Below are 55,093 nucleotides of genomic sequence, written 5' to 3' on the forward strand. Positions count from 1 at the left end.
GGGTTTTGTAAAAAATGTCTTTATCTCTTATTGATTCGTTGTTGAGGGTCGTGACCATCGATCGATACCTATTTCGGCATATGTTCATTTTTAGTTTAAACCAGACCAGGTGGATCGTTTGGGGTTATTTGGGGGCATTTCTGTACTTTTTTGGGTTTGGTATTTTCTAAAAACTGTCCTTATCTTTTATTAGATGTGTGGATGCGATGTTGAGGGTCGTGACCTTCTAATCGATACGTATTGCGGCATATTTTCATTTTCTGTTTAAACCTGACTGGGTGGGTCGTTTGGGGTTATTTGGGGGCATTTCTGTACTTTTTTGGGTTTGGTATTTTCTATAAAGTTTCCTTATCTCTTATTAGACGTGTGGATGCGATGTTGAAGGTCTTGAACTACGAATCGATACCTATTTCGACATATGTTCATTTTCATTTTAAACCAGACCGGTTGGGTCGTTTGGGATTATTTGGTGGCATTTCTATACTTTTTTGGGTTCGGTATTTTCTAAAAAGTGTCTTTATCTCTGGTTAAACGGGTGGAGGAGATGTTGCGGGTCGTGACCTTCGTATCAATACCTATTTCAACATATGTTCATTTTCGGTTTAAGCCAGACCGGGTGGGTTCTTTGGGGTTATTTGGGGGCAGTTCTGTACTTTTTTGGGTTTGGAATTTTCTAAAAACTATCCTTATCTCTTATTAGATGTGTGGGGGAGATGTTGTGGGTCGTGACCTTCAAATCGATACCCATTTCGGCATATGTTCATTTTCAGTTTAAACCAGACCATGTGGGTCGTTTGGGGTTATTTGGTGGCATTTTTGTACTTTTTTGTGTTTGGTATTTTCTAAAAACTGTCCTTATCTCTTATTAAACGTGTGGATATGATGTTGATGGTTGTGACCTTCGCATCGATACCTAATTCGGCATATGCTCATTTTCAGTTTAAACCAGACCGGGTGGGTCGTTTGGGGTTATTTGGGGGCATTTCTGTACTTTTTTGGGTTTGGAATTTTCTAAAAACTGTCGTTATCTCTTATTAGACGTGTGGATACGATGTTGGGGGTCGTGACCTACGAATCGATACCTATTTTGACATATGTTCATTTTCGTTTTAAACTACACCGGTTGGGTTGTTTGGGGTTATTTGGTGGTATTTCTGTACTTTTTTGGGTTTGGTATAAAAGTTTCATTATCTCTTATTAGACGTGTAGATGCGATGTTGAGGGTCATGAACTTCGATCGATACCTATTTTGGCATATGTTCATTTTCTATTTAAACCTGACATGGTGGGTTTTTTGGGGTTGTTTGGGGGCAATTTTGTACTTTTTTGGGTTTGGTATTTTCTAAAAAGTATCTTTATCTCTTATTAGACGTGTAGATCCGATGTTAAGGGTCGTGACCTTCGATCGATAACTATTTCGGCATATGTTCATTTTCGATTTAAACCTGACATGGTGGTTTTTTTGGGGTTATTTGGGGGCAATTTATTACTTTTTTGGGTTTTATATTTTCTAAAAAGTGTCCTTATCTCTTATTAGAAATGTGGAGGAGATGTTGAGGGTCGTGACCTTCGAATTGTTACTCTTTTCGGCATATGTTCATTTTCGGTTTAAACCAGACCGGGTGGGTCGTTTGGGGTTATTTGGTGGCATTTCTGTACTTTTTTTGTTTAATATTTTCTAAAAAGTGTCATTATCTCTTTTTAGACGTGTGGAGGAGATGTTGAGGGTCGTGACCTTCGAATCAATACCTATTTTGGCATATGTTCATTTTCAGTTTCAACCAAACCGGGTGGGTCGTTTGGGTTTATTTGGGGGCATTTCTCTACTCTTTGGGGTTTGGTATTTTCTAAAATAAGTCCTTATCACTTATTAGACGTGTGGATGCAATGTTGAGAGTCGTGACCTTCTAATCGATACCTATTTCGGCATATGTTCATTTTCTGTTTAAACCAGACTGGGAGGGTCATTTGGGGTTATTTTGGGGCATTTCTTTACTTATTTTGGGATGGGGTTTTGTAAAAAGTGTCTTTATCTCTTATTAGACATGTAGATAGTTGTTGAGGGTCGTGACCTTCGATCGATACCTATTTCGGCATATGTTCAATTTCAGTTTAAACCAAATCGGGTGGGTCGTTTGGGGTTATTTGGTTGCATTTATGTACTTTTTTGGGTTTGGTATTTTCTAAAAAGTGTCTTTATCACTTATTAGACGTGTGGATGCGATGTTGAGGGTCGTGACATTCGAATCGATACCTATTTTGGCATATGTTCATTTTCGGTTTAAACCAGACCGGGTGGGTCGTTTGGGGTTATTTGGGGGCATTTTGGCCCTTTTTGGGGTCTGGTATTTTCTAAAAACTGTCCTTATCTCTTATTAGACGTGTGGATGCGATGTTGAGGGTCGTGACCTACGAATCGATACCTAGTTTGACATATGTTCATTTTCCTTTTAAACTAGACCGGTTGGGTGGTTTGGGGTTATTCGGTGGTATTTCTGTACTTTTTTTGGGTTTGTTGTTTTCTAAAAAGTGTCTTTATCTCTTATTACACGTGTAGATGCGATGTTGATGGTCATGACCTACGATCGATACCTATTTTGGCATATGTTCATTTTCGATTTAAACCTGACATGGTGGGTTTTTTGGGGTTATTTGGGGGCAATTTTGTACTTTTTTGGGTTTGGTATTTTCTAAAGTGTCCTTATCTCTTATTAGACTTGTGGAGGAGATGTTGAGGGTCGTGACCTTTGAATTGATACCCATTTCGGCATATATTCATTTTCGAATTAAACCAGACCGGGTGGGTCGTTCGGAGTTATTTGGTGGCATTTCTGTACTTTTTTTGTTTAATATTTTCTAAAAAGTATCATTACCTCTTTTTAGACGTGTGGAGGAGATGTTGAGGGTCGTGAGCTTCACATCGATACTTATTTCGGCATATGTTCATTTTCAGTTTAAACCAGACCGGGTGAGTCGTTTGGATTTATTTGGGGCATTTCTCTAGTTTTTGGGGTTTGATATTTTCTAAAAACTGTCCTTATCACTTATTAGACGTATGTATGCGATGTTTAGAGTCGTGACCTTCTAATCGATACCTATTTCGGCATGTGTTCATTTTCTGTTTAAACCAGATTGGGAGGGTCGTTTGGGGTTATTTGGGGGCATTTCTTTACTTTTTTCGGGTTGGGGTTTTGTAAAACGTGTCTTTATCTCTTATTGATTCGTTGTTGAGGGTCGTGACCGTCGATCGATACCTATTTTGGCATATGTTCATTTTTAGTTTAAACCAGCCCAGGTGGATCGTTTGGGGTTATTTGGGGGCATTTCTGTACTTTTTTGGGTTTGGTATTTTCTAAAAACTGTCCTTATCTTTTATTAGATGTGTGGATGCGATGTTGAGGGTCGTGACCTTCTAATCGATACCTATTGCGGCATATTTTCATTTTCTGTTTAAACCAGACTGGGTGGGTCGTTTGGGGTTATTTGGGGGAATTTCTGTACTTTTTTGGGTTTGGTATTTTCTATAAAGTTTCCTTATCTCTTATTAGACATGTGGATGCGATGTTGAAGGTCTTGAACTACGAATCGATACCTATTTCGACATATGTTCATTTTCATTTTAAACCAGACCGGTTGGGTCGTTTGGGATTATTTGGTGGCATTTCTATACTTTTTTGGGTTCGGTATTTTCTAAAAAGTGTCTTTATCTCTGGTTAAACGGGTGGAGGAGATGTTGAGGGTCGTGACCTTCGAATCAATACCTATTTCAACATATGTTCATTTTCGGTTTAAACCAGACCGGGTAGGTTCTTTGGGGTTATTTAGGGCCATTTCTGTACTTTTTTGGGTTTGGAATTTTCTAAAAACTATCCTTATCTCTTATTAGACGTGTGGGGGAGATGTTGTGGGTCGTGACCTTCGAATCGATACCCATTTCGGCATATGTTCATTTTCAGTTTAAACCAGACCATGTGGGTCGTTTGGGGTTATTTGGTGGCATTTTTGTACTTTTTTGTGTTTGGTATTTTCTAAAAACTGTCCTTATCTCTTATTAAACGTGTGGATACGATGTTGATGGTTGTGACCTTCGCATCAATACCTAATTCGGCATATGTTCATTTTTAGTTTAAACCAGACCGGGTGGGTCGTTTGCGGTTATTTGGGGGCATTTCTGTACTTTTTTGGGTTTGGAATTTTCTAAAAACTATCGTTATCTCTTATTAGACGTGTGGATGCGGTGTTGGGGGTCGTGGCCTACGAATCGATACCTATTTTGACATATGTTCATTTTCGTTTTAAACTACACCGGTTGGGTCGTTTTGGGTTCTTTGGTGGTATTTCTGTACTTTTTTGGGTTTGGTATTTTATAAAAAGTTTCATTATCTCTTATTAGACGTGTAGATGCGATGTTGAGGGTCATGACCTTCGATCGATACCTATTTTGGCAAATGTTCATTTTCTATTTAAACTTGACATGGTGGGTTTTTTGGGGTTATTTGGGGGCAATTTTGTACTTTTTTGGGTTTGGTATTTTCTAAAAAGTGTCTTTATCTCTTATTAGACATGTAGATGCGATGTTAAGGGTCGTGACCTTCGAACGATACCTATTTCGGCATATGTTCATTTTCGATTTAAACCTGACATGGTGGTTTTTTTGGGGTTATTTGGGGGCAATTTTTTACTTTTTTTGGGTTTTATATTTTCTAAAAAGTGTCCTTATCTCTTATTAGAAATGTGGAGGAGATGTTGAGGGTCGGAACCTTCGAATTGTTACCCTTTTCGGCATATGTTCATTTTCGGTTTAAACCAGATCGGGTGGGTCGTTTGGGGTTATTTGGTGGCATTTTTGTACTTTTTTGTTTAATATTTTCTAAAAAGTGTCATTATCTCTTTTTAGACGTGTGGAGGAGATGTTGAGGGTCGTGACCTTCGAATCGATACCTATTTTGGCATATGTTCATTTTCAGTTTCAACCAAACCGGGTGGGTCGTTTGGGTTTATTTGGGGGCATTTCTCTACTCTTTGGGGTTTGGTATTTTCTAAAATAAGTCCTTATCACTTATTAGACGTGTGGATGCAATGTTGAGAGTCGTGACCTTCTAATCGATACCTATTTCGGCATATGTTCATTTTCTGTTTAAACCAGACTGGGAGGGTCATTTGGGGTTATTTTGGGGCATTTCTTTACTTATTTTGGGATGGGGTTTTGTAAAAAGTGTCTTTATCTCTTATTAGACGTGTAGATAGTTGTTGAGGGTCGTGACCTTCGATCGATACCTATTTCGGCATATGTTCAATTTCAGTTTAAACCAGATCGGGTGGGTCATTTGGGGTTATTTGGTGGCATTTATGTACTTTTTTGGGTTTGGTATTTTCTAAAAAGTGTCCTTATCTCTTATTAGACGTGTGGATGCGATGTTGAGGGTCGTGACCTTCGAATCGATACCTATTTTGGCATATGTTCATTTTCAGTTTAAACCAGACCGGGTGGGTCGTTTGGGGTTATTTGGGGGCATTTATGTACTTTTTTGGGTCTGGTATTTTCTAAAAACTGTCCTTATCTCTTATTAGACGTGTGGATGCGATGTTGAGGGTCGTGACCTACGAATCGATACCTAGTTTGACATATGTTCATTTTCCTTTTCAACTAGACCGGTTGGGTGGTTTGGGGTTATTCGGTGGTATGGATGTGTTGTTGAGGGTCGTGACCTCCTAATCGATACCTATTTCGGCATATGTTCATTTTCTGTTTAAAGCAGGCTGGGTGGGTCATTTGGGGTTATTTGGGGGCATTTCTGTACTTTTTTGTTTTGGAGTTTTCTAAAAAGTGTCCTTATCTCTTATTAGATGTGTGGATACGATGTTGAGGGTTGTGACCTTCGAATCGATACCTATTTCAACATATGTTCATTTCTGGTTTAAACCAGACCGGGTGGGTTATTTGGTGTTATTTGGGGGCATTTCTGTACTTTTTGGGTTTGGTATTTTCTAAAAATTGTCCTTATCTCTTATTAGACGTGTGGAGGAGATGTTGAGAGTCGTGACCTTCGAATCGATACCTGTTTTGGCATATGTTCATTTTCGGTTTAAACCTGACATGGTGGGTGGGTTGGGGTTATTTGGGGGCATTTCTGTACTTTTTTGGGTTTGGTGTTTTCTAAAAATTGTCCTTATCTCTTATTAGACATGTGGATGCGATGTTGAGGATCGTGACCTTCGAATCACCTATTTCGACATATGTTCATTTTCGGTTAAACCAGACCGGATGGGTCGTTTGGGGTTATTTAGTGGCATTTTCTGTGGTTTTTTAGGTTTGGTATTTTCTAAAAACTGTCGTTATCTCTTATTAGATGTGTGGATGCGATGTCGAGGGTTGTGACCTTCGAATCGATACCTATTTCGGCATATGTTCATTTTCAGTTTAAACCAGACCGGGTGGGTCATTTCAGGTTATTTGGGGGTATTTCTGTATTTTTTTGGGTTTGGTATTTTCGAAAAACTGTCCTTATCTCTTATTGGACGTGTGGATGCGATTTTGAGGGACGTCTCATAAGTGATGCAGACAGTTTTTTGAAAATACCAAACCCAAAAAAGTACATAAATGACCCCAAATAACCCCAAACGACCCACCGGGACTGGTTTAAACAGAAAATGAACATATGCCGAAATAGGTATCGATTAGAAGGTCACGACCCTCAACAACGCATCCACACGTCTAATAAGTGATACAGACAGTTTTTTGAAAATACCAAACCCAAAAAAGTACATAAATGACCCCAAATAACCCCAAACGACCCACCCGGTCTGGTTTAAACTGAAAATGAACATATGCCGAAATAGGTATTGATTCGAAGGTCACGACCCTCAACATCTCCTCCACACTTTTAAAAAGTGATAATGACACTTTCTAGAAAATAACAAAAAAAGTGCAGAAATGCCCCCAAATAACCCCAATCGACCCACCCAGTCTATTTTAAACAGAAAATGAACATATGCCGAAATAGGAATCGATTAGAAGGTCACGACCCTCAACATCGCATCCTCACGTCTACTAAGAGATAAGGGCAATTTTTAGAAAACACCAAACCCAAGTTTGTATAGAAATGCCCCCAAATAACCCAAAACAACCCACGATGTCAGGTTCAAACCGAAAATGAATATATGCTAAAATAGGTATCGATTTGAAGGTCACGACCCTCAACATCGCATCTACACGTATAATATGAGATAGACACTTTTTAGAAAAATACCAAACCCAAAAAAGTACAGAAATGCCACCAAATAACCCCAAACGACCCTACCAGTCTGGTTTAAAACGAAAATGAACATATGTCGAAATAGGTATCGATTCGTTGGTCACGACACTCAACATCGAATCCACATCTCTAATAAGAGATAATGACACTTTTTAGATAATCCCAAACCAAAAAAGTACAGAAATGCCCCGAAATAACCACAAACGACCCATCCGGTCTGGTTTAAATAGAAACTCAAATAATGCCAAAATAGGTATCGATAAGAAGGTCACAACCCTCAACATCGTATCCACACGTCTAATAAGAGATAAGGGCAAATTTTAAAAAATACCAAACTCAAAATAGTATAGAACTGCTCCCAAATAACCCCCAAACGACCCACCCGGTCTGGTTTAAACTAAAAATGAACATATGCCAAAATGGGTATTGATTCGAAGGTCACGACCCTCAACATCTCCTCCACACGTCCAATAAGAGACAATGACACTTTTTACAAAATCCCAACCCAAAAAAAGTACAGAAATGCCCCCAAATAACCCCAAACGACCCACCCGATTTGGTTTAAACCGAAAATAAACATATGTCGAAATAGGAATTGATTCGAAGGTCATGATCCTCAACATCGGATCTACACGTCTAATAAGAGATAAAGACACTTTTAGAAAAAACCAAACCAAAAAAAGTACAGAAATGCCACCAAATAACCCCAAACCACCCAACCGGTCTGGTTTAAAACGAAAATGAACATATGTTGAAATAGGTATCGATTCGTAGGTCAAGACCCTCAACATCACATCCACACGTCTAATAAGAGATAAGGATACTTTTTAGATAATCCCAAACCAAAAAAGTATAGAAATGCCCCCAAATAACCCCAAATGACCCACCCAATCTAGTTTAAACAGAAAATGAACATATGCCAAAATAGGTATCGATTCGAAGGTCATGACCTTCAACATCGTATCCACACGTCTAATAAGAGATATGGGCAGTTTTTAAAAAATACCAAACCCAAAAAGATGCAGAAATGTCCCCAAATTATCCCAAACGACTCACCCAGTCTGGTTTAAGCAAAAAATGTACATATGCCGAAATAGGAATCGATTCGAAGGTCACGACCCTCAACATCACATCCACATGTCTAATAAGAGACAAGGACACTTTTTAGAAAATCCCAACCCAAAAAAAGAACAGAAATGCCCCCAAATAACCCCAAACGACCCAACCGGTCTAGTTTAAAACGAAAATGAACATATGTCGAAATAGGTATCGATTTGTAGGTCACGACCCTCAACATCGCATCCACATGTCTATTAAGATATTAGGACAGTTTTTAGAAAATACCAAACCCAAAAAGTACAGAAATGCCCCCAAATAACTCCAAACGACCCACCCGGTCTGGTTTAAATTGAAAATGAATATATGCCAAAATAGGTATCGATTCGAAGATCACGACCCTCATCATTGCATCCACACATCTAATAAGAGATAAGGACAGTTTTTAAAAAATACTAAACCCTAAAAAGTACAGAAATGCCACCATATAACCCCAAACGACCCACCCGGTCTGGTTTAAACTGAAAATGAACATATGGCGAAATGGGTATTGATTCGAAGGTCATGACCCTCAACATCTCCTCCACACGTCTAATAAGGGATAAGGACACTTTTTGGAAATTACCAAACCCAAAAAAGTACAGAAATGCCCCCAAATAACCCTAAATGACCCAGCCGGTCTGGTTTAAACCGAAAATGACCATATATCAAAATAGGTATAGATTCGAAGGTCACGACCATCAACATCGTATCTACACGTATAATAAGTGATAAAGACACTTTTTAGAAATTACCAAACCAAAAAAGTACAGAAATGCCCCCAAATAACCCCAAACGGCCCATCCAGTCTGGTTTAAAATGAAAATGAACATATGCCGAAATAGGTATCGATTAGAAGGTCACGACCCTCAACATTGCATCCACACGTCTAATAAGAGATAAGGACAGTTTTTACAAAATACCAAACCCAAAAAAGTACAGAAATGACCCATTGAACCCCAAACGACCCACCCGGTCTGGTTTAAACTGAAAATGAACATATGCCGAAATAGGTTTCGATTCAAAGGTCACGACCTTGAACATCTCCTCCACTCGTCTAATAAGAGATAATGACACTTTTTAGAAAATACCAAACCAAAAAAGTACAGAAATGCCACCAAATAACCCCAAACGACCCACTCGGTCTAGTTTAAACCGAAAATGAACATATGCCGAAACAGGTACTGATCGAAGGTCACGACCCCCAACATTGCATCTACACATCTAATAATTGATAAAGACACTTTTTAGAAAATTCCAAACCCAAAAGAGTACAGAAATTCCACCAAATAACCCCAAACGACCCAACCGGTCTGGTTTAAAATGAAAAATAGGTATCGATTCGTTCATCACGACCCTCAACATTGTATTCATACATCCAATAAGAGATAAGGACAGTTTTTAGAAAATACCAAACCCACAAAAGTACAGAATATCCACCATATAACCCCAAACAACCCACCTGGTCTGCTTTAAACTGAAAATGAAGATATATCGAAATAGATATCGATTCGAAGGTCACAACCCTCAACATCGTATCTACACATATAATAAGAGATAAACACACTTTTATAGAAATTACCAAAGCCAAAAAAGTACAGAAATGCCCCCAAATAACTCCAAACGGCCCATCCAGTCTAGTTTAAGCGAAAAATGAACATATTCCGAAATAGGTATCGATTAGAAGGTCACGACCCTCAACATCCCATCCACAAGTCTAATAAGAGATAAGGACAGTTTTTAAAAAATACCAAACCCAAAAAAGTACAGAAATGCCCCAAAATAACCCTAAACGACCCACCCGGTCGGGTTTAAACGGAAAAGGAACATATGCCAAAATAGGTATCGATTCGAAGGTCACGACCCTCAACAATGCATCCACACGTTTAAGAAGAGACAAGGACAGTTTATAGAAAATACCAAACCCAAAAAAGTACAGAAATGCCCCCAATGAACCCCAAACGACCCACCCGGTCTGGTTTAAACTGAAAATGAACATATGCCGAAATAGGTTTCGATTCGAAGGTCACGACCCTGAACATCTCCTCCACACATCTAATAAGAGATAATGACACTTTTTAGAAAATACCAAACAAAAAAAGTACAGAAATGCCCCCAAATAAGCCCAAACGACCCACTCGGTCTGGTTTAAACCGAAAATGAACATATGCCGAAACAGGTATCGATCGAAGGTCACGACCCTCAACATCGCATCTACAAGTCTAATAAGAGATAAAGACACTTTTTAGAAAATTCCAACCCAAAAGAGTAAAGAAATGCCACCAAATAACCCCAAACGACCCAACCGGTCTAGTTTAAAATAAAAATGAACATATGTCGAATTAGATATCGATTTGTAGGTCATGACCCTCAACATCGCATCCACACGTCTAATAAGAGATAAGGACACTTTTTAAAAAACCCAAAACCAAAAAAGTACAGAAATGCCCCCAAATAACCCTAAACGACCCACCCGGTCTGGTTTAAACTGAAAATGAACATATGCCAAAATAGGTATCGATTCGAAGGTCACAACCCTCAACATCGCATCCACATGTCTAATAAGGGATAAGGAGAGTTTTTAGAAAATACCAAACCTAAAAAAGCACAGAAAATTCCACCAAATAATCCCAAACGACCCACTCGGTCTGGTTTAAACTGAAAATGAACATATGCCGAAATGGGTATCGATTCGAAGATCACAACCCTCAACATCTTCTCCACACGTCTAATAAGAGATAAGGACACTTTTTAGAAAATACCAAACCCAAAAAAGTACAAAAATGCCCCCAAATAACCCCAAACAACCCACCATGTGAGGTTTAAACCGAAAATGAAAATATACTAAAAGAGGTATCGATTCGAAGGTCACGACCCTCAACATCGCATCTACACGTCTAATAAGAGATAAGGATAGTTTTTAGGAAATGCCAAACCCAAAAAGTAAAGAATACCCCCAAACAACCCCAGACGACCCACCCAGTCTGGTTTAAATCGAAAATGAACAGATGTCGCAATAGGAATCAATTCGAAAGTCACAATCCTCAACATCGCATCTACAAGTCTGATAAGAGATAAAGACTCTTTTTAGAAAATACCAAACCCAAAAAAGTACAAAAATGCCACCAAATAACCCCAACCAACCCGACCGGTCCGGTTTAAAACGAAAATGAACATATGTCGAAATAGGTATCGATTCGTAGGTCATGACCCTCAACACCGCATCCACACATCTAATAAGAGATAAGGACAATTTTTAGAAAATACGAAACCCAAAAAAGTACAGAAATGCCTCCAAATAACCCCAAACGACCCACCCGGTCTGGTTTAAACAGAAAATGAACATATTCCAAAATAGGTATCGATTTGAAGGTTCGACCCTTAACATCACATCCACACGTCTAATAAGAGATAAGGACAGATGTTAAAAAATACCAAAACCAAAAATGAACATATGTCGAAATAGGTATTGATTCGAAAGTCATGACCCTCAACATCGTATCCACGCGTCTAATAAGAGATAAGGTCACTTTTAAGAAAATACCAAACAAAAAAAGTACAGAAATGCCCCCAAATAACCCCAAACAACCCACCTAGTCTGGTTTAAATAAAAAATAAACATATACCGAATTCGGTATCGATTAGAAGGTCACGACCCTCAACATCGCATCCACACATATAATAAGAGATAATGACACTTTTTAGAAAATACCAAACCAAAAAAGTACAGAAATGCCACCAAATAACCCCAAACGACCCACTCGGTCTAGTTTAAACCGAAAATGAACATATGCCGAAACAGGTACTGATCGAAGGTCACGACCCCCAACATTGCATCTACACATCTAATAATTGATAAAGACACTTTTTAGAAAATTCCAAACCCAAAAGAGTACAGAAATTCCACCAAATAACCCCAAACGACCCAACCGGTCTGGTTTAAAATGAAAAATAGGTATCGATTCGTTCATCACGACCCTCAACATTGTATTCATACATCCAATAAGAGATAAGGACAGTTTTTAGAAAATACCAAACCCACAAAAGTACAGAATATCCACCATATAACCCCAAACAACCCACCTGGTCTGCTTTAAACTGAAAATGAAGATATATCGAAATAGATATCGATTCGAAGGTCACAACCCTCAACATCGTATCTACACATATAATAAGAGATAAACACACTTTTATAGAAATTACCAAAGCCAAAAAAGTACAGAAATGCCCCCAAATAACTCCAAACGGCCCATCCAGTCTAGTTTAAGCGAAAAATGAACATATTCCGAAATAGGTATCGATTAGAAGGTCACGACCCTCAACATCCCATCCACAAGTCTAATAAGAGATAAGGACAGTTTTTAAAAAATACCAAACCCAAAAAAGTACAGAAATGCCCCAAAATAACCCTAAACGACCCACCCGGTCGGGTTTAAACGGAAAAGGAACATATGCCAAAATAGGTATCGATTCGAAGGTCACGACCCTCAACAATGCATCCACACGTTTAAGAAGAGACAAGGACAGTTTATAGAAAATACCAAACCCAAAAAGTACGAAATGCCCCCAATGAACCCCAAACGACCCACGGTCTGGTTTAAAGCGAAAATGAACATATGCCGAAATAGGTTTCGATTCGAAGGTCACGACCCTGAACATCTCCTCCACACATCTAATAAGAGATAATGACACTTTTTAGAAAATACCAAACAAAAAAGTACAGAAATGCCCCCAAATAAGCCCAAACGACCCACTCGTCTGGTTTAAACCGAAAATGAACATATGCCAAAGCAGTATCGATCGAAGGTCACGACCCTCAACATCGCATCTACAAGTCTAATAAGAGATAAAGACACTTTTTAGAAAATTCCAACCCAAAAGAGTAAAGAAATGCCACCAAATAACCCCAAACGACCCAACCGGTCTAGTTTAAAATAAAAATGAACATATGTCGAATTAGATATCGATTTGTAGGTCATGACCCTCAACATCGCATCCACACGTCTAATAAGAGATAAGGACACTTTTTAAAAAACCCAAAACCAAAAAAGTACAGAAATGCCCCCAAATAACCCTAAACGACCCACCCGGCCTGGTTTAAACCGAAAATAAACATATGCCAAAATAGGTATCGATTCGAAGGTCACAACCCTCAACATCGCATCCACACGTCTAATAAGGGATAAGGACAGTTTTTAGAAAATACCAAACCCAAAAAAGCACAGAAAATTCCACCAAATAATCCCAAACGACCCACTCGGTCTGGTTTAAGCGAAAATGAACATATGCCGAAATGGGTATCGATTCGAAGATCACAACCCTCAACATCTTCTCCACACGTCTAATAAGAGATAAGGACACTTTTTAGAAAATACCAAACCCAAAAAAGTACAAAAATGCCCCCAAATAACCCCAAACAACCCACCATGTGAGGTTTAAACCGAAAATGAAAATATACTAAAAGAGGTATCGATTCGAAGGTCACGACCCTCAACATCGCATCTACACGTCTAATAAGAGATAAGGATAGTTTTAGGAAATGCCAAACCCAAAAAGTAAAGAATACCCCCAAACAACCCCAGGCGACCCACCCGGTCTGGTTTAAATCGAAAATGAGCAGGATGTCGCAATAGGAATCAATTCGAAAGTCACAATCCTCAACATCGCATCTACAAGTCGATAAGAGATAAAGACTCTTTTTAGAAAATACCAAACCCAAAAAAGTACAAAAATGCCACCAAATAACCCCAACCAACCCGACCGGTCCGGTTTAAAACGAAAATGAACATATGTCGAAATAGGTATCGATTCGTAGGTCATGACCCTCAACACCGCATCCACACATCTAATAAGAGATAAGGACAATTTTTAGAAAATACGAAACCCAAAAAAGTACAGAAATGCCTCCAAATAACCCCAAGCGACCCACCGGTCTGGTTTAAGCAGAAAATGAACATATTCCAAAATAGGTATCGATTTGAAGGTTCGACCCTTAACATCACATCCACACGTCTAATAAGAGATAAGGACGGATGTTAAAAATACCAAAACCAAAAATGAACATATGTCGAAATAGGTATTGATTCGAAAGTCATGACCCTCAACATCGTATCCACGCGTCTAATAAGAGATAAGGTCACTTTTAAGAAAATACCAAACAAAAAAATACTGAAATGCCCCCAAATAACCCCAAACAACCCACCTAGTCTGGTTTAAATAAAAAATAAACATATACCGAATTCGGTATCGATTAGAAGGTCACGACCCTCAACATCGCATCCACACATATAATAAGAGATAATGACACTTTTTAGAAAATACCAAACCAAAAAAGTACAGAAATGCCACCAAATAACCCCAAGCGACCCACTCGGTCTAGTTTAAACCGAAAATGAACATATGCGAAAGCAGTCGATCGAAGGTCACGACCCCCAACATTGCATCTACACATCTAATAATTGATAAAGACACTTTTTAGAAAATTCCAAACCCAAAAGAGTACAGAAATTCCACCAAATAACCCCAAACGACCCAACCGGTCTGGTTTAAAATGAAAAATAGGTATCGATTCGTTCATCACGACCCTCAACATTGTATTCATACATCCAATAAGAGATAAGGACAGTTTTTAGAAAATACCAAACCCACAAAAGTACTGAATATCCACCATATAACCCCAAACAACCCACAGTGCCTTTAAAGCGAAAATGAAGATATATCGAAATAGATATCGATTCGAAGGTCACAACCCTCAACATCGTATCTACACATATAATAAGAGATAAACACACTTTTATAGAAATTACCAAAGCCAAAAAAGTACAGAAATGCCCCAAATAACTCCAAACGGCCCATCCGGTCTAGTTTAAGCGAAAAATGAACATATTCGAAATAGGTATCGATTAGAAGGTCACGACCCTCAACATCCCATCCACAAGTCTAATAAGAGATAAGGACAGTTTTAAAAAATACCAAACCCAAAAAGTACGAAATGCCCCAAAATAACCCTAAACGACCCACCGGTCGGTTTAAACGGAAAAGGAACATATGCCAAAATAGGTATCGATTCGAAGGTCACGACCCTCAACAATGCATCCACACGTTTAAGAAGAGACAAGGACAGTTTATAGAAAATACCAAACCCAAAAAAGTACAGAAATGCCCCCAATGAACCCCAAACGACCCACCGGTCTGGTTTAAGCGAAAATGAACATATGCCGAAATAGGTTTCGATTCGAAGGTCACGACCCTGAACATCTCCTCCACACATCTAATAAGAGATAATGACACTTTTTAGAAAATACCAAACAAAAAAAGTACAGAAATGCCCCCAAATAAGCCCAAACGACCCACTCGGTCTGGTTTAAACCGAAAATGAACATATGCCAAAGCAGTATCGATCGAAGGTCACGACCCTCAACATCGCATCTACAAGTCTAATAAGAGATAAAGACACTTTTAGAAAATTCCAACCCAAAAGAGTAAAGAAATGCCACCAAATAACCCCAAACGACCCAACCGGTCTAGTTTAAAATAAAAATGAACATATGTCGAATTAGATATCGATTTGTAGGTCATGACCCTCAACATCGCATCCACACGTCTAATAAGAGATAAGGACACTTTTTAAAAAACCCAAAACCAAAAAAGTACAGAAATGCCCCCAAATAACCCTAAACGACCCACCGGTCTGGTTTAAAGCGAAAATGAACATATGCCAAAATAGGTATCGATTCGAAGGTCACAACCCTCAACATCGCATCCACATGTCTAATAAGGGATAAGGAGAGTTTTTAGAAAATACCAAACCTAAAAAAGCACAGAAAATTCCACCAAATAATCCCAAACGACCCACTCGGTCTGGTTTAAGCGAAAATGAACATATGCCGAAATGGGTATCGATTCGAAGATCACAACCCTCAACATCTTCTCCACACGTCTAATAAGAGATAAGGACACTTTTTAGAAAATACCAAACCCAAAAAAGTACAAAAATGCCCCCAAATAACCCCAAACAACCCACCATGTGAGGTTTAAACCGAAAATGAAAATATACTAAAAGAGGTATCGATTCGAAGGTCACGACCCTCAACATCGCATCTACACGTCTAATAAGAGATAAGGATAGTTTTTAGGAAATGCCAAACCCAAAAAGTAAAGAATACCCCCAAACAACCCCAGACGACCCACCCAGTCTGGTTTAAATCGAAAATGAACAGATGTCGCAATAGGAATCAATTCGAAAGTCACAATCCTCAACATCGCATCTACAAGTCTGATAAGAGATAAAGACTCTTTTTAGAAAATACCAAACCCAAAAAAGTACAAAAATGCCACCAAATAACCCCAACCAACCCGACCGGTCCGGTTTAAAACGAAAATGAACATATGTCGAAATAGGTATCGATTCGTAGGTCATGACCCTCAACACCGCATCCACACATCTAATAAGAGATAAGGACAATTTTTAGAAAATACGAAACCCAAAAAAGTACAGAAATGCCTCCAAATAACCCCAAACGACCCACCCGGTCTGGTTTAAACAGAAAATGAACATATTCCAAAATAGGTATCGATTTGAAGGTTCGACCCTTAACATCACATCCACACGTCTAATAAGAGATAAGGACAGATGTTAAAAAATACCAAAACCAAAAATGAACATATGTCGAAATAGGTATTGATTCGAAAGTCATGACCCTCAACATCGTATCCACGCGTCTAATAAGAGATAAGGTCACTTTTAAGAAAATACCAAACAAAAAAAGTACAGAAATGCCCCCAAATAACCCCAAACAACCCACCTAGTCTGGTTTAAATAAAAAATGAACATATACCGAAATAGGTATCGATTAGAAGGTCACGACCCTCAACATCGCATCCACACATATAATAAGAGATAATGACACTTTTTAGAAAATACCAAACCAAAAAAGTACAGAAATGCCACCAAATAACCCCAAACGACCCACTCGGTCTAGTTTAAACCGAAAATGAACATATGCCGAAACAGGTACTGATCGAAGGTCACGACCCCCAACATTGCATCTACACATCTAATAATTGATAAAGACACTTTTTAGAAAATTCCAAACCCAAAAGAGTACAGAAATTCCACCAAATAACCCCAAACGACCCAACCGGTCTGGTTTAAAATGAAAAATAGGTATCGATTCGTTCATCACGACCCTCAACATTGTATTCATACATCCAATAAGAGATAAGGACAGTTTTTAGAAAATACCAAACCCACAAAAGTACAGAATATCCACCATATAACCCCAAACAACCCACCTGGTCTGCTTTAAACTGAAAATGAAGATATATCGAAATAGATATCGATTCGAAGGTCACAACCCTCAACATCGTATCTACACATATAATAAGAGATAAACACACTTTTATAGAAATTACCAAAGCCAAAAAAGTACAGAAATGCCCCCAAATAACTCCAAACGGCCCATCCAGTCTAGTTTAAGCGAAAAATGAACATATTCCGAAATAGGTATCGATTAGAAGGTCACGACCCTCAACATCCCATCCACAAGTCTAATAAGAGATAAGGACAGTTTTTAAAAAATACCAAACCCAAAAAAGTACAGAAATGCCCCAAAATAACCCTAAACGACCCACCCGGTCGGGTTTAAACGGAAAAGGAACATATGCCAAAATAGGTATCGATTCGAAGGTCACGACCCTCAACAATGCATCCACACGTTTAAGAAGAGACAAGGACAGTTTATAGAAAATACCAAACCCAAAAAAGTACAGAAATGCCCCCAATGAACCCCAAACGACCCACCCGGTCTGGTTTAAACTGAAAATGAACATATGCCGAAATAGGTTTCGATTCGAAGGTCACGACCCTGAACATCTCCTCCACACATCTAATAAGAGATAATGACACTTTTTAGAAAATACCAAACAAAAAAAGTACAGAAATGCCCCCAAATAAGCCCAAACGACCCACTCGGTCTGGTTTAAACCGAAAATGAACATATGCCGAAACAGGTATCGATCGAAGGTCACGACCCTCAACATCGAATCTACAAGTCTAATAAGAGATAAAGACACTTTTTAGAAAATTCCAACCCAAAAGAGTAAAGAAATGCCACCAAATAACCCCAACGACCCAACCGGTCTAGTTTAAAATAAAAATGAACATATGTCGAATTAGATATCGATTTGTAGGTCACGACCCTCAACATCGCATCCACACGTCTAATAAGAGATAAGGACACTTTTTAGAAAATCCCAAAACCAAAAAAGTACAGAAATGCCCCCAAATAACCCTAAACGACCCACCTGGTCTGGTTTAAACAAAAAATGAACATATGCCGAAATAGGAATCGATTCGAAGGTCACAACCCTCAACATCGCATCCACACGTCTAATAAGAGATAAGGAAGTTTTTAGAAAATACCAAACCCAAAAAAGCCTAGAAAATTCCACCAAATAATCCCAAACGACCCACTCGTCTGGTTTAAAGCGAAAATGAACATATGCCGAAATGGGTATCGATTCGAAGATCACAACCCTCAACATCTCCTCCACACGTCTAATAAGAGATAAGGACACTTTTTAGAAAATACCAAACCCAAAAAAGTACAAAAATGCCCCCAAATAACCCCAAACAACCCACCAAGTCAGGTTTAAACCGAAAATGAAAATATACTAAAATAGGTATCGATTCGAAGGTCACGACCCTCAACATCACATCTACACGTCTAATAAGAGATAAGGATAGTTTTTAGGAAATGCCAAACCCAAAAAGTAAAGAATACCCCAAACAACCCCAGACGACCCACCCGTCTGGTTTAAATCGAAAATGAACAGATGTCGCAATAGGAATCAATTCGAAAGTCACAATCCTCAACATCGCATCTACAAGTCGATAAGAGATAAAGACTCTTTTTAGAAAATACCAAACCCAAAAAAGTACAAAAATGCCACCAAATAACCCCAACCAACCCGACCGGTCCGGTTTAAAGCGAAAATGAACATATGTCGAAATAGGTATCGATTCGTAGGTCATGACCCTCAACACCGCATCCACACATCTAATAAGAGATAAGGACACTTTTTAGAAAATACCAAACCCAAAAAAGTACAGAAATGCCCCCAAATAACCCCAAACGACCCACCCGGTCTGGTTTAAACAGAAAATGAACATATTCCAAAATAGGTATCGATTTGAAGGTTCGACCCTTAACATCACATCCACACGTCTAATAAGAGATAAGGGCAGATGTTAAAAATACCAAAACCAAAAATGAACATATGTCGAAATAGGTATTGATTCGAAAGTCATGACCCTCAACATCGCATCCACGCGTCTAATAAGGGATAAGGACACTTTTAAGAAAATACCAAACAAAAAAAGTACAGAAATGCCCCCAAATAACCCCAAACAACCCACCTAGTCTGGTTTAAACAGAAAATGAACATATACCGAAATAGGTATCGATTAGAAGGTCACGACCCTCAACATCGTATCCACACGTATAATAAGAGATAATGACACTTTTTAGAAAATACCAAACCCAAAAAAGTACGAAATGCCCCCAAATAACCCAAACGACCCACTCGGTCTAGTTTAAACCGAAAATGAACATATGCCGAAATAGGTATCGATTCGAAGGTCACGACCCTCAACATCGCATCCACATGTCTAATAAGGGATAAGGACACTTTTTAGAAAATCCCAACCCAAAAAAAGTACAGAAATGCCCCCAAATAACCCCAAATCACCCACTCGATCTGGTTTAAACAAAATCGAACAATCGAATAGAATCGATACACAAAAATAGCGATCGAAGGAAGGATTGAGGAGAGAGAAGCTCGGCTATTTTGGGAGGGAGTGCTTTGGTTTGCTCTTGGTGATGGCCGCAGGCCGTGAGGTTCGGCTACTAGTCCTCCTCTCCCTCCCAATCCGGGAGGGAATGGAGGTGGGGGGATTTTCACCTTGGAGAAGGGTGGGGCTGCTCTTGATGGCTCGGGAAAGGAGTTGTGGCCTGTTCTTGGTGGTGGGATTGAAGAGGCTACTCCGGGGGAGCATGGTGATAACGGTGAAGTTGGTTTGATGCATGGTCCGAACTAGGCTGCTGCAAAAGAAGGGGCTGGAAATGATGAGAGTACTCAGCGGAGAGTTGGGGCTAGTGATCCGAGGAAGGGGAAGGCTGCTGTTCCTTGGTCTGCTCTTTTTTCTACATCTGCTTCGACTTATGGTGATGGTTTTAAGCTTTCTTATGTGAAACCAGAGTTGATTGATGGGGTGCTGGCTGCGAAATGTCCAGATGTAATGGTTAGCAAGGGCCTTGAACGGTGGAAGAATACCCTTATGGGGCACTTTATCGGTGGAAGGCCAAGCTTTACTTTTGCAAGAGATGTTTTATTAAAACAGTGGAGGATAGCAGGTCATGTTGATATTAATTTATTAGAGAGTGGAATCTTTGTTTTCCGATTTAATCTTGAAGATGACAAAGTTAAGGTTCTTGAAGGAGGGCCGTGGTATGTTCAAAAAAGACCAATGATCTTGCGCCCTTGGAGTCCAGATGTTTGCTTAGAAAAGGTAAACTTATGTTCTGTTCTGTTTGGGTATCCTTACCCAATCTCCCTTTTCATTTCTGGTCTCCCGAAGCTCTTAGTTCTATTGGGAGTGTCATTGGCAAGCCAATTGTGACGGATAAGATGACAAGTTCTATGGAGAGATTGTCTTATGCCCGCCTTTGTGTGGAGGTATCTGCTAATAAGGAGCTTCCTAGGACTGTTCCAGTCTATGGAGAAGATGGACTATCTTTTAATCAAAAGGTGGTTTACGATTGGAAACCACCTCTTTGTATGCAGTGCAGGATTTTTGGGCATGCTTCTGATGCTTGTAAGTTTGGCGCTAGCATTCCCAATCAGAAAATACCAAAGTCCAAGCAGGAATGGCATGTAAAGGGGTCTGCCGGGAAGGTTGATGGTTCTTTGGCCGGATCTCAGGCTGGCAAGCCGGCGGGTCAGTCTGCTATTGGGAGGGAAGGCTCTAATTTGGAAGCTCCAGATTCTCGTGTGATTTCAGGAGATGAGGCTGCAGACTCCTTGAGACAAAATGCTAAATTTGGTAAGAGGATATTCAGGAAATCCGATTCAAATTTTGGAGGACAGGCTAGCGGGAAGGAAGCTACTTATTCTAATTCTTTTGCAGCATTGGAAAATCTGACGGAGGAGATTCATTATGATCCAGATGATTTGATGTTAGATCCAGAATCGTGTGCTGTTCTCTTAGGTAATGAGCTGTTGGAGGGTGGAGATAAGGAGATTGAGGAATCTACTCCTCAACCATTAGCTATCATTCCAAATTTGGCTGAAAGAGGAGATGATGTTATTTCCATTCCTAGTCGTGGGAATATTGAAATGAGCAGATTTGAAGGACACGTGACTGGGGAAGGGCAGATTTTGAAATCTGATGGGGTGGATGTGAGTTCAAATTTAACTATTCCCATGAAGGATTCTAGAGTGCCACGGTTGGAAGGTGGAATCCGAGAAGGGATGGCTGGTTCCTCTTTTATGGGGGATTTGATTTTAGTAAACCCATTGGATACCAATTCTGGTTCAGTTGCGGTAATGGGGGGATTCTAATTTGGAAGGAGGTAGTGGAGGGGAGAGGTTATTGTTGAAAGGAAAAGATCCTAATCAGGCTAACAAGGTGTCGGCTAATTTTGAGAGGCTGAAGAAGCAGGCTGCAGAAATCCGGGCCAACCAAGGGCCCATGGACAAAGGTATGGGCTTTTCTAGTACTTTGAATTCTACTCTTTTGGGCCGGCCCAGTGGAAGAAGCACTAGGTTCCTTCCTCAACGTATTCCTGTGAAGGAAGGGGGAGGGGTTAGCTTGGAGGGACCTAGTAAGGGTGGGACTGACATGACATCCCAATTTAAATGAATTGCATTTCTTGGAACATTAGGGGTATGAATGCCCCTACGAAGAGGCGTGGGATTAGAAAAGTTATTATGGAGAATAATGCAAAATTGGCTGTTCTGATTGAGACAAAGGTGAAAATGGAGAATTGTGCTGCTGTTTTTGACCCCTTTATTCCAAATTGGAGATATTTTCATAATGGGGAAGGTGGTTCTACAGCTCGGATTTGGGTGGGTTGGGATGCTACTATTTTTGAGGTGGAGGAGATGCAAAATTCTAACCAATTCATCCATATGAAGGTTCGTACTTTGGGGTCTTCTCTTTCTTTTATGTGCACAGCTGTCTATGCTTCTAATTCGGTGGAAGAGAGGAGGGACCTTTGGAGGGATGTTATTGATTTTGGTTCTAATATTTCTAGTCCTTGGATTGCTATGGGGGACTTTAATATTGTTCGTCAGCAGAGTGAAAAGCTTGGGGGGGGGATCTGGTTCGTCAGGAGGCTGTTGATGAGTTTAACTCCTTTATTTTTGACACAGGTCTTATTGATTTAAAATGGAAGGGAGAGCAGTATACCTGGAATAACAGGCAGGGGGGCAGCTCCAGGGTTTGTTGCAAGTTGGATAGGGTTATGGTTAATTTGAACTGGTTGGATATTCTCAGATCTTCGGAAGCTACTTTTCTTCCACCTGGGCTTTCGGATCACTCTCCAGCTGTGGTCTCCATTTTTGATGGGGTCAACTTTGGCCCTAAACCATTTCGGTTTTTTGAAGCTTGGATAGGTAGAGAGGGGTTCGATGATGTAGTTATTAAAGGATGGGACTGCCCGGTAAACTTGAAACTCAATCCCATTCTTAGGTTTGCTGCCCGTCTTAAAAACGTTAAGGCAGAGCTTAAGAATTGGAATAAAAGCAGTGTGGGCGATGTCTTTCTCGCTGTGAAGAATGCTTCCTTGGAATTAGCTCATATCCAGCTCAGCCTTGCTGCCCAGCCGAATGACCCTAGTTTGGTCCCTCTTGAAACTGTAGCTAAGAAGAAGTTATGGGAGGCTCTTGTCATTGAAGAAAAGTTTCTTAAGGAAAAGTCTAGAGTTAAAAATATTCAGCTGGGGGATGGTAATAATGGATTTTTTCATAAATCCATGGTTTGTAGGCAGAACAGGAATCACATCTTGGAGGTGCATAATGCTGAGAATGAGGTCATCAAGGAGCCAAATCTGATAAAAAAGGAGGCGGTGTCCTTCTATATGAACTTGTTTGGTGTGGAGGTGGAGGATGTTGGATATTTTCCTGGTTCGATCCCTTTGAGACATGGCCTAGATCTTGTGCAGCAGAATAGTCTTATTGGGAAGGTTTCTAATAAGGAGATTAGAGATGTGTTGTTTTCTATGAAGAATTCTAAGGCTCCTGGACCGGATGGATTTGGAGCAGCTTTTTTCAAGCATGCTTGGGAGGTTGTTGGTGAGGATCTTACTCTGGCTATTAAATGGTTCTTTTCCACTTCTTTTATGCCGAGTTCTATCAATGCTACGTTCATTAGTCTTATCCCTAAAACTGATGCAACTTCTTCTTTTGCGGGGTATAGACCTATTGCTCTTTGTAATCTATTTTACAAAATCATTACAAAAATTTTGTCTAATAGGCTGCAAGGAGTGGTGGGGAAGGTAGTTAGTGACAACCAATCTGCTTTTATTAAGGGCCGGTCTATTGTGGATAATATCTTAGTTTGCCATGATATTGTTAGGGGTATTGAGCAGAAAGGAACTTCGCCTACGGCAGTTTTGAAGATTGATTTACATAAGGCCTATGACTCTCTTAGTAGGAAATTTCTTTTTGAGATCATGGAGCGGATGGGGTTTCCAAGCATGTTTATTCGGTGGGTGAAGGCGTGTGTTGACACACCATGCTTCTCAATCCTTCTTAATGGGAGTCCTACAGGTTACTTTAGGGGGAGGAGGGGAATTCGGCAGGGGGACCCCCTCTCCCCTTATTTGTTCACTATAGCCATGGAAGGTTTCTCGGCTTTGATGCAGAAGTTAGAGATGGAGGGGCAGATTAGTCTACTGCCTAGATGTAAAAGCTCCCATCTTTCTCATCTCATTTTCGCAGACGATTTGATGATCTTTGTGAAGGCTGTCTCGGACTCTATTTCGGCTTGTTTGGGAGCTTTGTCTGATTTTCATACCTACTCTGGGTTGAAACTCAACAGAGCTAAGTCCTCTATTATTTTAGGGGGCCTCACTCAAACGGCCAGACTGCAACTTTTGGATTTAACGGAATTTGTGGACACTAAGTTGCCTATTCGGTACCTTGGTGTCCCCCTTATTTCTCGAAAACTTTCAATGGCAGACTGCTCCGCCATTGTGGACCTGGTTCGGAAAAGACTTGAAGGCTGGAAAGCACGATTCCTTTCTTTTGCAGGCAGGTTGCAACTCCTCAGATCTGTCCTACAGGGCTGCTATATTTATTGGTCAGGTATTTTTGCCTTGCCAGGTGGTGTCAAGCGAAAGTTGGAATCCATGTTTGCAAACTTTCTTTGGACGGGCCCTTCCTTGGAAAGAAAGGTACACTATATTTCTTGGGATAAAGTATGTAAGCCTAAGGATGAGGGAGGCTTGGGTATTCGCAGGATTTCAGATATGAATATTTCGGGTATCCTAAAGCAGATTTGGTGGATTGTCTCCATAAAAGACAGTCTCTGGGTTCGATGGGTGTATGCCCGTTATCTGAAGAATGATTCCATTTGGACGGTGAAAACCCCCCCAAAATTGTTCCTGGGTTTGGCGTAAAGTTCTCAAATATAGAGACTTGGCTGAGCCCAATATTCACCACTTTATTGGGTCTGGCCGGTTTACAAGGCTCTGGCTGGATAAGTGGCACCCCCAAGGGGTTTTATTTAAGAGGTTTGGAGATCGCATCAGATATGATGCGGGTTCTAATCGTATGGCCTTGGTTTCAGATATTATACGGCATGGTGAGTGGCATCCCACTCCTCCTGGTTCCTTTGACCTTATTAGTGCTTGGGGTGAGTTACAACATGTTCCTATTTTGAGAGATATGGATGACCTTATTGTTTGGAAGGAAAATCCAAATGGCTTATTTACCACTAAATCAGCCTGGGAGACTCTTAGAGGGACTGCTCCTAAGGTAGGTTGGCATAAATTTATTTGGTTTGCACAGAACTTCCCTAAGCATTCTTGCACCACTTGGAGATGTCTTATGGAAGGCCTCCCTACCAAGGACCAGCTTATTAAGAGGAACATCCAAGTTGGACAGAATTGCAGTTTTTGCTGGGCTGGGATTGAAAGTCATGAACATCTCTTCTTCATTTGCCCCTTTTCAAGTAGCATTTGGGGTAAAGTTAGCTCTTTGTGTTCTCAAGGAGGAGGGGGACCTACCACTATTCAGAGTGCAATTGCTTGGCTTGCTAGTAGTGCTTGTGCTGATGATATGTTAGATATGGTTCCTAAATTGGCTTTTTGTGCCACTGTCCACTACATTTGGTGGGAAAGAAATCGAAGACTTTTTGAGAATAAGGTTAGGACTCATGACCAGATTGTTGAGGCCATTCGGCTGGATGTGTCTATTAAATGTGCTGCTTTTTCCATTTCGGTGATCCAAAACCCGAGGAACCAGTTCCTAGCTGATAAGTGGGGGCTTAGGGTGGATTGGAAGACTATTACTCAGAAAACTTGTGCCTGGTTTAGGCCTCCAGCTAATATGACCGTTCTTCATTGTGATGGATCCTTAACGGTTGATAGGGCCTCCTATGGTGGGATAATTCGTGATGCTACAGGTGCAGCCATTATGGCTTTTGTGGGTAATGGAGACAACAATTCTGTTCTTAGCATGGAGCTTTATGCAATTTTAAGGGGGGGTTTCTCTTTGTGTTCAAAACAGCCAGCTTCAGGTTTCCATAAGATCTGATTCCAAGCTTGCAGTGGATATTCTGAATGGGGTCGTGAGCTGCCCTTGGAATATGCAAACTTTGAGAGATCGTATTTCTTCTATCTTCCATCATCTACAACGTAAGGAAATCAAACATGTTTGGAGGGAGATCAATCAGCCAGCAGACTTTATTGCTTCTATGGATACTGGAGATGGGGAAGTTATTATTTATCCACCGGATTTCCCACCGGAATTGGTGGAGTTGATAAAAAATGACTATGACCGGAAAGTCTATTTTCGAAACTTGTAACTTTGAGTCTTGGGCCATTTGCTAGGCTGTATAACCGAGGGCCTGTCCTCGGGTTGTTTTGGGAGCTCTCCTCTTCCTCTTAGGCCTGTCTAAGGGGGGAGGGAAGGGGCTGCCCTCTTTTGTATCTTTTCTGTTTCTTTATACAATCATACTTACCTATCAAAAAAAAAAAAAAGGTATCGATTCGAAGGTCACGACCCTCAACATCGCATCCACACGTCTAATAAGAGATAAGGACACTTTTTAGAAAATCCCAAACCCAAAAAAGTATAGAAATGCCCCCAAATAACCCCAAACGACCCACCCGGTCTGGTTTAAATCGAAAATGAACATATGTCGAAATAGGTATCGATTCGAAGGTCACGACCCCCAACATCGCATCCACACGACTAATAAGAGATAAGGACACTTTTTAGAAAATACCAAACCCAAAAAAGTATAGAAATGCCCCCAAATAACCCCAAACGACCCACCCGGTCTGGTTTAAATGGAAAATGAACATATGCCGAAATAGGTATCGATTCGAAGGTCACGACCCTCAACATCGCATCCACACGTCTAATAAGAGATAAAGATAGTTTTTAGAAAATACCAAGCCCAAAAAAGTACAGAAATACCACCAAATAACCCCAAACGACCCACCTAGTCTGGTTTAAACATAAAATGAACATATATGGAAATATGTATCGATTAGAAGGTCACGACCCTCAACATCGCATCCACACGTCTAATAAGAGATAAGAACAGTTTTTGGAAAATACCAAACCCAAAAAAGTACAGAAATGCCCCCAAATAACCCCAAACGACCCACCCGGTCTGGTTTAAATCGAAAATGAACATATGCCGAAATAGGTATCGATTCGAAGGTCACGACCCTCAACATCGCATCTACACGTCTAATAAGAGATAAAGACACTTGTTCAAAATTACCAAACCCAAAATAGTACAGAAATGCCACCTAATAACCCCAAACGACCATACTGGTTTGGTTTAAAACGAAAATTAACATATGTCAAAATAGGTATCGATTCGAAAGTCACGACCCTCAACATCGCATCCACATGTCTAATAAGAGATAAGGACACTTTTTGGAAAATACCAAACCCAAAAAAGCACAGAAATGCCCCCAAATAACCCAAATGACCCACCCGATCTGGTTTAAACCGAAAATGAATATATGCCAAAATAGGTATTGATTCGAAGGTCACGACCCTCAACATCGTATCCACACGTCTAATAAGAGATAAGGACACTTTTTAGAAAATACCAAACCCAAAAAAGTACAGAAATGCCCCCCAAATAACCCCAAACGACCCACCCGGTCTGGTTTAAACTGAAAATGAACATATGTCAAAATAGGTATCGATTCGAAGGTCACGACCCTCAACATCGCATCCACACGTCTAATAAGAGATAAGGACACTTTTTAGAAAATCCCAAACCCAAAAAAGTACAGAAATGCCCCCAAATAACCCCAAACGACCCACCCGGTCTGGTTTAAATCGAAAATGAACATATGCCGAAATAGGTATCGATTCGAAGGTCACGACCATCAACATCGCATCCACACGTCTAATAAGAGATAAGGACACTTTTTAGAAAATACCAAACCCAAAAAAGTACAAAAATGCCCCCAAATAACCCCAAACGACCCACCCGGTCTGGTTTAAACCGAAAATGAACATATGCCGAAATAGGTATCGATTCGAAGGTCACGACCCTCAACATCTCCTCCACACGTCTAATAAGAGATAAGGACACTTTTTAGAAAATTCCAAACCCAAAAAAAGTACAGAAATGCCCCCAAATAACCCCAAAGGACCCACCCGGTCTGGTTTAAACCGAAAATGAACATATGTTGAAATAGGTATTGATTCGAAGGTCACGACCCTCAACATCTCATCCACACGTCTAATAAGAGATAAGGACACTTTTAGAAAATACCAACCCAAAAAAGTATAGAAATGCCCCCAAATAACCCAAACGACCCAACCGGTCTAGGTTTAAAATGAAAATGAACATATGTCAAAATAGGTATCGATTCGAAGGTCACGACCTTCAACATCGCATCCACACGTCTAATAAGAGATAAGGACACTTTTTAGAAAATACCAAACCCAAAAAAGTACAGAAATGCCCCCAAATAACCCCAAACGACCCACCCAGTCTGGTTTAAATCGAAAATGAACATATGCCGAAATAGGTATCGATTAGAAGGTCACGACCCTCAACATCGCATCCACACGTCTAATAAGAGATAAGGACACTTTTTAGAAAATACCAAACCCAAAAAAGTACAGAAATGCCCCCAAATAACCCCAAACGACCCACCAGTGTCGGTTTAAACCGAAAATGAACATATGCCAAAATAGGTATCGATTCAAGGTCACGACCCTCAACAGCATCCACAATCTAATAAGAGATAAAGACACTTTTAGAAAAACCAACCCAAAAAAGTAAAGAAATGCCCCAAATAACCCCAAACGACCCACCGGTCTGGTTTAAACCGAAAATGAACATATGCCGAAATAGGTATCGATTCGAAGGTCACGACCTCAACATCGCATCCACACGTCTAATAAGAGATAAGGACAGTTTTTAGAAAATACCAAACCCAAAAAAGTAGAGAAATGCCCCCAAATAACCCCAAACGACCCACCCGGTCTGGTTTAAACCGAAAATGAACATATGCCGAAATAGGTATCGATTCGAAGGTCACGACCCTCAACATCGCATCCACACGTCTAATAAGAGATAAGGATACTTTTTAGAAAATACCAAACCCAAAAAAGTACAGAAATGCCCCCAAATAACCCCAAACGACCCACCCGGTCTGGTTTAAATCGAAAATGAACATATGCCAAAATAGGTATCAATTCAAAGGTCACGACCCTCAACATCGCATCCACACGTCTAATAAGAGATAAGGACACTTTTTAGAAAATACCAAACCCAAAAAGTACAGAAATGCCCCCAAATAACCCCAAAGACCCACCCAGTCGGTTTAAATCGAAAATGAACATATGCCAAAATAGGTATCGATTCGTAGGTCACGACCCTCAACATCGCATCCACACGTCTAATAAGAGATAAGGACACTTTTTAGAAAATACCAAACCCAAAAAAAGTACAAAAATGCCCCCAAATAACCCCAAACGACCCACCCGGTCTAGTTTAAACCGAAAATGAACATATGTCAAAATAGGTATCGATTCGAAGGTCACGACCCTCAACATCGCATCCACACGTCTAATAAGAGATAAGGACACTTTTTAGAAAATACCAATCCCAAAAAAGTACAGAAATGCCCCCAAATAACCCCAAACGACCCACCCGGTCTGGTTTAAACCGAAAATGAACATATGTCGAAATAGGTATTGATTCGAAGGTCATGACGCTAAACATCTTCTTCACCCGTCTAACAAGAGATAAAGAAACTTTTTAGAAAATACCGTACCCAAAAAAGTACAGAAATGCCACCAAATTACCCCAAACGACCCAACCGGTCTGGTTTAAAATGAAAATGAACATATGTGGAAATAGGTATCGATTCGTAGGTCAGGACCCTCAACATCGCATCCACACGTCTAATAAGAGATAAGGACACTCAATAGAAAATACCAAACCCAAAAAAGTACATAAATGCCCCCAAATAACCCCAAACGACCCACCTAGTCTGGTTTAAATAGAAAATGAACATATGCCAAAATAGGTATCGATTCGAAGGTCACGACCCTCAACATCACATCCACACGTCTAATAAGAGATAAGGACACTTTTTAGAAAATACCAAACCCAAAAAAAGTACAGAAATGCCCCCAAATAACCCCAAACGACCCACCCGGTCTGGTTTAAACCGAAAATGAACATATGCCGAAATAGGTATCGATCGAAGGTCACGACCCTCAACATCTATCCACATGTCTAATAAGAGATAAGGACACTTTTTAGAAAATCCCAAACCCAAAAAAGTAAAGAAATGCCCCCAAATAACCCCAAATGACCCTCCCGGTCTGGTTTAAACCGAAAATGAACATATGCTGAAATAGGTATCGATTAGAAGGTCACGACCCTCAACATCGCATCCACACGTCTAATAAGAGATAAGGACTTTTTTTAGAAAATCCCAAACCCAAAAAAGTACAGAAATGCCCCCAAATAAACCCAAACGACCCACCCGGTCTGGTTGAAACCGAAAATGAACATATGCCAAAATAGGTATCGATTCGAAGGTCACGACCCTCAACATCTCCTCCACACGTCTAAAAAGAGATAATGACACTTTTTAGAAAATATTAAACCAAAAAAGTACAGAAATGCCACCAAATAACCCCAAACGACCCACCTGGTCTGGTTTAAATCGAAAATGAACATATGTCGAAAAGAGTAACAATTCGAAGGCCACGACCCTCAACATCTCCTCCACATTTCTAATAAGAGATAATGACACTTTTTAGAAAATATAAAACCCAAAAAAGTACAAAATTGCCCCCAAATAACCCAAAAAAAACCACCATGTCAGGTTTAAATCGAAAATGAACATATACCGAAATAGGTATCGATCGAAGGTCACGACCCTTAACATCGCATCTACACGTCTAATAAGAGATAAAGACACTTTTTAGGAAATACCAAACCCAAAAAAGTACAAAAATGCCCCCCAAAAAACCCCAAACGACCCACCCTGTCTGGTTTAAATAGAAAATGAACATATGCCAAAATAGGTATCGATTCGAAGGTCATGACCCTCAACATCGCATCTACACGTCTAATAAGAGATAATGACACTTTTTAGAAAATACCAAACCCAAAAAAAGTACAGAAATGCCCCCAAATAACCCCAAATGACCCACCCGGTCTAGTTTAAAACGAAAATGAACATATGTCAAAATAGGTATCGATTAGAAGGTCACGACCCCCAACATCGCATCCACACGTCTAATAAGAGATAACGACAGTTTTTAGAAAATTCCAAACCCAAAAAAGTACAGAAATGCCCCCAAATAACCCCAAACGACCCACTCGGTCTGGTTTAAACTGAAAATGAACATATGCCGAAATAGGTATCGATTCGAAGGTCACGACCATCAACATCACATTCACACGTATAATAAGAGATAAGGACACTATTTAGAAAATACCAAACCCAAAAAAGTACAAAAATGCCCCCAAATAACCCCAAACGACCCACATGGTCTGGTTTAAACCGAAAATGAACATATGCCAAAATGGGTATCGATTCGAAGGTCACGACCCTCAACATCTCCCCACACGTCTAATAAGAGATAAGGATAGTTTTTAGAAAATTCCAAACCCAAAAAAGTACAGAAATGCCCCCAAATAACCCCAAAAAACCCACCCGGTCTGGTTTAAACCGAAAATGAACATATGTTGAAATAGTATGCGATTCGAAGGTCACGACCCTCAACATCTCCTCCACCCATTTAACCGAGAGATAAAGACACTTTTTAGAAAATACCGAACCCAAAAAAGTATAGAAATGCCACCAAATAATCCCAAACGACCCAATCGGTCTGGTCTAAAATGAAAATGAACATATGTCGAAATAGGCATCGATTCGTAGTTCAAGACCTTCAACATCGCATCCACACGTCTAATAAGAGATAAGGAAACTTTATAGAAAATACCAAACCCAAAAAAGTACAGAAATGCCCCCAAATAACCCCAAACGACCCACCCAGTCTGGTTTAAACAGAAAATGAAAATATGCCGCAATAGGTATCGATTAGAAGGTCACAACCCTCAACATCGCATCCACACATCTAATAAAAGATAAGGACAGTTTTTAGAAAATACCAAACCCAAAAAAGTACAGAAATGCCCTCAAATAACTCCAAACGATCCACCTGGTCTGGTTTAAACTAAAAATGAACATATGCCGAAATAGGTATCGATCGAAGGTCACGACCCTCAACAACGAATCAATAAGAGATAAAGACACTTTTTACAAAACCCCAACCCGAAAAAATTAAGAAATGCCCCCAAATAACCCCAAACGACCCTCCCAATCTGGTTTAAACAGAAAATGAACATATGCCGAAATAGGTATCGATTAGAAGGTCACGACTCTCAACATCGCATACATACGTCTAATAAGTGATAAGGACTTATTTTAGAAAATACCAAACCCCGAAGAGTAGAGAAATGCCCCCAAATAAACCCAAACGACCCACCCGGTTTGGTTGAAACTGAAAATGAACATATGCCAAAATAGGTATCGATTCGAAGGTCATGACCCTCAACATCGCATCTACACGTCTAATAAGAGATAATGAAACTTTTTATAAAATACCAAACCCAAAAAAGTACAGAAATACCACCAAATAACCCCAAACGACCCAACCGGTGTAGTTTAAAACGAAAATGAACATATGTCAAAATAGGTATCGATTCGTAGGCCACGACCCCCAACATCGCATCCACACATCTAATAATAGATAACGATAGTTTTTAGAAAATTCCAAACCCAAAAAAGTACAGAAATGCCCCCAAATAACCCCAAACGACCCACCCGGTCTGGTTTAAACTGAAAATTAACATATGCCGACTTAGGTATCGATGCGAAGGTCACAACCATCAACATCGTATCCACACGTTTAATAAGAGATAAGGACAGTTTTTAGAAAATACCAAACACAAAAAAGTACAAAAATGCCACCAAATAACCCCAAACGACCCACATGGTCTGGTTTAAACTGAAAATGAACATATGCCGAAATGGGTATCGATTCGAAGATCACGACCCATAACATCTCCCCACACGTCTAATAAGAGATAAGGATAGTTTTTAGAAAATTCCAAACCCAAAAAGTACAGAAATGCCCCTAAATAACCCCAAAGAACCCACCCGGTCTGGTTTAAACCGAAAATGAACATATGTTGAAATAGGTATTGATTCGAAGGTCACGACCCTCAACATCTCCTCCACCCGTTTAACCGAGAGATAAAGACACTTTTTAGAAAATACCGAACCCAAAAAAGTATAGAAATGCCACCAAATAATCCCAAACGACCCAACTGGTCTGGTTTAAAATGAAAATGAACATATGTCGAAATAGGTATCGATTCGTAGTTCAAGACCTTCAACATCGCTTCCACACGTTTAATAAGAGATAAGGAAACTTTACAGAAAATACCAAACCCAAAAAAGTACAGAAATGCCCCCAAATAACCCCAAACGACCCACCCAGTCTGGTTTAAACAGAAAATGAAAATATGCCGCAATAGGTATCGATTAGAAGGTCACAACCCTCAACATCGCATCCACACATCTAATAAAAGATAAGGACAGTTTTTAGAAAATACCAAACCCAAAAAAGTACAGAAATGCCCCCAAATAACTCCAAACGATCCACCTGGTCTGGTTTAAACTAAAAATGAACATATGCCGAAATAGGTATCGATCGAAGGTCACGACCCTCAACAACGAATCAATAAGAGATAAAGACACTTTTTACAAAACCCCAACCCGAAAAAAGTAAAGAAATGCCCCCAAATAACCCCAAACGACCCTCCCAATCTGGTTTAAACAGAAAATGAACATATGCCGAAATAGGTATCGATTAGAAGGTCACGACTCTCAACATCGCATACATACGTCTAATAAGTGATAAGGACTTATTTTAGAAAATACCAAACCCTGAAGAGTAGAGAAATGCCCCCAAATAAACCCAAACGACCCACCCGGTTTGGTTGAAGCTGAAAATGAACATATGCCAAAATAGGTATCGATTTGAAGGTCACGACCCTCAACATCTCCTCCACACGTCTAAAAAGAGATAATGACACTTTTTAGAAGATATTAAACAAAAAAAAGTACAGAAATGCCACCAAATAACCCCAAATGACCCACCCGGTCTGGTTTAAATCGAAAATGAACATATGTCGAAAAGGGTAACAATTCGAAGGTCACGACCCTCAACATCTCCTCCACATTTCTAATAAGAGATAAGGACACTTTTTAGAAAATATAAAACCCAAAAAAGTAATAAATTGCCCCCAAATAACCCCAAAAAAACCACCATGTCAGGTTTAAATCGAAAATGAACATATGCCGAAATAGGTATCGATCGAAGGTCACGATCCTTAACATCGCATCTACACGTCTAATAATAGCTAAAGACACTTTTTAGAAAATACCAAACCCAAAAAAGTACAAAATTGCCCCCAAATAACCCCAAAAAACCTACCATGTCAGGTTTAAATAGAAAATGAACATATGCCAAAATAGGTATCAATCGAAGGTCATGACCCTCAACATCGCATCTACACATCTAATAAGAGATAATGAAACTTTTTATAAAATACCAAACCCAAAAAAGTACAGAAATACCACCAAATAACCCCAAACGACCCAACCGGTGTAGTTTAAAACGAAAATGAACATATGTCAAAATAGGTATCGATTCGTAGGTCACGACCCCCAACATCGCATCCACACGTCTAATAAGAGATAACGACAGTTTTTAGAAAATTCCAAACCCAAAAAAGTACAGAAATGCCCCCAAATAACCCCAAACGACCCACCCGGTCTGGTTTAAACTGTAAATGAACATATGCCGAATTAGGTATCGATGCGAAGGTCACAACCATCAACATCGTATCCACACGTTTAATAAGAGATAAGGACAGTTTTTAGAAAATACCAAACACAAAAAAGTACAAAAATGCCACCAAATAACCCCAAACGACCCACATGGTCTGGTTTAAACTGAAAATGAACATATGCCGAAATGGGTATCGATTCGAAGATCACGACCCATAACATCTCCCCCACACGTCTAATAAGAGATAAGGATAGTTTTTAGAAAATTCCAAACCCAAAAAAGTACAGAAATGCCCCTAAATAACCCCAAAGAACCCACCCGGTCTGGTTTAAACCGAAAATGAACATATGTTGAAATAGGTATTGATTCGAAGGTCACGACCCTCAACATCTCCTCCACCCGTTTAACCAGAGATAAAGACACTTTTTAGAAAATACCGAACCCAAAAAAGTATAGAAATGCCACCAAATAATCCCAAACGACCCAACCGGTCTGGTTTAAAATGAAAATGAACATATGTCGAAATAGGTATCGATTCGTAGTTCAAGACCTTCAACATCACATCCACACGTCTAATAAGAGATAAGGAAACTTTACAGAAAATACCAAACCCAAAAAAGTACAGAAATGCCCCCAAATAACCCCAAACGACCCACCCAGTCTGGTTTAAACAGAAAATGAAAATATGCCGCAATAGGTATCGATTAGAAGGTCACAACCCTCAACATCGCATCCACACATCTAATAAAAGATAAGGACAGTTTTTAGAAAATACCAAACCCAAAAAGTAATGAAATGCCCCAAATAACTCCAAGCGATCCACTGCCTGGTTTAAACTAAAAATGAACATATGCGAAATAGGTATCGATCGAAGGTCACGACCCTCAACAACGAATCAATAAGAGATAAAGACACTTTTACAAAACCCCAACCCGAAAAAAGTAAAGAAATGCCCCCAAATAACCCCAAACGACCCTCCCAATCTGGTTTAAATGGAAAATGAACATATGCCGAAATAGGTATCGATTAGAAGGTCACGACTCTCAACATCGCATACATACGTCTAATAAGTGATAAGGACTTATTTTAGAAAATACCAAACCCTGAAAGAGTAGAGAAATGCCCCCAAATAAACCCAAACGACCCACCGGTTTGGTTGAAGCTGAAAATGAACATATGCCAAAATAGGTATCGATTTGAAGGTCACGACCCTCAACATCTCCTCCACACGTCTAAAAGAGATAATGACACTTTTTAGAAGATATTAAACAAAAAAAAGTACAGAAATGCCACCAAATAACCCCAAATGACCCACCGGTTTGGTTTAAATCGAAAATGAACATATGTCGAAAAGGGTAACAATTCGAAGGTCACGACCCTCAACATCTCCTCCACATTTCTAATAAGAGATAAGGACACTTTTTAGAAAATATAAAACCCAAAAAAGTAATAAATTGCCCCCAAATAACCCCAAAAAAACCACCATGTCGAGGTTTAAATCGAAAATGAACATATGCGAAATAGGTATCGATCGAAGGTCACGATCCTTAACATCGCATCTACACGTCTAATAATAGCTAAAGACACTTTTTAGAAAATACCAAACCCAAAAAAGTACAAAATTGCCCCCAAATAACCCCAAAAACCTACCATGTCAGGTTTAAATAGAAAATGAACATATGCCAAAATAGGTATCAATCGAAGGTCATGACCCTCAACATCGCATCTACACATCTAATAAGAGATAATGAAACTTTTTATAAAATACCAAACCCAAAAAGTACGAAATACCACCAAATAACCCCAAGCGACCCAACCGGTGTAGTTTAAAAGCGAAAATGAACATATGTCAAAATAGGTATCGATTCAGAGGTCACGACCCCCAACATCGCATCCACACGTCTAATAAGAGATAACGACAGTTTTTAGAAAATTCCAAACCCAAAAAGTACAGAAATGCCCCAAATAACCCCAAACGACCCACGGTCGGTTTAAAGCTGTAAATGAACATATGCCGAATTAGGTATCGATCGAAGGTCACAACCATCAACATCGTATCCACGTTTAATAAGAGATAAGGACAGTTTTTAGAAAATACCAAACACAAAAAAGTACAAAAAAGCCACCAAATAACCCCAAACGACCCACATGGTCTGGTTTAAACTGAAAATGAACATATGCCAAAATGGGTATCGATTCGAAGGTCACGACCCACAACATCTCCCCCACACTTCTAATAAGAGATAAGGATAGTTTTTAGAAAATTCCAAACCCAAAAAAGTACAGAAATGCCCCCAAATAACCCCAAAGAACCCACCCGGTCTGGTTTAAACCGAAAATGAACATATGTTGAAATAGGTACTAATTCGAAGGTCACGACCCTCAACATCTCCTCCACCCGTTTAACCAGAGATAAAGACACTTTTTAGAAAATACCGAACCCAAAAAAGTATAGAAATGCCACCAAATAATCCCAAACGACCCAACCGGTCTGGTTTAAAATGAAAATGAACATATGTCAAAATAGGTACCGATTCGTAGTTCAAGACCTTCAACATCGCATCCACACGTCTAATAAGAGATAAGGAAACTTTATAGAAAATACCAAACCCAAAAAAGTACAGAAATGCCCCCAAATAACCCCAAACGACCCACCCAGTCTGGTTTAAACAGAAAATGAAAATATGCCGAAATAGGTATCGATCGAAGGTCACGACCCTCAACATCGCATCCACACATCTAATAAAAGATAAGGACAGTTTTTAGAAAATACCAAACCCAAAAAGTAAGAAATGCCCCCAAATAACTCCAAACGATCCACAGTGGTTTAAACTAAAAATGAACATATGCCGAAATAGGTATCGATCGAAGGTCACGACCCTCAACAACGAATCAATAAGAGATAAAGACACTTTTTACAAAACCCCAACCCGAAAAAAGTAAAGAAATGCCCCCAAATAACCCCAAACGACCCTCCCAATCTGGTTTAAACAGAAAATGAACATATGCCGAAATAGGTATCGATTAGAAGGTCACGACTCTCAACATCGCATACATACGTCTAATAAGTGTTAAGGACTTATTTTAGAAAATACCAAACCCTGAAGAGTAGAGAAATGCCCCCAAATAAACCCAAACGACCCACCCGGTTTGGTTGAAGCTGAAAATGAACATATGCCAAAATAGGTATCGATTTGAAGGTCACGACCCTCAACATCTCCTCCACACGTCTAAAAAGAGATAATGACACTTTTTAGAAGATATTAAACAAAAAAAAGTACAGAAATGCCACCAAATAACCCCAAACGACCCACCTGGTCTGGTTTAAATCGAAAATGAACATATGTCGAAAAGAGTAACAATTCGAAGGCCACGACCCTCAACATCTCCTCCACATTTCTAATAAGAGATAAGGACACTTTTTAGAAAATATAAAACCCAAAAAAGTAATAAATTGCCCCCAAATAACCCCAAAAAACCACCATGTCAGGTTTAAATCGAAAATGAACATATGCCGAAATAGGTATCGATCGAAGGTCACGATCCTTAACATCGCATCTACACGTCTAATAATAGCTAAAGACACTTTTAGAAAATACCAAACCCAAAAAAGTACAAAATTGCCCCAAATAACCCCAAAAAACCTACCATGTCAGGTTTAAATAGAAAATGAACATATGCCAAAATAGGTATCAATCGAAGGTCATGACCCTCAACATCGCATCTACACATCTAATAAGAGATAATGAAACTTTTTATAAAATACCAAACCCAAAAAGTACAGAAATACCACCAAATAACCCCAAACGACCAACGGTGTAGTTTAAAACGAAAATGAACATATGTCAAAATAGGTATCGATTAGTAGGTCACGACCCCAACATCGCATCCACACGTCTAATAAGAGATAACGACAGTTTTTAGAAAATTCCAAACCCAAAAAGTAGAAATGCCCCCAAATAACCCCAAACGACCCACCGGTCTGGTTTAAATCGTAAATGAACATATGCCGAATTAGGTATCGACGAAGGTCACAACCATCAACATCGTATCCACACGTTTAATAAGAGATAAGGACAGTTTTTAGAAAATACCAAACACAAAAAAGTACAAAAAGCCACCAAATAACCCCAAACGACCCATTATGGTCTGGTTTAGCGAAAATGAACATATGCCAAAATGGGTATCGATTCGAAGGTCACGACCCACAACATCTCCCCACACTTCTAATAAGAGATAAGGATAGTTTTTAGAAAATTCCAAACCCAAAAAGTAGAAATGCCCCCAAATAACCCCAAAGAACCCACTGCTGGTTTAAACCGAAAATGAACATATGTTGAAATAGGTACTAATTCGAAGGTCACGACCTCAACATCTCCTCCACCCGTTTAACCAGGAGATAAAGACACTTTTTTAGAAAATACCGAACCCAAAAAGTATAGAAATGCCACCAAATAATCCCAAACGACCCAACCGGCCTGGTTTAAAATGAAAATGAACATATGTCAAAATAGGTACCGATTCAGTAGTTCAAGACCTTCAACATCGCATCCACACGTCTAATAAGAGATAAGGAAACTTTATAGAAAATACCAAACCCAAAAAAATACAGAAATGCCCCAAATAACCCCAAACGACCCACCGGTCTGGTTTAAACAGAAAATGAAAATATGCCGAAATAGGTATCGATCGAAGGTCACGACCCTCAACATCGCATCCACACATCTAATAAAAGATAAGGACAGTTTTTAGAAAATACCAAACCCAAAAAAGTACAGAAATGCCCCCAAATAACTCCAAACGATCCACCTGGTCTGGTTTAAACTAAAAATGAACATATGCCGAAATAGGTATCGATCGAAGGTCACGACCCTCAACAACGAATCAATAAGAGATAAAGACACTTTTTACAAAACCCCAACCCGAAAAAGTAAAGAAATGCCCCCAAATAACCCCAACGACCCTCCCAATCTAGTTTAAACGAAAATGAACATATGCAAATAGGTATCGATTAGAAGGTCACGACTCTCAACATCGCATACATACGTCTAATAAGTGATAAGGACAGCTTTTAGAAAATATCAAACCCCAAAAACTAGAGAAATGCCCCAAATAATCCAAACGACCCACCCGGTCTGGTTTAAACTGAAAATGAACATATGCCGAAATAGGTATCGATGTGAAGCTCACGACCCTCAACATCTCCTCCACACGTCTAAAAAGAGGTAATGATACTTTTTAGAAAATATTAAACAAAAAAAGTACAGAAATTCCACCAAATAACTCCAACATTACCACCAGTCTGGTTTAAATCGAAAATGAATATATGCCGAAATGGGTATCAATTTAAAGGTCACGACCCTCAACATCTCCTCCACAAGTCTAATAAGAGATAAGGACACTTTTTAGAAAATATCAAACCCAAAAAAGTACAAAATTGCCCCAAATAACCCAAAAACCCACCATGTCAGGTTTAAATCGAAAATGAACATATGCCAAAATAGGTATCGATCGAAGGTCATGACCCTCAACATCGCATCTACACGTGTAATAAGAGATAAAGACACTTTTTAGAAAACACCAAACCCAAAAAAAGTACAGAAAGTTTCATTATCCCTTATTAGACGTGTAGATGCGATGTTGAGGGTCGTCACCTTCTAATCGATACCTATTTCGGCACCTGTTCATTTTCAGTTTAAACCAGACCGGGTGGGTCGTTTAGGGTTATTTAAGGGCATTTCTGTACTTTTTGGGTCTGGTATTTTCTAAAAACTGTCCTTATCTCTTATTAGACGTGTGGATGCGATGTTGAGGGCCGTGACCTTCTAATCGATACTTATTTCGGCATATGTTCATTTTCTGTTTAAACCAGGCTGGGTGGGTCGTTTGGGGTTATTTGGGGGCATTTCTGTATTTCTTTGGGTATGGCATTTTCTAAAAACTGTCCTTTTCTCTTATTAGACGTGTGGATGCGATGTTGGGGGACGTGATCTACTAATCGATTCCTATTTTGACATATGTTCGTTTTCGTTCTAAACCAGACCGATTGGGTTGTTCGAGGTCATTTGGTGGAATTTCTTAATTTTTCTGGGTTTGGTATTTTTTAAAAAGTGTCTTTATCTCTTGTTAGACCTGTAGAGGAGATGTTAAGGGTCATGACCTTCAATTCGATACTTATTTCGGCATATGTTCATTTTCTGTTTAAACCAGACCGGGTGGGTCGTTTGTGGTTATTTGGGGGTATTTATGTACTTTTTTGGTTTGGGGTTATCTAAAAAGTATCCTTATCTCTTATTAGATGTGAGGATGTGACGTTGAGGGTCGTCACCAACGAATCGATACCTATTTCGACATATGTTCATTTTCCTCTTTAACCAGACCGGTTGAGTCGTTCGTGGTTATTTGGTGGCATTTCTGTACTTTTTTTGGTTTGGTATTTTCTAAAAAGTGTCTTTATCTCTTAATAGACGTGTAGATGCGATGTTGAGGATCGTGACCTTCGAATCGATACCTATTTTGACATGTGTTCATTTTTTGTTTAAACCAGACCGGGTGGGTCGTTTGGGGTTATTTGGCGTGATTTCTATACTCTTTTTGGTTTGGTATTTTCTAAAACGTGTCTTTATCACTTTTTAGACGTGTAGAGGAGATGTTGAGGGTCGTGACCTTCGAATCGATACTTATTTCAGCATATGTTCATTTTCTGTTTAAACCAGACCGGGTGGGTTGTTTGGGGTTATTTTGGGGCATTTATGTACTTTTTTGGTTTGGGATTATCTAAAAAGTATCCTTATCTCTTATTAGATGTGTGGATGTGATGTTGAGGGTCTTGACCTTCGAATCGATACCCATTTCGGAATATGTTCATTTTCTGTTTAAACCAGACCGGGTGGGTCATTTGGGGTTGTTTGGGGGCATTTTTGTACTTTTTTGGGTTTGGTATTTTCTAATAACTGTCCTTATTTCTTATTAGACGTGTGGATGCGATGTTGAGGGTCGTGACCTTCTAATCGATACCTATTTCAGCATATGTTCATTTCCGGTTTAAACCAGACTGGGTGGGGTCGTTTGGGGATATTTGGGGGCATTTCTGAACTTTTTTGGGTTTGGTATTTTCTAAAAAGTGTCTTTATCTCTTATTAGACGTGTGGATGCGATGTTGAGGTTCCTGACCTTCGAATTGATACCTATTTCGGCATATGTCCATTTTCAATTTAAACCAGATCGGGTGGGTCGTTTGGGGTTATTTGGGGGCATTTATGAACATTTTTGGGTTTGGTATTTTCTAAAAACTGTCCGTATCTCTTCGTAGACGTGTGGATGCGATGTTGAGGGTCGTGACCTTCAAAATCGATACCCATTTCGGCATATGTTCATTTTCATTTTAAACCAGACCGGGTGGGTCGTTTGGGGTTATTTGGGGGCATTTTTGTACTTTTTTGGGTTTGGTATTTTCTAAAAACTGTCCTTATCCCTTATTAGACGTGTGGATACGATGTTGAGGGTCGTGACCTTCTAATCGATACCTATTTCGGCATATGTTCATTTTCTGTTTAAACCAGACTGGGTGGGTTGTTTGGGGTTATTTGGGGGCATTTCTGTACTTTTTTGGGTTTGGTATTTTCTAAAAAGGTTCCTTATCTCTTATTAGACATGTGGATGCGATGTTGAGGGATGTGACCTTCGAATCGATACCTATTTCAACATTTGTTCATTTTCGTTTTAAACCAGACCAGTTAGGTCGTTTGGGGTTATTTGGTGGCATTTCTGTATTTTTTTGGGTTTGGTATTTTCTAAAAAGTGTCTTTATCTCTTGTTAGACGGGTAGAGGAGATGTTGAGGGTCGTGACCTTCGAATCGATACTTATTTCGACATATGTTCATTTTCTGTTTTAACCAGACCGGGTGGGTCGTTTCAGGTTATTTGGGGGCATTTATGTACTTTTTTGGTTTGGGATTATCAAAAAAGTATCCGTATCTCTTATTAGACGTGATGATGTGATGTTGAGGGTCGTGACCTACGAATCGATACCTATTTAGACATATGTTCATTTTCCTTTTTAACCAGACCGATTAGGTCGTTTGGGTTATTTAGTGGCATTTCTGTACTTTTTTGGGTTTGGTATTTTCTAAAAAGTGTCTTCATCTCTTATTAGACGTGTAGATGCGATGCTAGGGATTGTGACATTTGAATCGATGCCTATTTCTACATATGTTCATTTTCGGTTTAAACCAGACCGGGTGGGTCATTTGTAGTTATTTGGGGGGATTTCTGTACTTTTTTGGTTTTGGTATGTTCTAAAAAGTGTCTTGATCTCTTATTAGACGTGCAGCTGCGATGTTGAGGGTCTTGGCCTCCGAATCGATACCAATTTCGGCATATGTTCATTTTCGATTTAAACCTGACATGGTGGGTTATTTGGGGTTATTGGGGGGCATTTTTGTACTTTTTTGGGTTTGGTATTTTCTAAAAAGTGTCCTTATCACGTATTAGAGGTGTGGATGCGATGTTGAGGGTCGTGACCATCAAATCGATACCTATTTCGGCATATGTTCATTTTCAGTTTAAACCAAACCGGGTGGGTCATTTGGGGTTATTTGGAGGCATTTCTGTACTTTTCTGGGTTTGGTATTTTCTAAAAAGTGTCTTTATTTCTTATTAGACGTGGAGATTGGATGTTGAGCGTCGTGACCTTCGATCGATACCTATTTCGGCATATGTTTAATTTCGGTTTAAACTGGATCGCGTGGGTCGTTCGCTGTTCTTTGGGGGCATTTCTGTACTTTTTTTGTTTGGTATTTTCTAAAAAGTCTCATTATCTCTTATTAGACGTGTAGATGCGATGTTGAGGGTCGTGGTCTTCGAATCGATACCTATTTCAGCATATGTTCATTTTTTATTTAAACCTGACATGGTGGGTTATTTGGAGTTATTGGGGGGGCATGTCGGTACTTTTATGGGATTGGTATTTTCTAAAAAGTGTCCTTATCTCTTATTAGACATGTGGAGGAGATGTTGAGGGTCGTGACCTTCAAATCGATGCCCATTTCGGCATTTGTTCATTTTCATTTTAACCAGACCGGGTGGGTCGTTTGGGGTTATATGGTGGCATTTCTGTACTTTTTTCGGTTTGGTATTTTCTAAAAACTATCATTATCTCCTATTAGACATGTGGATACGATGTTGAGGGTCGTGACCTTCTAATTGATACCTATTTCGGCATACGTTCATTTTCTGTTTAAACCAGACTGGGTGGGTCGTTTGGGGTTATTTTGGGGCATTTCTGTACTTTTTTGGGTTTGGTATTTTCTAAAAAGGGTCCTTATCTCTTATTAGACGTGTGGATACGATGTTGAGGGACGTGACCTGCGAATCGATACCTATTTGAACATTTGTTCATTTTCGTTTTAAACTAGACCAGTTAGGTCGTTTGGGGTTATTTGGTGACATTTCTGTTTTTTTTTGGGTTTGGTATTTTCTAAAAAGTGTCTTTATCTCTTGTTGGACGTGTAGAGGAGATGTTGAGGGTCGTGACCTTCGAATCGATACTTATTTTGGCATATGTTCATTTTCTGTTTTAACCAGTCCCGGGTGGGTCGTTTCGGGTTATTTGGGGGCATTTATGTACTTTTTTGGTTTGGGATTATCTAAAAAGTATCCTTATCTTTTATTAGATATGAGGATGTGATGTTGAGGGTCGGGGCCTCCGAATCGATACCTATTTCGACATATGTTCATTTTCCTTTTTAACCAGACCGGTTGGGTCGTTTGGGGTTATTTGGTGGCATTTCTGTACTTTTTTGGGTTTGGTATTTTCTAAAAAGTGTCTTTATCTCTTATTAGACGTGTAGATGCGATGCTGAGGATCGTGACATTCGAATCGATCCCTATTTCGACATATGGTCATTTTCGGTTTAAACCGGACCGGGTGGGTCGTTGGTGGTTATTTGGGGGGATTTCTATACTTTTTTTGTTTTGGTATTTTCTAAAAACTATCCTTATCTCATATTAGCCGTGTAGATGCGATGTTGAGAGTCATGGCCTTCGAATCGATACCAATTTTGGCATATGTTCATTTTCGATTTAAAACTGACATGGTGGGTTATTTGGGGTTATTGGGGGGCATTTTTGTACTTTTTTGGGTTTGGTATTTTCTTAAAAGTGTCCTTATCTCATATTAGACGTGTGGATGCGATGTTGAGGGTCGTAACCATCAAATCGATACCTATTTTGGCATATGTTCATTTTAAGTTTAAACCAGACCGGGTGGGTTGTTTGGGGTTATTTGGGGGGCATTTCTGTACTTTTGTGGGTTTGGTATTTTCTAAAAAGTGTCTTTATCTCTTATTAGACGTGTAGATTGGATGTTGAGGGTCGTGACCTTCGATCGATACCTATTTCGGCATATGTTCATTTTCGGTTTAAACCAGATTGGGTGGGGTCGTTCACGATTATTTGGGGGCATTTCTATACTTTTTTTGTTTGGTATTTTCTAAAAAGTTTCATTATCGCTTATTAGACGTGTAGATGCGATGTTGAGGGTCGTGGCCTTCGAATCGATTCCTATTTCGGCATATGTTCATTTTCGATTTAAACCTAACATGGTGGGTTATTTGGGGTTATTGGGGGGCATTTCTGTACTTTTTTGGGTTTGGTATTTTCTAAAAAGTGTCCTTATCTCTTATTGGACGTGTGGATGAGATGTTGAGCATCGTGACCTTCGAATCGAGACCCATTTCGGCATATGTTCATTTTTATTTTAAACCAGACCGGGTGGGTTGTTTGGGGTTATTTGGTGGCATTTCTGTACTTTTTTCGGTTTGGTATTTTCTAAAAACTGTCCTTATCTCTTATTAGACGTGTGGATACGATGTTGAGGGTCGTGACCCTCAAATCGATACCCATTTTGGCATATGTTCATTTTCAGTTTAAACCAGACCGGGTGGGTCGTTTGGGGTTATTTGGGGGTATTTCTGTACTTTTCTAGGTTTGGTATTTTCTAAAAAGTGTGTTTATCTCTTATTAGACGTGTAGATTGGATGTTGAGGGTCGTGACCTTCGATCGATACCTATTTCGGCATATGTTTATTTTCGGTTGAAACCAGATCACGTGGGTCGTTCTCGGTTATTTGGGGGCATTTCTTTACTTTTTTTGTTTGGTATTTTCTAAAAAGTTTCATTATCTATTATTAGACGTGTAGATGCGATGTTGAGGGTCGGGGCCTTCGAATCGATACCTATTTCGGCATATGTTCATTTTCAGTTTAAACCTGACATGGTGGGTTATTTGGGGGGGCATTTCGGTACTTTTTTGGGTTTGGTATTTTCTAAAAACTGTCCTTATCTCTTATTAGATGTGTGGATGCGATGTTGAGGGCCGTGACCTTCTAATCGATACTTATTTCGGCATATGTTCATTTTCTGTTTAAACCAGGCTGGGTGGGTCGTTTGGGGTTATTTGGGGGCATTTCTATATTTTTTTGGGTATGGGATTTTCTAAAAAGTGTTCTTATCTCTTATTAGACGTGTGGATGCGAGATTGGGGGACGTGACCTACAAATCGGTTTCGATTTTGACATATGTTCGTTTTCGTTTTAAACCAGACCGATTGGGTTGTTCGGGGTTATTTGGTGGAATTTCTTAATTTTCTTGGGTTTGGTATTTTTTAAAAAGTGTCTTTATTTCTTGTTAGACGTGTAGAGGAGATGTTAGGGGTCGCGACCTTTCAATCGATACTTATTTCGGCATATGTTCATTTTCTATTTAAACCAGACCGGGTGGGTCGTTTGTGGTTATTTGGGGGCATTTATGTACTTTTTTGGTTTGGGGTTATCTAAAAAGTATCCTTATCTCTTATTAGATGTGAGGATGTGATGTTGAGGGTCGGGACCAACGAATCGATACCTATTTCGACATATGTTCATTTTCTGTTTAACCAGACCGGGTGTGTCGTTAGGGGTTATTTGGTGGCATTTCTGTATTTTTTTGGGTTTGGTATTTTCTAAAAAGTGTCTTTATCTCTTATTAGACGTGTAGATGTGATGTTTAGGGTCGTGATATTCGATCGATGCCTATTTCGGCATATGTTCATTTTCGATTTAAACCAGACTGGGTGGGTCGTTTGGGGTTATTTGGGGGCATTTCTGTAGCTTTTTTGTTTGGTATTTTCTAAAAAGTGTCTTTATCTCTTGTTAGACGTGTAGAGGAGATGTTGAGGGTCGTGACCTTCGAATCGATAGTTATTTCGGCATATGTTCATTTTCTGTTTAAACCAGACCGGGTGGGTCGTTTTGGGTTATTTGGGGTCATTTATGTGCTTTTTTGGTTTGGGATTATCTAAAAAGTATCCTTATCTCTTGTTAGATGTGAGGATGTGATGTTGAGGGTCGTGACCTACGAATCGATACCTATTTCGACATATGTTCGTTTTCGTTTTAAACCAGACCGGTTGGGTCGTTTGGGGTTATTTGGTGCCATTTCTGTACTTTTTTGGGTTTGGTATTTTCTAAAAACTATCCTTATCTCATATTAGACGTGTAGATGCGATGTTGAGGGTCGTGGCCTTCGAATCGATACCTATTTCGGCATATGTTCATTTTCGGTTTAAACCTGACATGGTGGGTTATTTGGGGTTATTGGGGGGTATTTCTGTACTTTTTTGGGTTTGGTATTTTTTAAAAAGTGTCCTTATCTCTTATTAGACGTGTGGATGTGATGTTGAGGGTCGTGACCTTCGAATCGATACCTAATTCGACATATGTTCATTTTTAGTTTAAACCGGACCAGGTGGGTCGTTTGGGGTTATTTGGGGGCATTTCTGTACTTTTTTGGGTTTGGTATTTTCTAAAAACTATCCTTATCTCTTTTTAGACATGTGGATGCGATGTTGAGGGTCATGACCTTCTAATCGATACCTATTTCGGCATATGTACATATTTTATTTAAACCAGACGGGGTAGGTCGTTTGGGGTTATTTGGGGGCATTTCCTGTTCTTTTTTGGGTTTGGGATTCGCTAAAAAGTTTCCTTATCTCTTATCAGACGTGTGGAGGAGATGTTGAGGGTGGTGACCTGCGAATCGATACATATTTCGGCATATGTTCTTTCTCAGTTTAAACAAGACCGGGTGGGTCGTTCGGGGTTATTTGGGGGCATTTTTTAACTTTTTTGGGTTTGGTATTTTCTAAAAAGAGTCCTTATCTCTTATTAGATGTGTGGATGCAATGTTGAGGGTCGTGACCTTCGAATCGATACCTATTTTGGCATATGTTCATTTTCAGTTTAAACCAGACCCGGTGGGTCGTTTGGGGTTATTGGGGGGCTTTTCTGTACTTTTTTGGGTTTGGTATTCTCTAAAAACAGTCCTTATCTCTTATTAGACGTTTGGATGCGATGTTGAGGGTCGTGACCATCAAATCGATAGCTATTTTGGCATATGTTCATTTTTAATTTAAACCAGACCGGGTAGGTCGTTTGGGGTTATTTGGGGGCATTTCTTTACTTTTTTGGGTTTTGTATTTTCTAAAAAGTGTCTTTATCTTTTATTAGATGTGTAGATCAGATATTGAGGGTCGTGACCTTCGATCGATACCTAATTCGGCATATGTTCATTTTTGGTTTAAACCAAATCGGGTGGGTGGTTCGCGGTTATTTAGGGGCATTTCTGTACTTTTTTTGTTTGGTATTTTCTAAAAAGTTTCATTATCTCTTATTAGATGTGTGGATGCGATGTTGAGGGTCGTGACCTTCGAATCGATACCTATTTTGGCATATGTTCATTTACAGTTTAAACCAGACCCGGTGGGTCGTTTGGGGTTATTTGGGGGCATTTCTGTACTTTTTTGGGTTTGGTATTCTCTAAAAATTGTCCTTATCTCTTATTAGACGTGTGGATGCGTTGTTGAGGGTCGTGACCTACGAATCGATACCTATTTCGACTTATGTTCATTTTCGTTTTAAACCAGACCGGATGGGTCGTTTGGGGTTATTTGGGGGCATTTCTGTACTTTTTTGGGTTTGGTACTTTCTAAAAAGTGTCTTTATCTCTTATTAGACGTGCAGCTGCGATGTTTAGGGTCGTGATATTCGATCGCTGCCTTTTCGGCATATGTTCATTTTCGATTTAGACCAGACCGGGTGGGTCGTTTGGGGTTATTTGGGGGCATTTCTGTACCTTTTTTGTTTGGTATTTTCTAAAAAGTGTCATTATCTCTTATTGGACGTGTGGAGGAGATGTTGAGGGACGTGACCTACGAATCGATATATATTTCGACATATGTTCATTTTCGTTTCAAACCAGACCAGTTGGGTCGTTTGGGGTTATTTGGTGGCATTTCTATATTTTTTTGGGTTTGGTCTTTTCTAAAAAGTATTTTTATCGCTTGTTAGACGTGTAGAGGAGATGTTGAGGGTCATGACCTTCGAATCGATACTTATTTCGACATATGTTCATTTTCTATTTAAACCAGACTGGTTTTGTCGGTTGGGGTTATTTGGGGGCATTTATGTACTTTTTTGGTTTTTTATTTTATAAAAAATATCATTATCTCTTATTATACGTGTGGATGCGATGTTGAGGGTCGTGAGCTTCGAATCGATACCTATTTTGGCATATGTTCATTTTTTGTTTAAAGCTGACATGGTGGGTTCTTTGGGTTTATTTGGGGGCATTTCTGTATTTTTTTGGGTTTGGTATTTTCTAAAAAGTGTCCTTATCTCTTATTAGACGTGTGGAGGAGATGTTGAGGGTAGTGACGTTCGAATCGATACTTATTTCGGCATATGTTCGGTTTCAGTTTAAACCAGATCGGGTGGGTCATTTGGGGTTATTTGGTGGCATTACTGTACTTTTTTTGGTTTTGTATTTTCTAAAAATTGTCTTTATCTCTTATTAGACGTGTAGATGCGATGTTGAGGGTCGTGACCATCTAATCGATACCTATTTTGGCATATGTTCATTTTCAGTTTAAACCAGACCGGGTGGGTCGTTTGGGGTTATTTGGGGGCATTTCTATACTTTTTTGGGTTTGGTATTTTCTAAAAACACTCCTTTTCTCTTTTTAGACTTGTGGATGCGATGTTGGGGGTCGTGACCTATGAATCGATACCTATTTCGACATATATTCATTTTCATTTTGAACCAAACTGGTTGGGTTGTTTGGGGTTATTTGGTCGCATTTCTTTACTTTTTTGGGTTTGGTATTTTCTAAAAAGTGCATTTATCTCTTATTAGACGTGTAGATTGGATGTTGAGGGTCGTGACCTTCGATCGATACCTATTTCGGCATATGTGCATTTTCGATTTAAACCAGATCGTATGGATCATTCGCGGTTATTTGGGCGCATTTCTATACTTTTTTTGTTTGGTATTTTATAAAAAGTTTCATTATCTCTTATTATACTTGTGGAGGAGATAATGAGGGTCGTGAGCTTCGAATCGATACCTATTTCGGCATATGTTTGTTTTCAAGGTAAACCAGACCGGGAGGGTCGTTTGGAGTTATTTGGTGGCATTTCAGAACTTTTTTGGGTTTGGTATTTTTTAGAAACTGTCCTTGTCTTTTATTAGACGTGTGGATGCGATGTTTAGGGTCGTGGCCTTCTAATCGATACCAATTTCGGTATATGTTCAGTTGCTGTTTAAACCAAACTGGGTGAGTCATTAGGGGGTTATTTGGGGGCATTTCTGTACTTTTTTGGGTTTGGTATTTTCTTAAAAATGTCCTTATCTCTTGTTAGACGTGTGGATGCGATGTTGAGGGTCGTGACCTTCGAATCGATACCTATTTCGATATATGTTCATTTTCGATTTAAACCGAACTGAGTGGGTCATTTGGTGGCATTTCAGAACTTTTTTGGGTTTGGTATTTTCTAAAAACTATCGTTATCTCTTATTAGAAGTGTAGATGCGATGTTGAGGTTCGTGACCTTCAAATCGATACCTATTTCGACATATGTTCATTTTCGGTTTAAACCTGACATGGTGGGTTGTTTGGGGTTATTTGGGGGAATTTCTGTATTTTTTTTGGTTTGGTATTTTCTAAAAAATGTCCTTATCTCTTCTTAGACGTGTGGATGCGATGTTGAGGGTCGTGACCTACGAATCAATACCTATTTCGACATATGTTCATTTTTGTTTTAAACCAGACCGGTTGGGTCGTTTGGGGTTATTTGGTGGCATTCTGTACTTTTTTGGGTTTGGTAGTTTCTAAAAAGTGTCTTTATCTCTTGTTAGCCGTGTAGAGGAGATGTTGAGGGTCGTGACTTTCGTATCGATACCTATTTCGGCATATGTTCATTTTCTGTTTAAACCAGACTGACTGGGTCATTTTTGGTTATTTGGGGGCAATTCTGTATTTTTTTGGTTTGGCATTTTCTACAAACTGTCCTTATCTCTTATTAGACGTTTGGATGCGATGTTTTGGGTCGTGACCTTCTAATCGATACCTATTTTGGCATATGTTCATTTTCCATTTAAACCAGACTGGGTGGGTCGTTTGGGGTTATTTGGGGGCATTTTTGTACTTTTTTGGGTTTTGGTATTTTCTAAAAAATGTCCTTATCTCTTATTAGATGTGTGGATGCGATGTTGAGGGTAGTGACCTACGAATCGATACCTATTTCGACATATGTTTATTTTCGTTTTAAACCAGACCGGTTGGGTCGTTTGGGGTTATTTGGTGGCCATTTCTGTACTTTTTTGGGTTTGGTAGTTTCTAAAAAGTTTCTTTATCTCTTGTTAGCCGTGTGGAGGAGATGTTGAGGGTCTTGACCTTCGTATCGATACTTATTTTGGCATATGTTCATTTTCTGTTTAAACCTGAACGAGTGGGTCATGTCGTGTTATTTGGAGGCATTTTTGTACTTTTTTGGTTTGGGATTATCTAAAAAGTATCCTTATCTCTTATTAGACGTGAGGATGCGATGTTGAGGGTCGTGACCTACGAATCAATATCTATTTCGACAAAGGTTCATTTTTGTTTTAAACCTGACCGGTTGGGTCATTTTGAGTTATTTGGTGGCATTTCTGTACTTTTTTGGGTCTAATATTTTCCAGAAAGTGTCTTTATTTCTTATTAGACGTGTGGATGCGATGTTGAGGGTCGTGGCCTTCGAATCGATGCCTATTTCGGCATATGTTCATTTTCGGTTTAAACCTGACATGGTGGGTTGTTTGGGGGTTATTTGGGGGTATTTCTTTACTTTTTGGGTTTGGTAATTTCTAAAAAGTGTCCTTATCTCTTATTAGACGTGTGGAGGAGATGTTGAGGATCGTGGCCTTCGAATCGATACCTACTTCGACATATGTTCATTTTCGGTTTAAACCAGGCTGGGTGGGTCGTTTGGGGTTATTTTGGGGGCATTTCTATACTATTTTGGGTTTGGTATTTTCTAAAAACTATCCTTATCTCTTATTAGACGTGTGGAGGAGATGTTGAGGTTAGTGACATTCGAATAGATACCCATTTTGGCATATGTTCATTTTCAGTTTAAACCAGACCGGGTGGGTCGTTTGGGGTTATTTGGTGGCATTTCTATACTTATTTAGGTTGGTATTTTCTAAAAACAGTCCTTATCTCTTAGTAGATGTGTGGATGCGATGGTGAGGGTCGTGACCTACGAATCGATACCTATTTCGATATATGTTCATTTTCGTTTTAGGCCGGATCGGTTGGGTTGTTTGGGGTTATTTGGTGGCATTTCTGTACTTTTTTGGGTTTGGTATTTTCTAAAAAGTGTCTTTATCTCTTATTAGACGTGTAGATTGGATGTTGAGGGTCGTGACCTTCGATTGATACCTATTTTGGCATATGTTCAATTGCTGTTTAAACCAGATCGGGTGGGTCGTTTTGCGTTATTTGGGGGCATTTCTGTCACTTATTAGACGTGTGGATGCAATGTTGAGGGTCGTGACCTTCTAATCGATACCTATTGCGGCATATGTTCATTTTCTGTTTAAACCAGACTGTGTGGGTCGTTTGGGGTTATTTGGGGGCATTCTGTACTATTTTTGGGCTGCGGTTTTCTAAAAAGTGTCGTTATGTCTTGTTAGACGTGTGGATGCGATGTTGAGGGTCGTGACCTTTGGATCGATACCAATTTTGACATATGTTCATTTTCGGTTTAAACCAGACCGGGTGGGTCGTTTGTGGTTATTTGGGGACATTTCTGTACTTTCTGGGTTTGGTATTTTCTAAAAACTATCCTTGTCTCTTATTAGTCGTGTGGATGCGATGTTGAGGGTCGTGACCTTCGAATCGATACCTATTTTGGCATATGTTCATTTTTAGTTTAAACCTGACATGGTGGGTTCTTTGGGTTTATTTGGGGGCATTTCTATATTTTTTTGGGTTTGGTATTTGCTAAAAAGTGTCCTTATCTCTTATTAGACGTGTGGAGGAGATGTTGAGGGTAGTGACATTCGAATCGATACCCATTTCGGCATATGTTCAGTTTCAATTTAAACCAGACTGGGTCGGTCATTTGGGGTTATTTGGTGGCATTTCTGTACTTTTTTTGCTTTCGTATTTTCTAAAAACTGTCCTTATCTCTTATTAGACGTGAGGATGCGATGTTGAGGGTCGTGACCATCAAATCGATACCTGTTTTGGCATATGTTCATTTTCAGTTTAAACCAGACCAGGTGGGTCATTTGGGGTTATTTGGGGGCATTTCTATACTTTTTTCGGTTTGGTATTTTCTAAAAACACTCCTTATCTCTTTTTAGACTTGTGGATGCGATGTTGAGGGTCGTGACCTACGAATCGATACCTATTTTGACATATGTTCATTTTCGTTTTAAACCAGACCGGTTGGGTTGTTTGGGGTTATTTGGTGGCATTTCTATACTTTTTTGGGTTTGGTATTTTTATAAAAAGTGCCTTTATCTCTTATTAGATGTGTAGATTGGATGTTGAGGGTCGTGACCTTCGATCGATACCTATTTCGGCATATGTGCATTTTCGATTTAAACCAGATAGGGTAGATCATTCGTGGTTATTTGGGGGCATTTCTATAATTTTTTTGTTTGGTATTTTATAAAAAGTTTCATTATCTCTTATTATAGGTGTGGAGAAGATGTTGAGGGTCGTGACCTTCGAATCGATACCTATTTCGACATATGTTCATTTTCAGTGTAAACCAGATCGGACCGGAAGGTCGTTTGGGGTTATTTGGTGGCATTTCAGAACTTTTTTGGGTTTGGTATTTTCTACAAATTGTCCTTATCTTTTATTAGACTTGTGGATGCGATGTTGAGGGTCGTGGCCTTCTAATCGATACCAATTTTGGTATATGTTCAGTTGCTGTTTAAACCAGACTGGGTGGGTCATTTGGGGTTATTTGGGGGTTTTTCTGTACTTTTTTGGGTTAAGTATTTTCTTAAAAGTCTCCTTATCTCTTGTTAGACGTGTGGATGCGATGTTGAGGGTCATGACCTTCGACTCGATACCTATTTCGACATATGTTCATTTTCGGTTTATACCAGACCGGGTGGGTCATTTGGGGTTATTTGGGGGTATTTTTGTACTTTTTTGGTTTGGGATTATCTAAAATGTATCCTTATCTCTTATTAGACGTGTGGATGCGATGTTGAGGGCCGTGACTTTCAAATCGATACCTATTTTGGCATATGTTCATTTTTAGTTTAAACCTGACATGGTGGGTTCTTTGGGTTTATTTGGGGGTAATTCTGTATTTTTTTGGGTTTGGTATTTTCCAAAAAGTATCCTTATCTCTTATTAGACGTGTGGAGGAGATGTTGAGGGTAGTGACGTTCGAATCGATACCCATTTCAGTTTATGTTCAGTTTCAATTTAAACCAGACCGGGTGGGTCATTTGGGGTTATTTGGTGGCATTTATGTACTTTTTTTGGTTTCGTATTTTCTAAAAATTGCTCCTTATCTCTTATTAGACGTGTGGATACGATGTTGAGGGTCGTGACCATCAAATCGATACCTATTTTGGCATATGTTCATTTTGATTTAAACAGGACCGGTGGGTCGTTTGAGGTTATTTGGGGGCATTTCTATACTTTTTTGGGTTTGGTATTTTCTAAAAACACTCCTTTTTCTCTTTTTAG

At 39.5% G+C, this 55,093-nt stretch overlaps 1 protein-coding gene across 1 annotated transcript; it reads left to right on the forward strand.

Moving 5' to 3' along the window:
• The first annotated feature begins 22,343 nt into the window (after positions 1 to 22,343).
• On the forward strand, positions 22,344 to 26,174 carry LOC122647854. Its single transcript, XM_043841156.1, has 3 exons — positions 22,344 to 22,704; positions 22,788 to 24,185; positions 25,630 to 26,174. Exons 1-3 carry the CDS (start codon positions 22,344 to 22,346, stop codon positions 26,172 to 26,174), a joined length of 2,304 nt encoding a protein of 767 aa, XP_043697091.1.
• Positions 26,175 to 55,093: the final 28,919 nt, after the last annotated feature.

Source organism: Telopea speciosissima, unplaced genomic scaffold (assembly GCF_018873765.1).
Source record: "Telopea speciosissima isolate NSW1024214 ecotype Mountain lineage unplaced genomic scaffold, Tspe_v1 Tspe_v1.0232, whole genome shotgun sequence".
Classification (NCBI taxonomy): Eukaryota; Viridiplantae; Streptophyta; class Magnoliopsida; order Proteales; family Proteaceae; genus Telopea; species Telopea speciosissima.

Bases quoted from the DNA above. Each gene is read 5' to 3' on its own strand.
- LOC122647854 (XM_043841156.1), top strand. From the start codon at position 22,344: ATGGAGAATAATGCAAAATTGGCTGTTCTGATTGAGACAAAGGTGAAA. The intron at 22,705-22,787 runs GTCAGCAGAGTG...TTTTTGACACAG, and splicing joins GGGGGACTTTAATATTGTTC to GTCTTATTGATTTAAAATGG. The intron at 24,186-25,629 runs GTTACTTTAGGG...TGTGTTCTCAAG, and splicing joins TCTTAATGGGAGTCCTACAG to GAGGAGGGGGACCTACCACT.